The following is a 69,017-nucleotide window of genomic DNA, read 5'->3' on the forward strand; positions in this document are numbered from 1 at the left end:
CTTTCAACCGGAGTTAGAAGCTAAACTCAGGACCTTGTATATAGAATTTGAAACATTAAAATAGTGCATACAAAAATTCATTAGAAGTAGAACTATTTAAAAAAATGTCATTGCAAACACCATCTTTCAGTCAGCTCCAGCTGCTTTCAAATTAAACTATAATTCACTTTGCACATGTGTAAGATAACTCTATTGGATAGTCCCTCTCAAAAAACCAGATTGACCGCCGGTTTCTTCCCAATACCTACCATTCTATCGACAGCAACTGGATTGATAAGCATTTTTCCTACCACTTCAATATCGTTATAGCTGAAGGATACCCCCTCAAACATTTTAACCATCTGAAAGGCTTCAGAGTACAAGAAAAAACTTGATATAGGACAGAATCCAAATATGGCACGCCAGAACCTCATGTAGAGTTAATATACCAGCACAATCTAACAGAAGGACCCAGTATGCATAGTTTAGTTTTCATTAAAACACAAACCAAATGAAGAGACTAAAGTTGATCACAGCATTCAGACCACAAGCATCTGTAGATTACACACAGAAGATACCTAAGACTATTAATCCAACTATTTTCTACATTCTAGGATAAATCTATAGCATAATACCGGATGAGGGCAAGTATGAATTTAAATGCCTTTTCCTTCTCCCTTCACGAAAAGACTCGTCATGTCCTAGATCACCTAATTGGGGATCGGCTGTAGGAAGAGAGATTTAAACATGAGTTGATGATTCATGCTAGCAAAGTAAGCTCACAAGAAAGGACTTCAAAACCACTCTTCAAGTAGAACTATCTACCTGCGGAATCTGCCATACTCTGGACTTCTGTGCCTGTCATATGCTGGGCCATTGTACCGATCATAAACAGGACTGCGAGCTCGACCATAATCAGGACTTCTTCGCTTACGATTTACAGGACTTGTGGATCTCCCATAAGGACTATCCCCACGCCTACCATAGCCACCTCTCCTGGGGCTATCATATCTATCTCCCCTCTCACCATCATCCCTCAGAGCATACTCAACCGAGACAACCCTATCCAATATTTTGCTGTAGAAGAAAAGCACTTACAGTTCATTGAGCAAAAAGAGCAATTCCCTGCCCCCAAAACAAATAATGAAACCACGGAACAGAAGGGGTAAAAGTAGTGTTGATACTTACGTCATATGAGTACATTCAAGGGCTTTGGTGGCATCCTCCTGTGTTTCAAACTGAACAAATGCGAAATTTCGCCTAATCCGTACACTTGCAAGCCTTCCGTGTGATTCAAAGTGTCTTTCTATATCATCAACCCTCGTGCGAATTGGATCAAAGTTGATCACAAACAAGGTTTTCGTAGGCCTCTGATTCGACATTGGCCTTGACCCATCACGATGTCGGCCCCGTTCTCCCTAATAAACATATAACCTCTACTCAAAACTATTCATAATAAAGATACTGATAGCATTAAGTAAAGTAGTAAACAGTTGCAAAGATGAAAGCACACCCTGGCCCACTCGACTGACAGCCTACGCTTGTCATAACCAAATGGAATGTTGTCAAGTCTGCGAATGGCACCTGCAGCATCACGCTCATCCTCGAAGTAGACAAACGCAAAGCCTGCAGTAAAATAACAAATATCAGAGAAACAAGCAAAAAATGCATTGCACTACAGTCAAGTCCAGCCAGCTAGCCACACATCGCCAGATAAGTAATTTTCCCTACCCATAATTTAAAGTATACAAAACCTGAAAACAGGAGATGTGATGGGCTGATGCACATAGATGCAGAGGCCTTGCATGATGAGCTAAATCAAGATGGTGGCATACTAAAGATTAAAATCCAAGGTTTCAGGTCTGAGATGTCATTGGTAAGCATGCATCACCATTCAGAGAGCACGAGTTCAGTAATGGAAGGCATGACATGACAGATCACAGATTTCAATATCCCCTATCATCAGTGGTGGTACGCATGGCAATGGCATGATATATTGATTCATCCCACACAACCATTTTGTGAATGGCAACATTAGGCAGAGGGGTGGCTAAGTGACAGATGATGGCGTGAAGAAAATGCAGGAAGATGCCATCTGTGAGTGCGAGAAGAGTAGGCAGGGAAGTTTCCAATCCAATGGAAGTTTTTTGCAGAGAGAATTATGTCCGAGATAGAAGCTCAATTTCCCTTAGTAGAAGTTCCTGCGTCAAAACAAAAACTCAATACGGAGATTTTCTCCAGTAAAACTGTCCATTTTTGGATCCTCTTTTCAATTTCTTCCAGGATAAAGTAATTTTATAGTCACACTATATGATATAAAAAATTTCATATACAATAAATTTCCATTCCCATAAAAGAATATTGTCAGAACCATTTCAGTGTCCAAACAATAGCAACAACTGAAACTCAAAAACACTCCTACCAAACCCATTGAACGCATAATGCTTGGCTTTAAGTCATATAGTTCGAGTCATGAACCAAAATAAAAAGGTGATTTGGAGAAAACGGCTGAGCCAATAAAAAAATCAGAGTATGCAGAGGTGCCATTTAATTTATTTTTTTTAAATAAAGAAACTTTCTCAACATGTATGTAAAGCAAAGCTCACTGACTTAGACACTCCAGTAGAAAGCAACTGATAGTTATGTAAAAGACACAGACACCAATTGATGAAAGTTGAGAAAGCCATATAGTTAAAAAAAAAGAAACTTTCTCAACATGTATGTAAAACAAAGCTCACTGACTTAGACACTCCAGTAGAAAGCTACTGATGTCTGATAGATATGGAAAAGACATAGACTCCAATTGATGAAAGATGAGAAAAAGGAAACAAAAAAAGGAACTGGAAAAATGTAACAGCCGATACAAAATTACAAACATAACAGCAACTCCTTATAGCAAGGAGCAGACATTTAAAAGTTTCCAACAATGAGAGAGGACGATGTTGAGAATCAAATTCAACCTTGACAAGTCTGAATCGTTCAATAATAAGAAGAGATGATACCACTAAAACAAACTTTCCAGGTTTTAACTTACGAGAAATGGTAAGTAGGAATCAGTATTTCTAGAAGAATGATAAGCCATCATTCCATCTACTGCACATTATTTAGGTAACTTTACACCACTAAAAGCACAATACAAACCTCCACCAAAACGTAACAAAAAAATGAGCAAGTGCATAATAACAATAATCTCTCAGTACGAGCAATAACCATAATTTCTCATCAATAATGAGTCAGTGGCCCAGCATGTTGCCAGCATCAAAACCATCCTCCCTAGACTTGGCTTCGCAAGCCATAAAAAACTCTCCAATGCAATGCCGCCATATAAATTAACTCGAGATGGAGTTCATTACACTAGCATGAACCCATAACCAATCAAGTCAAGCTATTATCCAAACTTTTAAAATCAAGCTTACAATTACCAGATTTCATGTCCACGCGGTCAACCCTTCCATACTTCGAGAACAGGCGCTCCAATTCAGACTGGCGAGTTTCATACTCAAAGTTCCCAACAAAAAGTGGCTTCATCCTTGCAGCAACTCTCACAAAATACCCTTAAAGGAGCATAAACCAACACACAAAATCATGAGATTGTGTTGAGTTCAAAGTAAAAAAGGGATACAATTCCGCAAAATAATCTGATTCAAGCTGAAAGAAAGAGAACTGCTACTACGGAGAGAAAAGGAGAGAATCAATAGAAACCTACATGGAGATTAAACGACTATTTATGTTTGTAATGATAAGTGATAAAATCAACTAGCAAAAACCGATTGGAATCGTTTATTCGAACCAAACACAGACGTCGATGAGAAGGAGTAGTACCTGGAAAGCTTCGACAGTTCGACTCGGTCGCAGAGAAAACCCTAGCCAAAAAAAAATCCTAGCGAAGAAAGTAGGTCAATTTTTTACGGGATGGTGTGTTCATTTATATAGCCAACAAAGCCCCTGAAATTTGCCAGAACATATCCCCATAGAATGAGGGGGGATGAATAACCGTTCGATGTATCACCCTTTGAAGATCACCATGGCGCTATAGCAGCCGTTAGATCGGTCATGGATTGTGCGATCATACGTGCTGGTATGATCGCACTCAGATTGCCTGATCATATGTGGGATTGTGGGGATTGGGGTAACTCCTATTTAAATCTAGAGCCTTGAAAGGTCATGAAACGATTACATATCACCCCAATTTTGGTTTCTATCCATCTCAAAAATACATGTTTGTAATTCACTATTTTTGTGATGAATTGGCCTATTAGGAATCTGAGGCTACTAAACCCGGGGTGTCCGGCCTCCTCGATAAAAAGCTTGGGCATCCATATTGTGTTTGTTTGACAGTGAGTTTAGACAGAAAAAAAGGCACCTCATTGTGTTTTCTATGGTTGCGTTTGTGAAATTGATGTCTGGGTGTGTGGTATGCAATTACCTCACCACACCTTATTGGGCATCCATATTGTGTTTGTTTGACAGTGAGTTTAGACACAAAAAAAGGCACCTCAGTGTGTTTTCTATGGTTGCGTTTGTGAAATTGATGTCTGGGTGTGTGGTATGCAGTTACCTCACCACACCTTATTGAATTTTTGCTAGAAGCATATCTAGCTGTGGCCATTGAAAAAGTGGAAAACTCAACGCATGCGGAACGCTCAAAACACGAGTATTTTCGTTATTTACGTTAATGAAATTCCAGCTTTGTCCTCTTAAATTTGTTATTATTACAACTCTACCCTCAACCCTAAGAACTACTCTTTTATCACTTGTAACGAGTTTCGCCGCTCCTCCGTTGTTCTCTCTATCAAGCACATCGATCCTCTTGTCAATGGCATGATTCAGGTACTTTCCAAAGAGTTTTATCTTGTTTATTGGTTTTTTTGTTCATCAAGTCTTTATATCCATTCTCTTAACGTAAGTTCGTTTTTATCGACAAAGATAGTGCTGGAAACGTGACATTAGCTTCGGATTGTTAGGTTCATTTCAGCAACCGAAGTAGCTGGATCTCTTTCGAAACAACAGCAGAGGAGTGGTTGGGTAAGTGTCTGATTTTTTACTCTATTAGATATTGAATCTACGTTCTTAAATTTTTCGGTTGATGTCTGTTCGATTTGGCTTCTTGTTACTATTCTTTACATGGGTAATCTTGTTGATAACTTGCAATTTCATTTTCTCGTGTATCCATTCTTTGATAATCATATTGTATTTGCTTGTGTTTAATTTATTGAACTTGTATGTTGCTGAATAATACTGGATGTGTAGTTAATACGTTTGATGAATTTCTTTCATTTTGTTGCTGATGGAATCAGGGTAATGTGGACATGCTGGTTTAGGTGTGCTCCTTCAATTAGAGAGTATAGGTTAATCCATTATACTATACACCATTTGGCTGCAATGCTAGTGATTATATACTATTTATCTCTGTCTTTGGTTTATGCAATATTTTAGATTAGGCAGAAATGAGTCAACCAATGAATGAGGTATGTGATGAAGCCCCCCAAATAGAGAAGGCAAATTAGGATCAAGCTTTGACCGCCATTTTCTTAGAAATTTGTGTTGAACGAGTGAAGGCTGGTGATAGACCTAACACTCAACCAACTAATGTTTGGATTTTCTATGTTTAATTTGTATGTTCCTAATGGGTAAATATATTCAGATATGGATGATAATAGGAATGATAGCGATGATGAAGAGTTGGAGACAATTGTCATATTTGTAGGGTCATTATTATACTTCACCGAGTTTGATCCTTTGTTTCAAGAACATCGGTCATGTTGGTCCTCCTCACTTGCAGGGCACAAATACATTATCGATTTGATAAAGGGGAATCCTGCAAAAACCATGGCAATTATGAGGATGCAAAAAGGTGTGTTTGTCGATTTATGCAACGAGTTAACTACAAAATATGAACTGGTTAGTACACGTGAGCTTGAGGCGAAAGAGATAGTCGCAATCTTTGTTTATATTGTTGCATAAGGTGTTGGTAATAGAACTAGGCATTTTCATAATGTATTAGAAAGCCTATATCGCATTTCGAAAAATATTATCAGGCCACATGATCCCGAATTCAAAGATATTCCTAAGAAAATATATGACAATTAGAGGTACCTGCAGTTATTCCACAAGATGCACGAGTGCCATATATTAGAAGGAAATGGATTACCACTCAGAATGTGATGGTTGTTTGTGACTTCGATATGTTGTTCACATTTGTATGCGTGGGGTAGGAAAGTTCTGCACATGATTCCCGTATATTTCATGAGATACTTGACAACAATGTTTTTAAAAACATTTTGGAGGCACGTTTTGAGGTGTGTTTTGGGCCTTCAGGGGACAAGAACATACTGATGCGTATGTATAAGGCTTTTCCAAGTAAATGTACGCTTTTATGACAAAAATGTAACAAAAAGTAGCTTCCTAAAGCGCTGAATACGTACATTTCGTAGGAGGTTGGCCAAAATAGCACCGTTTCAACAATTGTAAAAAAATAAATAAAATTGAGTATGTACATGAAAGTCGAGACAAAGTTTCATGAAATTAGGTTAAACATAGACCTAAAACTCGAAAACCACCGTTGAATCTCTGAGTTCGACATCGAGAAGATTGAAGACCACCTCTAATTCTTTGAAAGTCCCATACTCCCACTTCGACAGGTAACATATGCCACCTCCACATCCTAGGGTTGAGGGGGCCTATGGATGCATTCACAATTTCAGAGCCAAGGCAAGCTACACTCAATTCTCAATTGAAAAAAGAAGAAAGGAAGGAGGTTTACAAGAAAATTGCAAGGTTTTGTTTTTCCAAAGCATTGCCCTTTAATGTTGTCAATGATCCTTATTGGGTTCCGATGTTTAAGAGTGTTGCTAACTTTGACCCTGGGTTTAAGCCGCCTTCTATGCATGAGATGAGGACATGGTTGCTAAAAGAAGAAGTCGAGGATATTAACAAGTTTAAGGAGTAACATATGAAGGCATGGGAAAAAATATGGGTGCTCTATAATGTCTGATGGTTGGTCGAATGGGAAAAATAGATGTTTAATTAATTTTCTGGTAAACAACCCAGTTGGGACTTGGTTTTTGAAATCAATGGATGTTTTTGATTCTATTAAGAGTGGAGATTTGATGTTTAGGTTACTTGATTAGGTTGTTGAGGAAGTTGGTGAAGATAATGTTGTGCAAATTCTTACTGACAATGCTAGCAATTATGTGTATGCTGGAAAGAGGCTTATGGAGAAGAGGATGATGTTATACTAGACCCCTTGTGTTGCTCATTGTATTGATTTGATGTTGGAAGACATTTCAAAGATAAAGATGTTTGAGAAGACAATTGTAAGTGTGAAGAATGTTGTCAAATTTATATATGGGCATTCTTGGGTGTTAGCATTGATAAGGTCTCATACAAAAAAATCAAGAAATCATTCGCCCAGCAGTAACTCTATTTGCCACCTCATTTCTTACTCTACAGAGCTTGTATAAGCAAAAAACAACCTCTAATGACTTTGTTCTCTTCAGAAAAGTGGGCTTCTAGTACTTGGACAAAGAAACCAGGTGGTATGAGGGCTTGTGCAACTGTATTGCATGATAGGTCCTTCTGGGGTAACATTGCTTTTTGTATTAAGAGTGTTGGCCCACTAGTTAGTGTTTTGAGAGAGGTTGATTCAGAGGAGAGACCTGCCATCGGTTATATTTATGAATTGATGGATACAACAAAGGAGAAAATTCAAATAGGTTGTGGAGGAAACAAAAAGAAATGTGATCCAATCTGGAAGAGAATTGATACATGTTGGACTCTCCAACTGCATCAGCCTTGGTATGCTACTGGATATTACCTTAACCCATCATTATGATATGATGTTAAATTTTCTAATAATGAGGAAGTGAGACAAGGGTTAATTGAATGTATGGAAAGGATGTTGTCATATGAAGATCGCTTGAAAGCGGATATCCAGTTGGATTTATATGACCATGCTAGGGGAAATTTTGGACTCAAAGTGGCCATTGATACTAGGAAGTTACGCTTTCCAAGTATTTTTAAAAAAAAAATTCATCATTGTTTTAATTTTTAAGCCTTTAGCCTTTTAAGTTTTAACATCACATAAATATCTCACTCTTTTATTATTTTTCCTTAGCTGATTGGTGGGAGCGTTTTGGTGGAAAAACATCTAAATTGCAACGCTTTGCTATTCGTGTGCTTAGCCTCATTTGCAATGCATCAAGTTGTGAGTGAAATTGGAGTACTTTTGAGGAGGTAAAATTCTTATCTTGATCTTTACATTCTTAATTTATTCATATAAATTGTTATATTACATTATTTATAAATTTATGTAATTTATAAATGTATACATTAGATCCATACAGAAAAGAGAAATAGGCTTGAGCACCAAAGGTTAAATGCCCTAGTGTATGTCATGTACAACACTAGGTTGCGTGAGAGAAGTATCAGAAGAAAGCTAAATATTGATCCAGTTCTTGTGGAGGAAATTGAATCTGATGATGAGTGGATAGCAGAAAAAGAAGATCCTATCCTTCCACTAGACACTAGTTGGATTGATGATGAACAATTGTTCAATGTGGATGCTATTAGAAGTCTCTCTGTTGTTGCTACTGCTATTTCTGGTGAGGAATCTTCAAATCCTCCACCATTTATTAAGAGAGAGTCAAGAGACACTATTGCTGCTTAGCTTGCTCGTGATGAATCTTCTACTGCAAAGAGAAATGCAGATAGGTTAAAAATCTAAAATAAACAATTAAACACAATATATAATTTCTATACCTTTTAATTCAATTTCTGTTAATACTTAGGTGGAAATGGAGATGATAGAGGCAAAAATAAAGCACCAAGAGTGGTACTTGTTAGAGAAGATTATGGGGATGATGTGCAAACATCTGCTGGACAATCCGAACTTGCACCATGCACAAACATGGTTAATGTGTTTATTTTTTAAGACGATGGACTTGGTCTTGAGCCTCTTGGTGATGGAAGTGGCAATGCCTCCAATCCTACTATTGATGATGATGATGAACTTATGGATGAAGAGAATGATGATGATTTGGATGAGAATTACCACTTTTAAGTTTTAATGACTTATATTTTGAAGTGAACGTTGAGCTTATTGTCTTTATTTAAAGTATGTAGTCTTTGATTAAGATTTTCTAGTATGAGAATGACTTGTTATTATTTCTATCTCCTTTTTCTATTATATTTATATTTTTTGATGTAAAAAATATTTTTTCCAAAAAACCTATGCCTCAATGCATCAAGGCTTACACCTCGCCTTGAAGAGAAAATAATGCCTCGCCTTGCATTTTTGCCTTTGAAAACACTGCTTGGCAATGATAATAATAATTTTCCTCAGCCCTGAAGGCAATTGATTCTCACTCTACTGTCATCGTAAAATTAATTTATTTTATTAGTTTAATCTACTTAAAATTTAATGTAGGTAAATATTATTTGGTCGATGCGTTGCTAAACACAAAATTGCATATCACCTCACCTCAACATAATTTTTTAATTGACGTGTCAAACACTTTTTTCAACAGAACTCATAACACATAACCACAGTAGCTGAAACACAACACACTCCCAAACAAACCCATTATTTTTAATAAAAAAGATAACGAGTGCTCTCAGCACTAGATAAGGATAAAAAATATGCATTGAAATATGAAAAAATATATGTATTTTAAGTTTAAAAAATAGGTGATTAAGTGTTCATCACAAATGACATACTGTAATATGATGTAGTTAATTCTTAACAAGTGCTCTTATCAATACCCTATTTTTAAAAATAACAACAAAATTACAACTGTAGTATTTCATCTATCGAATCCAACGATATATTTTTGTTCGAAACAAAAATCAAATTCAACATGAAAAAGATATAGAAAATTTTGAATTTATATCCAACAGTCCAGAATTGTTACATCTTTTTTAAGTTGAATTTGATTTTTGTTTTCGACAAAAAGATATGTCATCGAATTTGTATAAACAATCAAAATACAAATATAATTTTTTGAAATGAAAAAAATTTACTCAAGGATGTAGTAAAACTATAAGGAAATTTAGGGTTTCATTTAGAGGATATACCCATGTTAATTTGCCATCTAATATCTCTATTATTTAAGTTCTTGCATTGATAGCTTGCTTGTTAACCTAATTCATGTGATCAAAATAATAGATGAATTACCCACTAACATTGGCTCCCACCCGACATGGTCAACCCCAGAAAATGAGTCTCCTCGTCCCACACGTACTAGACAATTACAAAAGTTTTGGCCCATGGGGTGACTCTAAGAAAATCAACTGGACAAGGTGAAATTACTTGAAATTGTTTGTTGTTTGCAGGTAAATGTGTCAGAGATGAGATGAAGAAGATAGAAGCATAAAGGTGAAGAAGAAGAAGATAGAGAATAGAGAAACCTAGCCGTGTGAATCATCGAGAATAACTCTCGATGAAAGAAAGATTAGAATAATTCTATCTCCCCCCGCAAGCTGAGCATGAGATGAAGTCATGTTCAACTTGCGAAGAAGAGTTTGAATGTGATTAACATATAGTGGTTTCGTTAGAAGATCAACAACCTATTCCGATGTCGTCAGGTGAGTTAATATGACCAAACCCTGTTGAACTTTGTCCTTTGTGTAGTGTAAATCCAACTCTATGTGCTTAGTATGCTCATGGAAAACTGAATTTGTAGCTATGTGAATAGCAGCTTATCACAATAAAGGTCCATAGGGTACAAAGCTTTGATTTGAAGTTCTTTAAATAAGTTGTTGCTCTAATACCATGAAATAACTTGAAATTGTCTGTTGTTTGCAGGTGAATGTGTCAAAGATGAGATGAAGAAGACAGAAGCCTGAAGGTGATGAAGAAGAAGATAAAAGAGAAACCTAGCTGCACTAACCATTGAGAATAACTTTCGACGAGAGAAAGATCATAATAATTCAATCACGTGGGAGCTTAAGTCACAATCCCTTGTCCTTTTGTCTTTGGCAAGGTTTTATCTTGAAAATATACCACCTTATCAATCCTTTTGAGTTTAGTTATAAGTAATTGGAAACATGCACGATGCGTAGGATGATCTTTTTATATATATCTATTCTTAAATTTTGATAAATAATTATTAAGAAATTCCTTCATATATTCAATAAAAAAATCTATATGGTCATTTGTAAGTATAGAATTATATTTACAAGAATAGAATTCTGATAAAATTAAGGTTTAATTAGCAATAGGTCCCTCAAATCGAAGATTTATTATGGTTAGTATATAATGAAATTTATGTACACTAAGTTTACCTAATTAATACTCCAAAATTGTGTTACAATCGGGTCACAAATGAGTTTTCATTTTTTGACGACTATTCCGGCTATCCAAGGGCTGAAACATGTAGAGCTCGTCAATGCAAGTTCAACGGTAGTTGTGGTTACCGGAGGGTGGCCTATGTTGGAAAATGTCATGTGTGAATGGCTCCCAAAGACGTGTGTGTGTTTTGTGTGTGTACAAAAGTACCACATTGGAAACTTATCACTAGGATTCCTATTTTATAAGTGGAAGTCTTCGACTTATCATTTGGGCCCAAGGGCACCCAAGGTTTTGTGGTGTAGAGACTCTCCACACCATGGGCCATTGGGCATTTGGGCCAAACCACCACACACGCACGCGTCACCGCCGTTGCTTTTCCTGTCAGGCGGACGAGCCGGGCTCGGGCACGGGTCACTAATGAGATGGACGTTCTTCTCTAATTAAATTCTTAATTTCTTTCTCTTACTAAGAGATGAAATTCAATTTCGTGTCAAACTTGTGCTTGTAAAAGAATTCTAATTCTTTTCGGACTTTGGGATCTCCTATACTATAAATACCCTATGTAGGATGACTTCTAAGCTACATCGAAAATTCTCTCTTTCTCAAAGTTTCGTTTTTCATACTTGAGTGATGTTGGTTCAAGACAGTTCGACAGAGACCTGTTCCACATAGTGCTACCGAGTTCAAGTTAAGGGGTTATATCTTGAGAGGTGAAGCTCATTAATCTGCTAAGCACTCGATAGGCAGGAGCTATCGCCTTAAAGAGATTTGGGGCTACCCATACCTCACCTTTGTAAAACAGATACCAGGATTTGTTTCTTTTTTTTGCTCTGCTTTGTAAACAGTTTTATTATTCATCAATAAAATTGTTCTTGCTTTCTGTCTTTTATTTTCTGCAACGTTTACTATTACGACAACAAGTTCAACAGTGGTGGTGGTTAATGGAGGGTGGCCATATCGGGCTCCAAAAGTTTCGGTAGCCACGACTTCAAGACGAGAGTCCGATGAAATAGGCGATTGTTGACAGCAAACGAAGGTTGGGGATGAGTCATGGAGCTTCAGCGCTTCTGTTCGGTGAGTCAACGGCCCCAATCGATGCTCGGATGGTCAGACTTGGTTCTGACAGTAAGGGGAAGAGAGAGGAATAGGAGAATGAGAGAGCGTAAGGGTAAATGGGGGATTAAGGGGACATCCAATACTTAATGTACCGGACTATTCTCCTGTATAAAAAGTGAGCCGTTAGATTTGATAAAGTAAATCCAGCGGTTCACAATTTTCCCCCAAACCTTATTGACACATTCTCTCTCATGATTCACTCTCAGTCTTAGTCCTCTCCTTCCCCAATTACTTTGTCTCTCTCTCTCTCTCTCTCACATTCCTATCCTCTATCTTGCTGTGTTAGGTTGTGGATCACTTCAAATGAAATCAGGCTTCATCTCCCTTGGGTTTGGGTTTGGGTTTGGTTCCATAAATTTTCGTCTTGTGTCAACTGCACAACCATAGCTGAACTATTGTTTCTTTCTAGAATTAGAAGCATGAGAGACAGAATCATATTCAGATACCACAACCCTATTAGTGAATCTACCTTCTATAAACAACCTTCTCTGCTTTGGACACATAAAGCTTCAAGCTTATCTCTCCTTTCACATGAGAAAACAAGCTTCTTTAGTTCTTTTGTCAAGAGTGAACAACTGCAAGATCTTTTTATGTAGAAAAGAAGCTTTTCACTCCAGATTGGATTTAATCTTTGAATTTCACTTGGGTTCTGTGACTCTGATTTATAATTTTTAAACCCGACCCGCATCGAACCATCAAGGCTGAACGGTCCAGGGTTTCGAGGTTCAATCGTTACGATGGAGGTTGAACCGCGATTTTAATAAATAATAAAATAATAAATATTTATACTTTAATAGTAATATACTATATAGCAAGTTAGATGAGCATACCTGTACAATTCAACCTTATTTTTCTGCAAAAATTTACCAAATTCTATAGTAATAAGCAAATCAAATAAACAATTCATAAACCAAACACAAAATCCAAATTCATTAACAAAAATAAGATATTTTTATGTCCATTGAAGGTAAATTACATATTTGGCCTCACCATTCATTAACAAGAATAAAATATTCTTTAATTTTAAGTCATTTTACAACACATGCGGGTTTTCTTTTAGTGGGGACTATTTGCACTCTCCATTTTCCCATTCACACTCCATTTCCCCCAACCACCAAACACGCCCCTTAGCCATCCCCGAGTTTTTGGCCGATGAACTCCAGTCGGGCATCTCGGTGTCAGTTCCGATCGACCAAGAGTTGGGTCGGGTTCGTCTTTGGCCGATGAACTCGTTGGTGGTGGTGGTTCACCGTTTCGTCACCGGATTCAACTGGATTGGAGCTTTTTCTTCGCTACGGCCGCGAGCTTCCAAGGACGATTCCAGAGGCTACAGGCGACGGTTTGAGGCGAGGTTGGTTGGGTTATGCTCATGAGGGTCGAGAGAAGTTTTTCGGTATGTCAGTGGCCGGAAACGGTGGCCGAAATTGGAGCTTTTTCTTCACTACGGCCGCGAGCTTCCAAGGACGATTTCGAAGGCTACGGACGACGGTTTGAGACGAGGTTGGTTGGGTTATGCTCGTGAGGGTCGAGAGAAGCTTTTCGGTATGTTAGTGGCAGGAAACGGTGGCCAGAATAAGCATGGTAGTGGTGGCCGATGTTGGTGAGCGTGAGAGGAGAGAGAGATTTGGGGTGTGAATGGGTTTGTTAAGGGTATGTTCGGTAGTTGGGAGAAGGGGGTGTGAATGGGAAAATGGGGAGTGCAAATAGTCCCCATCTTTCTTTTAACCCGCTGGGTCAAGGGTTGCCGGGTTAACCCGCGGTTTGACATGGGTTAAGGCACAAACGGTCTTTTTCAGTAAAAAACCACGGAGGCCGCCGGTTCGTGGGTTTCACAGTCCGACCGGTGGGCCAGTCCAAGTTTAAAATCTATGCTCTGATTCTCAATCTCTTATTTGTGTCTAAGAGAGAATAATTTTGAGAGGAATGCGTGAAGAAAGAGGACAACTGAAACAAATTAGGGGAAAAAAGCGAACCGTTGGATTTACTATAAGCCAATCCAATAGCCTACATTTTATACAAGACAGTAGTCTGGTACCCGATGTACCGAACGTCCCCTGGATCTGTAAAGGGGAGCGGGAGAGAGTGAGTATTTATATGAAATTTTCAAAATTCAAAATTTGTTCACATAAGACATAGATATGCCATCTAGACTTGGGCTGCCTTGGACAACTAGAGACAGACGTGGGCTCTTTTGTCATTTTCGTTAAATTAATGAACAAGATTGGTAATATAGGGAGCCGGCTGTAACAAGAAAAGTAGAAGACAAAGTGCAGGCGGCATTGCTGTTCATAATCTGATCAAGCTCTGCTTTGGTGGTATGTTCCCGTCTCCTCTTCATTTCCTTGTCTTTATACACTTTTTCTTTGTCAGCGCTCTATTCTCACCTCACTTGTACCCATTAATAGGAGGTGGACGCCATGTCAACGAGTAACCTGAAACTGTATTCAAATTGGATAAGCACTTGCTCATTTCGGGTGCGAATTGGTCTCAACTTGAAAGGTTATTCTTCTTTTCTTCAATTTTCGTATCATCTTTGTTATTTGGGTGATGAGTTTCTTGAATTATTGCTAGCTCATATATATCTTTTGATGGCTTCTAAAGGCCTCAGCTATGATTATATTCCTATCAACTTGGTCAAGGGAGAGCAGTTCAGTGATGGTGAGACACAACCCCTCCTCCTTTCATTGTTTTTTTTTGTCAGGAATCAACAATAGTTCTTAATGAAGATGATTACTCTTTTTGGGCATTATCACTTAGATAGTAAATTAGTAATTTGCACAGTTATTGGGAAATTGTGTAAGAACTCGGGATCCCGCCCGCCCGCCCCTCCGGCCGGCTGCGAGAGCCCCTCGTGCACGTTTATGGAATATTTTGGAAACCTTTTGCTCAAGAGCATGTTACAGTAGTTGGTTCCTTTTTATTTTTGATAACCCAGTTGTTGGTTGCTTACAAATTACGCCATGGAACTGAATAAAAATGGGTTTTTGGGGTCCTTTTTTCTGGTGTCAATTACATTTTCTTCTTGACCAAATGAATGACATCTGAGTTTTCTAATTTGTTTCTGTTACGCAGAGTTTACAAAGCTCAATCCTATAGGCTATCTACCGGTGCTGGTTGATGGTGAATTTGTGGTTTCCGACTCATTTGCCATTCTGATGGTGAGTCGTTTGCTCTCACTATAATATAAATCTTCTCCTTTAGCTTGTGTAAGGCATGGAATTTGCCATGGTTTCTGGACATCTCTAAAACATTTCTTGGTGTTTATTATCTTATACAGTATTTGGAAGAGAAATATCCTCAACACTCATTGTTGCCTAATGATCCACAGAAAAGAGCTATCAATTACCAGGTGAATTGCAAGTGAATAAACGATTGGAACTTTCATTGAAAAACTGGTGTGCTTATGGTGTCGTTGGCTGATTTGATACTGGCATACTGCTTCTGGTTTGTTGGTACCCATTCTTTTATTTTGTAGAGCATGTATATATAATACCCGACTCGAGTGGTCAGGGCCACAAATCTATGCAATGTAAGTTTGGTGGTGTTAGGCAAGCTATCGAGTGGCGAACGGGTTAAGTATCTTATCACACATCGCCTAGAGGAAGATGTGAAGTACAATAAATAATATGACAAACTTCCTAATTAGTGACAAATGCTTTTCTTAAGCTCAAACTAGTATGAACTAGTGTTGGGCATGGGAAGACAAAGCGAGAGAGGAGCGGACTGTTACATTACCAGTATATATAGATTCCTAGGTGTACTATACAAGACCATGTGTTTTTTTTTTCCCCTGATCACATTGTTTAAATTCAAGCTAATGAAATAAATGTCAATAATACTCCCAAGTGTGGGAAGCATGGGTCTTGGGCTCTGAATATCTATGAAGGCTTGTTTTTCACTTTTTGCTATTAATGATATTCGACTATCAACTTATTTCCAGGCTGCAAGTATTCTTTCCTCGAGCATGCAACCTTTTCAGAATATGGGAACCCTGGTAGGTGTCTTGAATGGCTATGCTTTTTATATCTATCATTTGATGAATCTGAGTGTTATTGTTTGTTCCCTTTCTATGTACAGAAGTACATACATGAAAAAATAGGTCCAGATGAGACACATAACTGGGTCAAGTATCATCTTGAGAGAGGTTTTACTGGTAGGTTCTAACAACTCCCCTCCTTCCCTCATGCCTATTCTCCTCTGTTGGACTCACAATGACAAAAGAAAAAGAGAGATGCAAAAGAGAACTTACACTGTTGAAAAATTTTATTATCAAAATCTGATTGACCCCTTGTTTCAATATTATTAATGGTTTTGGGTGGAGACTTCTTTACCCATCTCCGTAGCCGTTAGGCTATCGGGGCATACCCGTACATGTTGTCTAAATATGAGAATCAAGAATATGATATGTCTAAATGCAAATCATTTGCAGGTATCCACTGAATTGTAGTCTTGCCATAGCAATAGATACCAAGTATAAATTTGAATTAATTATACTGAAAAATAGGGGTTGTTACATTTTATACTCTGCATTCTTCTGTTTCCATCATGGAGTTTTTTGTGGCTTGATTTGGTTACTGCTTACTTGTTTTAGCATTAGAGAAGCTTCTAAAAAACTATGCTGGAAGGTATGCCACTGGAGATGAAGCTTACTTGGTATGTTTTCTCAATTTTTTTTATCTCCAAGTTCTTATGCAGTATATACAATTAATTATTCACCTGTAATGAGTCAAGACTGAATATGTTATTTGTTTTGAATATTTATATGTCAAAATGTTTTCCATTAACCAAGCAAAATGTCTTCTGGAACTCTTTATTTTGCAAAGGTAACTTTTGGAAGAATACATGATATTGTGCTTGATGTCTTATGTCTGCAAATATTACTTGCAGTACTAGTTTATTAATACGCCTATTTTCTGATGAGTTAACGAATCATTGCAGGCAGATTTATTTTTAGCGCCCCAGATTTATGCAGCGCTCAAGAATTTTAATCTTGGCTTGGTAATACCCTTTACCTTTCTATGAATGCATGTAACGGCGGCCGTCCAAAATAATCGTGCCAAACTGAACCAATTGTTTAGTCGGTTTTTCTCAAATACATGTTACTGAGGACCGATCGAAAATACCGCCAATGACCGATCAACCATCTATTTGGCATGGAATTTGTAGCTGAAGTTTCTAATTCGTTAAAGCCTCTATGCAGGCTGAGTTCCCACTCCTACTAAGGTTACATGAGGCATACAGTGATCACCCAGCATTTCAAGATGCTATGCCAGAGAAGCAGCCAGACTCTCCTCCTTCAATCACTACTGCTACATAAATGGATGCTCTGAGTAGCCACATTTGGTTACATTGCAGAATCCGAGCCCGTCATCTTGACAGTCTACGCTCGGTGCTGGAAATAAAAGGCTTGTTCTTACCATGATGCTAAAATCTCCTTGTTTCTTTTATTGTATCTATTCTATTGACTATTGTATGAATGTGAGTTTCTGTATGGAGCTACAATATAAAACTGGATTGCAATAAAGGGTGAGGGTGGTGTGCCATCCTATGAACATTTTATAAGCCGAGCAATCAAAAGGAAAATGAGAATTCAAACATAGATAACTTACCAATGGGGATTCAGGAAATGATGCGGTCACAATCTACAACCTTCAAAAGGAATAAGAGAATTCAAACATAGATAACTTACAATAGCAGAACAAAGGCAGGATGCCACTTCATGATGTCTTGGTTCTGTTTGTCTTGACTCTCTTTTTTATCTTCATATTACTAGCAGTTATAAGCTTATAATCAGAGCAAAGCATTTTGCTTGGCTTACCAAACCATTGCTCGTAGAAGTGCCACACTTCAGCCCTGATCACATGAAGCACCAGCACCAAATGAGAAAACCATTGCATGCAACAAATTCTAACCTAGTGATGCAAAAAGAGAGGGAAAAAAAATGGAAGAACATCAAAGTTGTCTAGCAATATAGAAAAACAAAGCTCTCTAACGATGTACCAGTATGCCAAGAACTGAAATGGAGCATACTTTCCATAGATTGCTTCAACATCCTTTTGAACTGTTTGAATAGTGGATTTTCTTGAATGCACCTACATTTACAACAACCAAACATATAAAGCAATGTCCACAAAACCTTAAAATGATTATGGAGACGGAAGACTATACCTGCTTTAGATGCCTCACAGTTTCAGAATCAGTTGGAATTACATGGTAATAGCCCAAACACATCAGCACATTAGCGCACGTAAAAGGACCAAATCCATCTATTTCTCTTAGCTGTTCTGCTAACTTATCGTAGGCTGATAAGTTGGCTCTTCCGCCAACTTCTTCAAGTTGTTTTAATTTAATTCTACCATCAAAAATACCCCGTGCAAGGTTCAAGACACGACCTGCTCTATAGCCAAGGTTGCAGCGCTCAGCTAGAAAGCTCTCATCTAGGCTCGCTAGTTCTCTTGCACTTGGAAAGTTTCCTATACCTTCTTCATTGCCACAACTACAACGTTGTCCCAAATACAAATCAAGGCTATTTAACTTACTTGAAGTGTCACAGATGTTGCATTCTTTAAATGAATTTCCTTCTCTACTGCTTGGACTGAGAGTCGGGCTCAAAATCGTATCTTCTATTGTCATTTGGCCATGTTCCATGCTCAAATGTGTATCGGCTTCCAAGTCTGCTTTAGTCTCCACATACTTGCTTGTTAAATTAATAGAAACTTTGGACCCCCCATACTTTCTCTTCAACTCTTTTGCTGCAGGCGTCTTTGGAATGAAATGTTCATCCCTGGTTTCTGGTCTCCTGGACTTTGCATTTGCAGCTCCATTGACAGATACACTGAATGAACGATTCTGCAGTTCTAACTGAAGCTTGCATAAAGCTCTAGCCATGCTCAAAGTCCTTGGCCACCTGCAAAACAAAATTAACTAACCACATATAAGTATAACTTTTCTTCCCTATATTTAATCTTAACATAGTCTGCTAGTTGAAATTTTAAATTGTAATAAATTAACTAATTTCCCAGGACACCAAAGGATAAGGCTCAACTCTTAATGGAGAAAAAAATGGTCTTGCTTACATTAATCATAGGAAACATAAGAAATACATGTAAGTAATATATAGATGGACTAATGATTAACAAAAGCAGACAATGGATTGTGTAAAAATGGATTAAACATCACATGGGTTCAGTTTTTTATTTCTTTTTTTCCCTGTTCTGACAAACTAAGATCATCATTATCAAAGATAAGTAATTGACGACACTATAGAAAAGTTCATTGGGGCATTATGTCATACACGTTAAGAGCACGAAAGGTGAACGCTTATTGATCATATATGAAATGGCAGAAGCAATATTACTGGCAGTTGCAGAGGAGAATGCATTTGACCATGTCCTCGAACAAGGTTGGAGACCTGAAAATTCGGCCACCAAATCTCTTTAAACAGTCTGTTTCCGTCGATGAAACTGTCTTCACCTTGCTTCGAAACTCTCTCGCGGCTGTCTCGTCCACATCGGACAACCGCAGCATCCTGGCCACCTGAGCCATGATGGTTTGCTGCTGTTTGGGGGAAAGAGAGCCAGCGATTCGAACGCGGACATGGAGCGAGTGAGGGCTGTCAATGGGGTGGGAGATGCGAACCATGACCGAGGAATCATCATCATCTTCGTCGTCATCATAGAGTGAGAAGCGCAAAGGGCGGGAGAAGGTCTTGGAGAGAGGGTCCCAGTGGTTGGGTGGCATCATGAACAGGCCATGACTGCACACCGTCTTCTCCAGATCGAATTCCGCCGCCAGCGGCAGCTCTAACAACACCCATTCACCTTCTTCCCCACTCCTGCTTAGCATTATTTTCTCTCTCACTCAATCCTCCTCAGAGTCTCAAACACGGGATGGGGGCTGGAATTGTGCAGACCTAGAATTCCTAAAAATTCTAAAATTGCAACAATGGCTTCAATCTGATGGCGAGATTAAAAGATTCTCATCTTTTCTCCACAAATTTTTTGTTAGTAATAATAATCATAAATAATCTATGTAAGTATTAATTTAAAAAAAGAAATTTTTTTCTCTCTTCGTTATCTTTTACTATGACATAAATAATCTCTCTTTTTCTCTCATCTCTCTTCGCACCCGAGCTCACCATGAATCACGTGACATATTTGTCATCTGTCCATCATTCATAACGGGACTGGTCCCAAAAGAATCACAAAGAGATGAGGAACAAAACTCGACAAGTTTCGTCTAATGGTGGCAAAACTCTGTCCAGTCCGGATGATCGAATTTGTCCAATCCGGATTAAATCAAGTTTGGACAAAGTTATATGTCCAAAATCTAGATTCAAACACAAAATTTTCGTTTAGTTTAAAATAGGGCTAGGGCCCATATAGAGAAATCTTGTCCGATTTACTTGTCCGAACCCTAATACAAATTAGATTATTGTCCGATTTAATTGTCTGGATTTAAACCAATTTGGATTTGGTCAATTAAGTACATCTGAAATATAATCCGGATTATGGTCCGGACATATAAATACTTCATAAGCACGTGCTCTTGTCCAGCCCGGAATCGAATTTTTACCACCCCTAGTTTCGTCCACCATAGGTGCCAAAATCATGCTCGGAAGTCCGCCACCACAATGAGGAAAGTCGTCCGATCCGAACAATCCGACCACCTTTGGAGGGAACCGACACCTCCAATATAATTAAGAACTATCAGGTAAAATATATGGACAGTGGATCTTGTTAGAAAAAATTTTGTATATAGATGTCAGCACTAAGCACTATGTGAGAGAATAATTTGACCATTTATTTTGAATAAATAGGTGTATTTTTGTAAGAAAAATAACACATGATTTTGTTTACATGTCATCGTGTCACATGTGTTATGTAAGGTTATGGACAAAATCTTTACAGATGTGTAGCACTACCAACAATCTAATTTGTGAGAATGGGAGATAGCCTGGTTGGTCTGGTTATCTGCCCAGGACCTTGAGGTTCAGGGTTCTATTCTCACCAAGGGGGTTTGGGATTTAGGTAATTTTCCATCCGTTGTGGTGGCCTTCATGCCCCTTAGGCATGGCTTAGCGTGTGTGATCTTGATCTTCTGTTTCATCTAATGGGTATTATGACGTAAAATCTAAATCTAAATCTAAATCCCTCTTTCCATCCGTTTCTCTCCTATCTTCTTTCCTATTCCTTTCCATTCGAAAAGATACAAAATTTATGCCTTGCATCCCTTGTTGAAGCTTTGCATGCCAAGCAGTTGAGTTGAATGGTTAATATACATAAGAAAAAAAAAATATTGTTTTGAAACATATAAGTCACAACAATACGAATATTATGACTCAATCAAGGAATGTAGAAGTATTAAGCTAGCCGAATGTCCCAAATGCATCAAATTACCCGAGCGCACACTATGTAATCCAAGTAGAGAAAATGATTCCAAATCAATCAATTGAATAAAGATAACTTAGAATGTAATAGAGAGTAGCTCAATATTACAATTATGTATTTAAATCAACCATACAATCAAAGATTAAGAAATACAATCCATTATATCTGTAAATCACAAAACAAGTTGTAAGCACTAAGAAAATCATAGTTGACTAACTCTTTAATAAATATGACTACAAATACATCAAACCCAAGTATACCTAATGTAACACCATATTCGACAAAATACGAACAAACTTGATTCTAGCAACCTAGATGAACAATTTCAATGGATGTGCTGCAAATATGATATGCTAATTGAGATCGCAAAATAATAAAAACTGACAAAAGATTTAGAGTGTGTTTGGATTGAGGGATTTGGAGGGGGGGAAGAGAAGGGAAAGGGAGTTTCCTTCCAATTCTCTTGTTTGGATAGTTTACAAAAAAATTGAGGGGAGGGATTTGAGGGGATTTGGGAGGAAGATTTCTTTAAATTTTTGTCAAAATTCTTTCCTCCCAAAATGGAGTCATTTGGAGGGAAGAGATTACTAATTAAGTTACTTATAAGTTAAAACCTATTTTACCCTTGGACATAACACTTAAACATAAAAAATAAGGATAAACTAGTAAATTAAACTACTTTTCTTTCCTTTCTTTTTTTATCTATCCAAACATAAGAGAGGGAAATATATTTCCCCTTCCATTCTCTTCCCTTCTCTTCTTTCCCTTTCCCTTCTCTTCCCTTCCCCCCAAATCCCTCAATCCAAACACACTCTTATAGTAGTTCCACTTAACCTAAGCCTACATCCACTCCCCAAGTCCCACTTGAGAATTTCCACTATACTTGTTTAAATGAGTCAAGTGCAACTCCTCACACTTGGTTTTAAAACTAACCGAGAAGCTTGGTATTTTTACAAGAAAAAAACCAAAACTTTACAACCAATATGATTTCGAGCTCACCACATATAGCTCACCCAACCATATACTAGGTTTTAGCACTCCGAAACTCCCCTCCATTTTGAGTGGCTCTAAGGTAGCCGGGTAAAAGGATAGTGTTTAGGTTCAAGGTAGATCTTTAGGTAGCTAGATATGGAAGTGTTTGGGCTCGAAATAGGCTCTAGGAAAACTGAAAGGAAATGAAACGCACAAACTCATATTTGAGATATTATGTTGCTGGGTTTGTAGAACTTGAAGTGTGGTAGCAACTTGTGAGGATTATGTGGAATAAGGCTTGAATGATGAAATATAATGAAGAAGAAAGTCTCAGAATTTCACATGAATAGATTTGATGGCCAAAGAAATAGCTCTTGCATTAAGGATGGTGGAAATGAAAATGGCTCAAGAGGGTGAAATGTATAGCTTGGCTTTGGCTTGTTTACTCTCAAGAATCAACTATGTGATGAAGGATGGGAAGAATTTTTGTTTGAAAATTGAAAAACAAACTTGAGAGGAACTAACTGTGACTTTCGGACAAAGGGTTTGAAAAATATGAGTTCTTGAGTGAATAAGATGTGAAGAATGAAGAACAACTCAAGATTGGCAATATAGTTTGGGCTTATATGCTCTTAAGAATCAAAGATAGATCAGTGATTGGAAGAATTGAAGCTTGAAGATGAAGAACAACTTGAGAGGATGAAGCTTGTATGTTTAGGCCAAAGCTTGGAGAATAAACAGTTAGGGTTTGGCTTTTTGTCAAAAGGAAAGTAATGTATCCATTGGATGTGTGAAATCAAATCTAGTCACTTGAAGGTATTTGATCGTTTGAGACATGGAAAAGAGACAAAATTTGTGTAGAGAAATGTGTCGCACCAGAGTCGCCGGTACCAGCATTCATTTATGTTCGTCTAGTCATGACATGCTATTCTTCTGTGATCAAAATCAAGCCTTTCTTGACAGAGTCGCCTGGTTGATCACATTGTCGGATAATTACTTCATCCCATCACTCTTCATGATGCCACCTTTGAGCAGGAACTGAACAAATTGTTTCCGGATAAAGAAACAGTTTTCCATCATTTGGGTCGATGCCTTTTTCATCCTTCAAATCAAGTTTGGGGGAAGATCACAAGGTTCTACAATGCCTACTTAGCAAAGGCGAACGAGAAGATTGGTATCCAAGTAAGAGTGTTCAACGCCAAAACCAGTCCGTTTCAAAGTGTTAAGGACCAAATTCTGGGTTGTGCACTAAGAGAGAAACTGCTCCCAGACACAGAGAAACAAGATGTTGCACCTTCCAAGCTTGAAAACCAGACGTCGAAGGCTGTACTGAATCTACTGATAACATCGCTATATCCGGAGTACTACGAGAGCATAAGGAACATGTATTTGGAGGAATCAGCTGAGACTGGAGAGGTGATTAGTGTGTACCAGCCAAGCCATGAAGTGAAACAAATATTTGGGAACAAGATGCACAATATGAAGGCATGGGCTGAGATGTATCTGCTTAGCTTGAGTGATGTGTTGATCACAAGTTCTTGGTCTACTTTTGGATATGTAGCTCAAGGACTTGGAGCCTTGAAGCCATGGATTCTGTACAAACCAGAGGATCAAAACACACCTGATCCACCTTGACACAAGGGGGTTTCGATGGAACCTTGTTTTCATGACCCACCAGTGTCTGAATGCAAAGCAAAGATCAAAGTTGATGCCGGTGCCTTAGTTCCTCATGTGAAGCATTGTGAAAACAGAATTCAAAGAATCAAGCTGTTTAACAGTTGACATATAAAGTGATTGTCGCTGTTTGTTTGTAAGAGATACAGACAAAGAGACAGGATGGGTGGCCGGGGTAGATATGCTACAAGCGGTACAAAACCAACATACTGAGAAAATTAGCTATCATGTTCAGGGTAAACCAACATTCCAGAATGATGGTAAAAATAAACTTTTTATTTCAAGCACCATAACATATATCGGGAAATAACTGGTTTGGATTCTGCAATCAATTCAAATACCTAATAAGACCATTCATTCAAGTAGTTCTTGAAGAAGGCGCATCTGGCTGCTTCTCTGGCATAGCATCTTGAAATGCTGGGTGCTCACTGTATACCTCATGTAGCCTGAGTAGGAGTGGGAACTGGGTCTGCATAAGGCATCAAAGAAATAGAAAGTTGATCAAAGATACAAAGAAAGAAATGACAAGAAAATGGGGCGGAAAGTTGGTGAATTATTCTATATAGGGGGATTTCTCAAGTACTTGCGATTTGCATTTAAGATAGTATATCTCCAAGTGTGTGTCTAAGAGAGGCAGTCAAAGTCAAAGGGAAAGGGGCAAGGGGAGGAATACATGCAAAAAGAGGGGCAAAACCAACATACTGGAAGGATATTAGCCATCATGTTCCATGGTAATTAATGATGGAACTACGCCTATCTTCTTCGTAAGTTTTTTTCTCATTTCCACACAAGGCTCTAAAAAAGGACCTACGAAAAATTTAGCTAAACCAAAAACATAAAGAACATATAAGTTTCATGCCAATATAACTGCTATATAGATTCATAGAATGAGTATTACCATGTCAAGATTAAACCTCTCGATCGCCGCATCAATTTGTGGCGCTAAAAACAAATCTGCCTGCGATGATTCATAACTACTTAGAAAATAGGCTTATTAAATAAACTAGTACTCAGAAAGCTTTTATCTCTCAGATATTCCAGAAGTTAGGCTTCAGCAGGCGCATGCAGCTCCAAAAGTGCGAGTAATATTGCAGATACCAGAATAAGCTTTTTGCTGGATAGGATGGAATCAATATAATGTAATCTTCCAAAAGTCACCATTGAGGCATTGACAAATAAAACGAGTTCACAGAAATCAATATAATGATTCTTCCTTGAAAGCAATATGTTGTTTGGTTAATGTAAAACATAGTGACAAAAAAATCAGAAAATAACTGAGATTAACTTTGGTCTCAAGTCTCAACTAATTTACAGGTGAATAATTGCACAAATAGAGATACATATTCAATCTAAACACGGATCAGGGGTACAGCCTCTAGGAGTTTCCTGCACACAACACTGTATATAATGCAGAAGAAATTAGAGCATATAAATAGAAAATTGGTAAAACGTACCAAGTGAGCTTCATCTCCAGTAGCATATTTTCCAGCATAGTCTTTTAGCAGCTTCTCTAGTGCTAAAACATGTAAGCAGTAACCAAATCAAATCCAAAAATCCATGATGGAAACAGGAGAAAGCAGAGCATATCACTTTATATTTGGTTCAGTTTGTTAAGGAAAGACTATGATTCATTGGATACCTGCAAGAGATTTGTATTTAGACATACCATAGGCTTGATTATCATATTTAGACAACTCATCACCGAAATATAGGATGTGATAGTACAAATATTGATATCATGAGTTCATGACCAAATCATCAGTATATAGCCAACATAAAAGAACTTAAAAAATCTAATCATTAAAGGGGCACTAGTATTTATTTAGTGGGTTGATATTAGTTAAATTGAGCAAAACCTGTACTAATATTGAAATTTGTAGTCCTGTTCATCTTTTGAACAATCAAATAAAGTTAAAACTCAACGGTTTTAGCTAACTAGTGTAAGACATCCCTCCTGTGTCTTATCTGAATTTCATTTATTTTTCTTCTTACAGGGCTACGTTGCAATAGAATAGATCTTGTTATGAGTAGTAGAAAAACCAATCCATGAATGCTTTATGAAACTTGAGTGGTTTTGTCTCGTTAAACAAAAAGGCCAAACTTCAACGCAATGAAACTATCGCTATAAATTGTTCTTTCATGCCCACAGCAGCATCTAATTTTGAAGGGTAACTCATATTTCAATAATAAATAAACATTTCAACATTTCCGCTTTTCTTTTGCTTTTTTCCTTTTCCTTGTGATTTGTTAAGATTAGTTACTTTGTCATTCAACCCAATAAGTTAACTTGTTGGTTTGGGGCGTTTCATACATTTTATGTATTGTAACACTCTCCCTCGCGTGTGGACTAGACAAATCTGACGGCTCAACATGTGCACAACAAACAAGGCCCAACACTAGGGCAACAACAAACACACAAAGGCCCACACTTGGGACAATAATAAAGAGGATTTAAATTGCGGAAGTTAAGGTTTGAACCCAAGACCTTTTGCTCCGATATCATGTTAAGATTAGTTACTTTGTCATTCAACCCAATAAGTTAACTTATTGGTTTGGAACGTTTCACACCTTTTACGTATTGTAACAAGATTGAAAGAGGAGATGGGTATGAGGTAGCTATGCTCAATCATGAATTGTTAGAACCTACCAGTAAAGCCTCTCTCAATATGATTCTTGACCCAGTTATTTTGCACTTCTGAACTTATTTTTCCCTCTATGAACTTCTGTAGATAGAAAATAGCAAACAATAAAACTAAGAAACAATGACACATAATATTATGAAGTAGAAACTAAAAGCCTCTTTTTTCAAGATCAATGACACATATACAAGCCTACCCATTCCAGGCACTTACCCGGTTCCCCGAATTCTGAAAAGGCTGTATGCTTGAGGAAACAATATTTACTGCCTGAAAATAAGTTGACAAATGGAAAATCAATTTAAGAGTGCAAAGTAAAGAAGAAACCTTCAAAGATGTGGCAGCTCGTACATCTTAGGAAGAAAAAGTTAAAGATGAGGAAGCATGCAACAATTTTACAAAATCTTAATTATGTTTCTTTTAATCAGATTGTCAAATAACTGTATATCAACTGTGGAGGATCTTGAAACATATTGCTGCCACAATGTAGGGAGAAGTTCAATAACATTGCTTAGCAGTTAGCATTATCTGCATGCTGCAACCCTGTAAAAGTAACAGCTATATATGCTGGCATAGTTTTCAGTGAAAATAAACTATAAGAATATTTTCACTTGCCTTTTTCTCCTTACAAGGAATTATCACCTCAATGAATTTTTTCGGATCCTCCAACTGAAAGATCATAATCTCATATGTCTAGATAATATTACTATTGAAGTATGAGGATTAGGACAGTCTTCATTCAGAACAAGTGATTGGTATGACATTCAGAGCCCAAGAGCATGCTTTTCAGACTTAGTATGATAATAAAATCTAGCCAATAATTGGATTAAAAAAAAGCACATGGCTGCATATAGTACACGTAGGTCAGCCTTCCGTCAGACCCTACTATAATTGTTCACAACTGCATTAAGGAACATATACTGGTAAACTCTTTCTCATGTGAAGTTCTACAATTCAAGAATGAGTTCCAACAAACTAGAATCAGCGACAAATGTACAACAACACCATAAGCACACCAATTCTTGAATTAAAGTCCCCATCATTTTTGCAATTCACCTGGTAATTGATAGCTCTTTTCTTTGGATCTCTAGGCAACAATGAGTGTTGAGGATAGTTTTCTTCCAAATACTGTGTATGATAATAAACACCAAGAAATGATTTAGAGAAATCCAGAAACCACAGCAAATTCCATGCCTTACACAAGCTAAAGAAGACGAAATATAATGATAGCACATGACTCACCATTAGAATGGCAAATGAGTCGGAAACCACAATGTCACCATCAACCAGTACGGGTACATAGCTAATAGGATTGAGCTTTTTAAACTCTACAAAAAAGAAAGAAACTTGAAAACACAGAAGTCCTTCATTTCGACAAGAAAATCTGCCTGAGACCAAAAAAAAAATGATGCTTGACCCAGAAAATCCATTTTTATTCAGTTCTAAAGTCCCATGGCATATTTGGTAAGGAACCAGCTACTGGACTTTAAAAAAAATAGGCAGGAACAAACTACTGTGACATGTAATATAGCGAAAGCCTTCGAGAACATAGTTTTAAAACAAATTCAGATGCGTTGCAGAGTTGTTTGCCCAAATGTTTGCACAAATTCTGAGCATTCCATCATGTCCCTACTTCATGAAGGACACAAAAAAGATTCCATACAGTTTTCCAGTAACTGGGCAATCTATTACCATATAGAGCAGAATAAAATGAACAAGGATTTGAATATCAAAATGATAATCCCCAAAAAGAGTATTCATGTTCATTAGAAACTCTTGTTGATTCCGGGAAAAAAAAATAAACAAGGAAACGGGTGGGGTTGTGTCTCACCATCACTGTAATGCTCTCCATTGCGCATGTTGACAGCAATGTAATCATAGCCGAGTCCTTAAGAATCCATCAAAACATAGATGAGCAATACTTCAAAAGACCCATGAACCAAAATAACAAAAATGATACGAAAATCGAAGAAAGGAAGAACCTTTCAAGTTGAGACCAATTCGCACCCGACATGAGCAGGAGCTCCACCAATATGAATACAATTTCAGCTTACTCGTTGACATGGCGTCCACCTTAATTAATCAGTACAAGGGAAGTGAAAATAGTGCCCTAACAAAGAAAGAGTGTATTTATGGAGCATCCATACATATATATCGACGGTAATTCAATATATACATGTACAGAGAGATGAAGAAAACACCGGAACATACCACCAGAGGTCGTTCAGAATCAGAAAAGCAATTCCGTTTCTAGTTTTCTACACTTCTTGTGAAGGCTACGACTAATCTGGTTCTGACAAATTTACAGCAGCTGCCTGTATAGTTTTCAGGAGCGAACCAGACTGCCGACGACCCGGGAAAACGGTGAGCCAACCGTACAAGTGGTTTATTGCTAGCAATTATTAATAATATAGGGTATTGTTAAAGAAACCCACCATAACAAACTCACTCTAACACTTATGATTAAACAAACATCAAGTCTCAACAAAACTTTTTAGTGGGTCAAATCAATGTTTATGTGTATCAGTGTATATACTATATACATGTGAAAGTGTATATATTATATGTGTGTACAATGCATAAAGTGTGGGGCCCTCATTTAGCCCATGTGTATCAGTGTATATACTATATACGTGTGACAGTGTGTATATATTATGTGTGCGTACAATGCATAAAGTGTGGGGCCCTCATTTAGAGTCACTCTAGCACCTATGATAGATACGTAAGAGTCACACATTTTCAAAAATTTTGGAAAAATTGTGATCAATTTAATGACTAATTAATGAGTCGCAAAATAATAATTGATGAGTATTAATTCGAACATCATTAGGGTTTGTTTACATTCACTCATTAAATTACGTTCTCTAAGTCGTATTAGTCGGCTCTGCATAAAATTAGAGAGGAAGAAGTTTAAAATACAAAAAGAACATAATCGTCATTAAAAAAAGACGTAGCCGGTATTTTAGTAATTGTTGACGAGCTCCGTTTCGGGCTAACCATACCTTGTCGGAAGCGGAACGATGACAAAAAATCATACACTATGCCTTTTGGCGTAGACGTTTGATGGATTTTGGCCATCCGAGTTCGTTTAAGGCCTCATATTTGCAGTCAAAGCTCAAAGTTTACTTTTTCATATGTTTTATTTTAATTCTGTTTTAATTTAGTTGGATTAGGGTTTCCAAAACATATTTAAGCCTTTGGGCCTTGTTTTGAATTTATTATTGAATTTTATAAAAATCTATGCATACTCATGTCTTGTCTTGTCTTGTGATATATATGTGAAGAGAATATATTCTCTGTAAAAGGGTGTAACTCTTTAGTTGCAGATAATATATTCTCTGTAAAAAGGTGTAACTCTTTATTTGCAGAGAATATATTCTCTGTAAAGTTGTAATTCTTTAGTTCCATCAACAACCTCAAGGTTAACACCATTAATCTATATATACATATACATGGTTGTTCTTGGAAATATACATACCAGCAGAAGATATGAATTTGGATCAATTGAGGATTTGGGCCAATGATCTGCGATTGTCAAGTGGTTCAAGTGATCAGATAAATATACAACTTTTTAATTGTATTAGGAAATTTTTTCATTGATTGCAGATGCTCAAGTGAATGGCTATTGTTCTCAGGATGATATTCTTGGGCATGAAATAAAACAAGAAGACGAAAATTTGGACGAAAATATTGACGAAAATGTGGACGAATTTTCCACATACATGGTATGATATTTAACTCAATTAATATATGTTTTATTATGTCAATTTGTAAAAATTGTTAATTTCTAACATAATTAATACTTTTTTAGGTATTCAATTCGCGTCAATCTCTTATTGATTGGATTAAAAATACCAGACGTAGTTTAGGATATATCATTGTCATTAATAGGTCAGAGACTAGTCTAATCGGGAAGAGTCATAGACCGTTGTTCCAATGTGATTGTGGTGGCATGTACAGAAGTAAGAAAACCTCCACAAAGGTTACAGGCACAAAAAAAAATTGGTTGTCCTTTCAGATTGAAAGGGGTGAAAATGCGAACAGGTGATGACTGGATGGTAAAGGTGGTATGTGGAACACATAATCATGCCCCTGCAACATATATGAAGGGACATCCATACCCCGGTCGGCTCTCTGAAAGCGAAACCCAGTTGATGGTACATCTGTCTACGAAAAATGTGAAGCCATGAGATATTTTGACATCGTTGAAGAAGCAGAATCCGGACAACGTGTCTACCATTAAGACTGTATATAATGCATGCCAGAAATTTCAAACCTCAGAGAAAGCCAGTAAAACCCATATGCAAGTTGTCATGTCATTCTGATGAATACCCACCCCGGCCCATAAGGCCCAAGGTAGAACTACAACCCGGAAAACCGGCTTACTAGGTGAGGGTGCCTTGGATCCTTATAAACTAGAGTTGGTAGCCCTATTTTTTCGATGTGGGATACTCATCACATTCCTACAACATGAAGGATACATTTTCGAGAGTCGAACAAATGCTGTAACCAATGAACTTGAAGATTTATTCTTCGCACATCCAGGAGGATCATTAAATCGATGGCGTGCATTCCCGCATGTGTTATTGATGGATGCAACATATAAAACAAACAAGTACAGGATGCCTCTCCTTGCATAGCATTCATGTTCCTGCACTCAGAAAAAGTGTTCAATTATACTTGGGCTTTAAGGTGTCTGCAGTCAACAATGGATGGATGCACTGGTCCATGAGTTATTGTCACCGACAGAGAGTTGGCCTTAATGAATGCATCTACCCAGGTATTTCCTGATGCTAAGAAATTACTTTGTAGATGGCACATCTATAGGAGTATTTTGAGCAAATGCAGGTCATCAATAACAGACAACGAAACTTGGAATGCATTCTATAAAATGTGGACTAAGTTGCTAGAATCCGAAACAGAGAATGCGTATGTGTGCAATTTGGAGGACCTTGAGGTAGTGTTTCAAAACTTTCCAAGTATTATTAATTATCTTAATAATGTATGGTTTACACCGTATAAGGAGATGTTTGTATCCGCATGGACCGACAAATATATGCATTTTGGAAACCAAACAACTAATAGAGTCGAGAGCCAGCATGCCAAGTTGAAACGATACTTGGAGTCATCACAATCAGATTTGGTGACATCACTGTCATTTATTCATCACGTCATCCAATCACAAGACATAGCTATCAAAGCGAGTATTGAGCAGAGCAAAACTATCGTCCAACATCGATTCAATATACCGCACTTCCAGGAATTATGTGGTTTCTTTTCAATCCACGCATTGCATATGATTTTGAAGGAATTTGAGAGATCTAAGAATGCCGGAGAAGTTTCCTACAAATGCGAATGTCAAATTCGTACGAGCTATGGACTACCATGTGCGCACGAGCAAGCAATATTTGAACGATAGTCGGCCTATACCAATTAATTCCATAGATAATTTTTGGAGGAAACTTGACTTATCACCGTGTGTGTCTCTTCAAGACGATGACATCGATTGTGTCGTCGATCTGCAAGTGTTAACAAAGCAGTTTAAGCAGCAAACAAGGCATGGCAAATTCAGTCTTTTAAGGAAGTTGAGGGAGATAATCACACCATCAACAACTTTAATTCGTGAACCTGTTGTTAAGACGAACACTCGTGGACGCCCCTCCTCGAAGAAAAAAGTTACATCAAATACTCGTGCTAATCCGTCTGCATTAGTGTTCGTTGAGTATGATTCCTCTTATTCTCGGGAACCAAGCAGACACAATTATTCGTTTGGAGGCCCTGACTTGAAGAGTAGGGAAGACATATCCACTCGTGCTAATACAGCTACATTTGAGTTTGTTGAGTCAGATATTTTCCAGTTTCAGGAACCAGCGATACACAGTTGCTCCTCTACTTACAACTACTCTGTACATGCCTATGTTCGTCAGTTTCCACCTATACTTCATCCTTACATTATGCATGTACAAGACGTAAAACCTGATGGAAATTGCGGCTTTCGGGCAATAGCTGTCTGTCTTGGTCTTCACGATGATGCATGGGCAACTATCAGGTATAACTTAATAGAAGAGTTGCACATATTCAGGACACAGTATGTTGTAATATTTGGTAGTGATGACTAGTAGACTCTTGTTTACAACTCACTGAGCTTCTTTGCATTAGATAGAGGAGCACCGATTGAGCATTTGATAACTATGCCTGACATGGGTCTCTTGATTGCTTCAAAGTTCAATGTGATATTACACGTTTTAAGTGCTGCACAGAGCTTCACATATTTTCCACTTCGATCTACTCCACCACCGTCGTATCAACATGTTGCTATCACTATCGGGTACGTAAATAATAATCACTACGTTCAGGTTGCAGGTTGCATTGACAGAGGGTTACTCGATGGCTCCCATCATGCCTCAATGGGTTCACTTCAAACATGATTGTGCAACTGCATGGGCTACCCCGTATGAGGAGCGAATTCATGCGTACATGCAGTATATGCGTCCTAGGTTTCATTCTGAAACCATTGTGTTGGAAGATTAGAAATGTAATGTGTTAATATATTTGAATAAATTTGTTTTAAATATTCAAAACTTTTTTGTTATTTAATTTTATCTCGTATAAAAAGGGAAAAATCGGAAATTCAATCAGATTATATTAACTTTCTTACAATCTTTGTATACAAGTCCCGTGGACAAACATTATCTCTCTTTGCATATATATATATATACACACGTTATAACAGTGAATCTAACAATTAAATATTATAATTGTGAATCTAACTCAATTATTTGTTTAAGTGAAATAATTAATAGTAATAAAAAAGTTGGTTTTAGTATATTTTTTTCGTCATTTTCCTATATGTATATGTATATATAGGTAACGCATGCAATGGAACATGGATCCTGTGAAAGTTCGTCTATAGGGTGGTTGAAAGTTATATGCCACGTGCTTTAAGGAAGAAGAATAGTAAAGAGTGTGTGTCGAGTCCCAATAATTCTCTCTCTTAGTCTTTCTCTCATAATCCACTGTCTTGTCATTATCGAGTCATGTGTTTGTCTCCATGATTGACTACCTTAGTACGGGCAGAGATAGGTAGGAAAGAATATGGTGAGTTTATATAGTAAATAGGATGGGTGTATTTAGAAAATCTCATTAATAAAGCAGGCGATTTTTCGTCATATCATGACTCACCAATTTATTAAAAAATTGATTTATTGTTAAGAGACACTAATCTCATCCCCTCGAATTGATAATCCCAACCCCCAAATGTCTCCATTAATATGTATTGATGTGATATAATAAGTTTATTTTAATTAATTGATAGGATATGAAAATCAATTAGAGGATAGCAAAACTAATTTAACTAATTTTTGGAATAAAAATAAAATATCAAATCACACATAAATCGAAAAAATTAAATATCAAATTATATATAAAATAATATTAAAAAAATAAAATTCAATCATTTGAGGATGAGATTATAATTGGTAATTGTTAAATACCCATACTTTTTTACTAAATATACGCAAACATATATGTATTGATTTGACAAACAAGTAGAGATGATTGAGAGTGGCAACTGACAAGACACAGAGAGGAAAAAATCTTTATTTTTCAACTTTCTCCTTAGGATGGTCCCATGTGAAAACCACATTTTGTCGGGATTGGGGGGCTGGAATATGTTTAAGGTGGAATTCCTGAAATCTTTTTAATCTCATCCATTTATATCATCCAATGGTCATATTAATTGCCACATGACAGCTACTTGCACCAATCAAACCCCTTTATTTTACTCAACTTTTTTAAATTTCTCTCTCATAGAACTAGAGAAAGCCATCACAAAGAGCATGCAGAACTTTGAAGAAGGGGGAGCTATTCACCATAGTTTTCGATACATTGACCTCAAGGTCCTCAACAAACCCATACTAATTCCCATCAAAGAAGAAGACCACCGAACCCATCTGCAGGTTTTGCCTCTCTTCTTCTCATACTTCTCCTCATCGACTTCTTACCAATCGTCAAATCCTCGGCATCGGCGGCTCAAAAAAATATATTTCTTGATGATTCGAGCCCAGTATCACTCCTGGTATTCCTATTGCAGAACTTGAAATCTCAGAAAAACTAAAGATTCAAACTTCAACCCATTTGAGATAATTGAAAGAGAAACTCAAAACCCCCATTTCAACAACAATGTATAAACATAAACAATTACTAACCACAGACTTGACAATCACTCCATCAAGTACCAGAACAGCTCCATAACATCCAGATCTCTCGTATCCCTAATCGATACAACCATAATAATGAAATCAAGAGAGAGAGTTCTACTTCTACATTACACTTGCAGTCAAACAAGGAATCAACTTTAGAAGCTAAAATGTGATAAAGACAAGGAATTTCTTACCTTTCTCGTCCTTGAAGGCGAGGATTTATGGGGGTTGTGGTATTCAGTTATAACATTGTTGCGCTTAGCTAGCTCTGCATCTCAGCGAGGGAGAGGAGCAAGTAGAGCACAGAAAGACAAGAGTGAGAGAGGGGGAGAGACAAGGAGTGTGGGGCCCATAATATGATGATGTGGCAATTATTATGACCATTGGATGACATAAATGGTGGGGATTTAAAAGATTTCAGGAATTCTACCGTAAATGTATTCCAGCTCCCCCCATCCCCATTTTGTCATTATGCATTTATGCCGGTGTCTTTTATTTTTTTAAAAAAATATTTTAATTATTTAAATGATTAAAATATTCATTTTTATCTTTCATTTGAAATTCTTATAAACATTTTTATAATTAATTTTATTTGAAATAAGATATTTATTATACTTTTATATTTTCTATCTTAAATTAATCAATTATCTTTCTTAATCTTCCGTTAAATTTCACAAAAACCAATTGAACACCTAAATCATATACATAATATGATTACTGAATAAGAGAATGCTTTTGGTGCAGCCACATCAGCTCCTTAACTAGCAATTTTAAAGTTGAAATTATTGACTCATTGTTGCATTTTAATGTTGCAAGTGGTGATATGTCTTCACATCCTCCCCTTTATTTCTAGATTTATGAACAATGTGCTTGCAATTTTCTTCACGCAGATTGAAAGACATATCTACTTGAGATTGATTGAAAGCTGTAGAGGCTATGTAGAGACTATTTTCGAGCTATATATGGCACGACGTCATGGTTAGAGCTGTTTATCACTTGATGTCTATCTATATGTACAATCAATATGATATCAATTTTTTTAAATCATTTTTAAAATGAGTTGTTGAATTTCATTGTAAATTATAAAGATTAAGTTTGTTTTGGTTCATATTTCAGCAACTTGGGATTTGCATTTCCTTATGATTAATTAGATTTTATATTTCCTTTGTAGGTTTTGGTGGAAAAAGCACATATGAGGGGATGTTCTCATGTGAGGAAACAATATTTATGTTCTTTATGAATTGGCAATAGGGTATGTTGTTTAAACATTTTCGTTGAATCTTATTTCATGTTAATCTTAATAATAACCATCGGATTTTTTTCCCAATTTTCGGATTGCTTAATGGTAATGTTGTTTTATTATAATTCATTATTTTCAGAAAGTAGATGTGTGTCCTTGTGGTTTTTTCGTTAATAGGTAACCAAAATTCGGATTGCTAATAGAGTATTTGATGTAGTAAACGTCATTATGCATATAACTTTCCGAGCCATTTCAATTCAAAATTTTTTTTCAATCTCAATTGTTATTTCTAACTCTTTGTGATGTGACATCTTTTTATGGACATAATGTCCTCTTCATCTTCGGTTTATAAACAACAAAACAAAAAATATAATATTAAATTAATTTATTATTGGATTAAAAAACTCAAAATCCTAAGTTATTTAGGTAAAATTAACTTAGAATTTTGAGTTATATAATGTACATGAATACAAATTGATTGATATAAACCGTATAATTAAGTAAATGCCGCGCAAAGCGCGGGGTAAGACCTAGTTTTTCCATAAAATCAAAACGTTTTGATTTTAATCCCCAAAGGGTCGAGGATTGAAACTCATAATTTAATTTATTTACAAGAAAAGTAATAGTATAAAAATGAAAATTTATTTAATTAAATATATTTCTGTTCAACTTAGGACCACCTAAAACACATTCACAAGTCATTCCAACTTTTTTTTTATAACGAATTACACCATATCAGCTTGTCCTATATTCGATATGAGTCTAAATTTTGAATTTGATCTGTCATGTCAATGTGCACAAAAAATTATCACCAGACAACATGATAAGTTGAGCCGAAAGCTTGGCCGGAATAGTACACGAGCTAAATTGGCATTGAATAAATTTGTTCTCCTAAATCATTGCATTTTGAGTAAATCAACATGATATTTGGATTTATTTGATAATGATTTTTGCCTGGACTGTAAAGGCAGCAGCTCAAAGGATTGTATTTTGCCAAATCTGTTCACATGAAGGGGCAATTCGGTCCGGTCGATCAAAGGCTGCAGTGCCGACACGCGCATTAAAGAGAGAGTGGGTCTATTTTCACCTAAACCATACACTACTAATACGGTATTAACTGTAATTATGCAAATGTTTTAACATATTATACAATATATACTTGTCCTTATGCTATATATGTACATATCTGTTTTTTATCTTCTGCTCCAGACAGGAGACCTCACAATTCTAGCTATTGGGAACAAAAGTTTTGTGGATATGGATTTTGGATTTGCAGGTGTGCCAGGACTTGCTATCAACCTAAAGGATTTGATAAGATGCTTTGTAGGATTTTGCACCAAATTTAAATTCGACTCTGTACCAAACAGACTGTGCGCAATTAGAGAACACAAGCTGCTGGCTCGAGATTTTCCTTCTGGGAAAATGACTTAAAATGCTTGGAGTGTCAATCTAGAAAAAAGCAGAAAAAACGGAAGACTAATCATCGGAATGAAAATAGCTCCTATTGGAATAAAATGAAAAACAAAGCATTACTGGAATACATCAGGATCTTCATTGAAAAGGGATACATCCTGGGATGTAGGCGTGCTTTATAAGCTTAAACTAAAATATAGCCGTGAGGGCTTTTGGAAATGTAAATCTAAGTACTAGTTAGCACAGAGCCACGCTAAATAAAAAGATAAGTGGTCGGAGTCATGTCTAAGAAAGTAACTAAAGGATTGAAGACGTTGAGTCTGTGTTTGATGCGAGGTAGTATGCTGTTTCTAGGGTTGTTATTGGTACGGTTACCGTTACCAAACTCTGAATCCCGTTACCATACCGATCCCCTTCAGTAACTAAAAAATGCTACCATTACCGTTATCAAAAGTGTCGGTATACCGATCGATCGGTAACGGTTAATCGGTAATTGATAAATTTATCGATTCTTATAATCCCCTTAATTGTTCCTCATCAACTCTGATTTCTGTTGAAAAAAATATGCCCAAAAATCATCAAGAGTTTAGCATATCATAACGACTCATTAATTCATGTCATACGACTATTTCTCTAGGAAACAAAGACAACAAATTTTAAAAATAATGCACAGATAAAAACTTATGTAAATTAAGTTTATGAATTCAGTGCATCTCTTACAATGATAAGAAAAGCCAATAAAAATCTATTACCCAAGAGTTGGACACTTGCAGAGAGATTCTTCAATCGGCAATTGCTTGCAGACTCTACATAAAGCAATTAAAAGATCAAAACCCCCCAACGAACACCTCAAAAGGAAATCTAGGGGAAGAGGATAAAACAAAAGTTGTACCCGTACGGAATTTTTCTCTTTCTCAGTATGATCTCTATCATCATCTCTATTCCCTTTATCAATTCTCCTATCCCACCTAGGTTTATGAATTTCTCTATCAATTCCATTACCTTATCCTTACCCATGAGGTTCCAACATTTGATCCTTAATTGACCTAGGAGTTGTTCCCGGGCATCCTCAAAAAAAAGGTTATTATACACCCCAACCCCATCCCTTGGAAAGAAAAAGGTAGCACCGAAGAAAGGAGAACTGACCTAGATCGACGGAGGCAGAGTGGTGACGAACTCGTCGATGTGAGGAAGCAATAGTGAGGAACTCGCAGATGTTAGCCTAAGAGTTATTTGGAATTGGAGGTGAGTTGCGCCTCATATGAGAGTGGAGAGACCCTAGTGGTAGAGATTGAGAGAGTGAGGTGTGAGGATAACCCTAATAATTAATCAGTGGTGTAGATTATAGTGGATGAATCTAATGGTCATAAATTAAACAAAACTAAAACTAAAAATAATATTAATATATATTTAATATATGTCGGTCATCGGGAAATTTATCGATTTTGAACTTTGCTTACCATTACCGGTATCGAATTCAACGATAAATTTACCATACAGAAGTATTAGTCATGGTATACCAGTATTCCGTGATTTTCGGTAACCAAAGTGTCGGTAACGGTATATCAATGGATAATTTACCGCTACCGTAACAGCCCTAGCTGTTTCTTTCTCTTCGTCTTTTATAGTGCTAAAAAATGAGCACTTATTCTGTTCTAATTGGTTAATAGGGTCTAGTCGGTTAATAGGGTCTAGTCTTTATTGCTTTCCTAGTTATAGTAGAAGTTGGTTTTGTAATAATTATATAAGTTGAGTTGCCTACAGTATGAAAGGTATCAATAATATTAATAAAAAACCCCGAGAATTTATTCTCAAATTTCCTTGTGTCTCACGTAAGTTAGGCCAGGGTCCTATTTGGTTTCCAGGTTTCATCAGTCTTTTGGAACTCTTCAAATCACACTTTGCTGGAGTTGGAAAAGTTCTAGGTTGGTGAACCTAGGTAGTGAATGTAAGAGAAGGTCTCCGAACCACTCTAAAATCGTTTGTGTCGATTGTTTTTTCTTTTACTTGCTTTCAAATCTTTATTTTGGTCACTGTGGACCATGCATTAAAACTCATTTTCTACCCTTGTGTCTTGAGCACGTGTGTGAGGTTGTTTGCTTACTTAGTGGAGATCATTGGATCATTAGGTTGTATGTTTGGGTGATTTAATTGCTTAATTGTTAACTTGACTCAAATCTGCCTGAGTTGATACCCTAGCTTATTGTGTGATCTTGGACTTTATTTTTATATATATTTTGCATTAGGGTATTGTGATATTGCATATCAAATTTGGTGCCATTTGGAGTTGAATTGCTAGGTGAACAAGGGTATAACCGATTCTAGGGTTCGATTTGATTTCATTGTGACTGTTGATTAAATAGTGATTCTATGTTGCTTTTGGTCTAGTAACTTGATTGTATTGTCATTCACTATATTTGATATCACTACAATGTGTGCTTTGTGATATTTGATGATTATTTGTTTAAATTGGACTAGGGGATTCCCGTTGGGAATTTGGGGACACAATTCACCCCCTTGTGTTAGCCAAGATCCATCAATCTCTACCCAAGAATACCCAAGAGCCCAAGAAATTACCATAAGCCCCACTCCAGCTCATATCTCTAACACTCTATATCTTGGAATCTCTCACCAACAAACCTAGGTAAAACCCGAGAATAAAACCCCTTATTCTCTCACACTGCTCAACACACAAACCATTTGTTTCTCTCTACAAAAAACACTCTTGAACCACTAGTATTTATAGTAGAATAAAAACTTAGAGTTTAATTCTCTCTAGGAATACCTCCCCAAGATGTTTTTGGTTACAAATATGATAACAATCACGTTCCTAACCAAAGACCAACTTGAAAAACCAGTTTCATCAAAATAGGTACTCTTTCATAGCACAAAAACTCATCCAAAATCGAAGCTGTCTGTTAGCTATCCGGACATATCATCATTTTGACGAAATTGTCCGTCCCTAGACTCCTATAGTCGGAACAATTACACTTCTTTCTACCCCGTTGTTGTTGTTTCGTGCTAGCCGTCCAGACGGCTTCCCCGCTGGTCCAGATGGATTACTCATGCCCAAATTTATTTGTCTTTAAACACCTTTTTTTTTATCAAAATCTAACAAAACAACCATGGGCGGCCCAAAAGAATCTTGTCTCGATCATGCTTGGTCCAAAAGTAATAGCAAAGATATTATCCCTAATGTCCAAGAAAAATAGGGAGAGCAGAAACTTTCCAAATGTCCTTAAAATTCCGATGAACAGTCTTCTTTGGAATGGAAGAATCCATGAACAGTTGCTTAATCAAACTGACATCCACATTTTGTTGAAGTAGTGCCAGATGATGATCACTGCAAACCACAACCGATTCTTCAACTTCTGTCAAAGCGAAATTCTTCCATTGTGTAGTGATTTTCTCCATACTTACCCAATCGATGAACACTCCTCTGTTATGAAATCACAGAGGGAGACAAAACTTTGGAGAGAAAAACTAACCATCCATGCTATAATATCCTTGAATCAATTATGATTTATAACGTTATTACTATCATTCACTTTTTTATTAAACTGTTTTAATATCCTAAACCTGACATCAAAAACCAAACCCTAACCAAAACATGATGATTTTGAAAATCAAAACCAAAATCATTTTCAAACTATAGGATCGATTATCGGGTTTTAAACAGATTGGGTTCTTAGAGGTAGTGCCCGTGTCAGTTTTTTTTTGTCATCCCTATATGTGGGTATCTAAATACTAAAATATGAAGTTTATAAACAAGTAATATGATTAGTTATAACGAACGGAGTAATTCATATTGTATGGATAGATTTCTTTTTTACGTACCGTTTTTCCTTTTACTTTATATGTCAAAGTAGCTTAATTTCTACCATTATTTTATAGACATTTTTTTTTTCCTTTCCTTCATTATATGCATAATCCATTTTTAAAAAGTTTAGGGATCCTCTCCATCGTATTTAGATTCTTCAACTGCACCACCCATCTTACGAATAAAAAGAGATTTAGATAGCTTCTGATGAATCCAAGTCTTTCTTTTCGATATCTTGTCTCTAATTTCTTCTTAAAAAAAACATATGAAAAAAAATCCTATTTGTGAGGCAGATTAGAATACCTCTACATATGAGCATATATGAGATGATAGTAAAAAATTTGGACTTTCTAAAATTATCCACTTTAATATTTCCTAACTTCTGCAATTTTAAATAAATAAATTATTTTAAAAGATTCTTAGTATGAAATTATAACTTGAAAATATTAATCTTTGGTTTGGTAGGATTTTTCCCAATATGTTCAGTTTTTTTTTCTTTATAAAGAAAATATGTTGAGTTTTTTTTTTCTTTATAAGTAAAATTCAAAATTTGTGTGGCTACTTGGCTTGTCTTCACAATAATTAATTTATTATTGTTATTTACAAATTAGTAAAATTTAACATTTATTTAAATAAAGATAAGACTTTGTCTACTGCTTTCTCTCTCCCTCTAGTTGGTTCCTTCCTTTTCTCATTCCCCAAATTATAATCAGGACCAACACAAACCCTAGGCCCCCAATCAAAACCCTAAAATTAAGATTCTGCCTTTCAACTCTTTGTTTGTCCTTTTCCTCTTGATTGTCAATTGCAATTCTTCAATTCTTCCAGCATTACATAGACAGATACACATCCGCTGTATCTGCCATATATAATCATATATTGACATTTACCTGGATATAGTGTGATTCGACGAGTAGTTGCTTTGAAAAGGTGAAGACCAAGCGAAAGAGACAATGGAAGGGATACCGCACCCAGTACCTCGAACTGTAGAGGAGGTCTTCGGCGACTTCAAGGGCAGGAGGGCTGGCCTGATTAAGGCCCTTACTACTGGTTCTCTTCTTAATTTTTCGTCATTTTTTTTTTCCTTCCAATTTCGTTGTCTGTGTGTCTTTCTCTATTTATCTATGAATTCGTGCTTTTTGCATGAAGACTTTTTGGGATTCGCTTAATTTCTTTCTGGGTTTTTTTTTTTTTTTGGCAGATGTCGAGAAGTTCTACCAGCAGTGTGACCCCGGTGAGTTGGGTTTTTTTCGTCTTGATTTCGCTTAGCTTCACTTTTTCCTTGCTTTTTTCTTTCTCTGGGTTTCGCGGAATTGGTATTATTGGGTACGCAATTGTGTTTCTTGTTCCATTTGAGTTTTCTCCAATGTTTGACTTTGCTGTGATTTATTGTTTTCAATTTTGCTGCCCTCTATATGTAAGCTGAAACAGTACATATAGAACCATTGTATCCGATTCATTCTCTTACCCTAGCTTGAACACAGTGTCACTCAATGTTTTTGTTTCATACTTGAGAATAATTTGTTACCATAGCAACTGGAAATCATTTCAGTAGAACCTATGAAGAAAACTACAATGAAATTCATTTTATACACACTTTTTAACACTCTACGCATATCTATTTTAACTTGAGTTATGGGGAAGTAGAGGTTTTCCTCAGAAAGATAATCTGTTTATTACTGTTTGTTTTTGGTTACAAAGTTGAGGCAGTTTGGCTGTCAGATCGGACATAGTTTGCTCCAGCTTTCATCTTTAGCTGTTAAATTAGCTCTAAGTTAAATGTTATTTGCATTGTTTTTATCTAGTTATGCTGTGAATTTTGTCTTATTGCAATTATTACATTTTATGCTTTGTATCCATGAATGTTCAATGCTTACAGTTTTGTCTATCTTGATTAGTTAGAATGAAAAGATTCGTGATCTAGTTCAGTTATGACCATCTGTTCACGTGCTATGATCGGTCAGTAATAAAGGAGGGGAGCTATTGAACTGGCCTTAATTAGGAGATCTTGGGTTAAAATTGTATCTCGTGAATCTTAAATTTGACTAATACTAGTGGCCTACTAGTGATTGCCAGTGTCTAGGGTTTACTGTGGGTGATCCCGTACTTCCTTACCTTGAAGAGATTACTTGCCCCTAATCAAGGAAAACAGAAAAAGGAAAAGAAAATAAAAAGAGAGGGAGAGACCAATCCACGTGTTACTGTAGCAGGTCAGTCTTGGTGAATGAAAAGGTAGGTGTATCAGGATTGGGTGTTTTGTAATCTCAACGTGCATTGCTTCTTACTGCTCAAAATATTCTCCGTTTTTATGTGGTATTGTTTTGGGTAATTGAAAAATATTTGTTTCTGGATTTATTAAATACTTTCCGTAGCTTGCAAGATAGGAAAAATTGCAATCCCTATTTGTTGTACTCAAGCTTTGATATATGAAATTTTGTTTTCCTCACTGGAATACAATGTTGCTTGTATTTTAATTTTTTGGTTTACCCTCAAATACATTAATTTTTGGGTGAAAGTAGGAATGTAATGGTGACGTTTATCTAAATCTTTATGTAATATATATTTAGAAAAACATTTATAGGCTTATATCATTCCATATCGATTCTTGATTGCATTGGTGTCATCCCTATTGAAGTCTAGAATATTTTCACCCAGAGTTACACTGGCTGTCCAATTTTTTCGTTTCAAAGTCTTGTAGCTTTTCATGTGTTCTTTCAGCAGTTATGTCGCTGCTTTCTTTTTCTTGGGGAAAGCATTATATTTTTAATCCCGCATCGTAAGAAAATGAGTTTGGCTGGCTTATTGGAACTACTGCTTGACCTTTTAGGTTTTTACAATGTGGCCCAGTGGTAAAGTTGCATAGGTGCAATTTAGAGGTCACAAGTTTAATTGCTAAAACAACCTCACTATCATTTCAAATATGGTATAGCTCAAGGATGACATTATATGGTTATTTTAATCTGAAGTAAAGAGAGATACATAAAGATTTTATTAAGGGATTTCTTTAGCTTATTATGAGTTCCTATGAAGCACGGACACTATTTTGCACAGAGTCTCTGTATCCAACACGTATCGAACACAAATATGCTCGGACACTTGCCCGATATGTGTCAGATATGTATATTTAAGTATTCGATTTTTAAATTTTTTTTTTATTCGACGCGTTGTCGACGTCAATACGCGCAGATACGTTTTGGACACTCTAAGAATAGAGATCAACATCAAAGATTAGAGATCGACATCAGTCACTCTAAGAATAGAGTTCAACATCGAAGAATAGTGATCGACATCAGAGATCGAAGAACAAATCGACCAACAAAGAACGACAGAGATTGCCATATCCAGGAGGGATAGATAGGAGACCTCCTCTCTAGAGCCTTCTCTTTCTTTTTTACTGGGTGTGGCTTCCAAAACATTCGTTTTTGATTTATTTTATTCACATGGGAACCTTCTAGAGTTGTGGCTGGGAATTTCTTGGAATGCGTTGACAAGTCTGACTTGGGCTTTTCTTTGAATTTTGTAGAATGGGAGGTAGCTCTGAGCTTGAAAACAGTGAACATAATTTGGCCTTGACCCTTGACAAAAGGTTACATTGAAGTTTGATTGATATATATAATTCAGTAATGCTGGGTAGCCCATATAGCGGTAGCCCAAGTCTCTTAAATGAAATTTTAAAATGTTTTAACTCTCAAAATACATGTTAGATTTTAAAAAAAATTACATATTCGGAATCAACGTATAATGCTCTTTCTAACAAGATCCATTATCGATGAGTTTTATCGGGTGGATCTTAATTCCATTGTTTTTTTAATGGAATTTCATAAATAATCGATTCAGAACTAAAACAATGAATTCTAAACTGTGCTTTAAAAAACAATGGAATGTATATTAAAACAATAAATTTTGGACAATGAATTCTTGGATAAAAGAGTAGAATAAACCTGTTGGGCTCCCTCGGGTTACCAAATTGTTGGGCTACATGTCATTTTCGTATATAATTATCCAACATGTTCCCAATGTATTTGTATCCTACTTTTTTGAAAAATCAAGTATCCTCGAATCCGTGTCGTGTCATATCCATGTCACGTGTCCGTATCCGTGTTACATAGATGAGTTCAATAGAAATCATACAAAGGACTGATAAGGTCGAGCATATTTTTTATCACATGCAGTTGCTTGCCTTACTACATTGCCATAATGGATCCATGTCAATAAACTCACTCATATTTGTGAATATGGATTGATTTTGTGCCTCTTAATGGCATGATAATTGCCATGTTTTGATATCAGTGTGTTTATTAGACTGGATTATTTCTAGGTGATTGTCTCGTAGCTATGTATTTTTAATGTGGCCAAATAAGTTCTAAATTATTTCTTGGTCTGATTATTTTCTTAAATATGTTTTCTTACAAGTAACAAAACCAATTAAAGTCGCCCAAGTGGGAGAACGTTGGAATAATTCCAACTATAAGGTGGGCTTACTTTAATTGTGACTTTGATTTTGTAAAACGGACCAAGGGATAGCTATTGAGACAAGGTGGTATGCCTACAGTTATGAGCTTTAAACACACATCATTGGTACAATGAAGTAAAAGTATGGATTTGAGCAATATTGAGTATAGGCCTTAATGACACTTATTATGGCCCATAATGGGAGGGCATGTCAAAGACCATATATGGAACTATAAAGGTTAGGTCCCCTCTCCATTCTGGAACCTTATCACAAGAACCCATTGTTTGCCTAAGGTCCAGAGAAGGAGAAGAAGACCTTGCCTTATTCTCTCTCGCATGTTGTTGATCAAGGAGATCCATGACCTAATCAGGTATGTTTCCGCTAGATCTCTCACATAGTCAAATCTCTACAAATTATGTGTCAATTATATGCATGTTTTTGGATGATGTAGTCTTACATTTGGTCTCCGATACCAAATGTTAGAATACATCATCCAAAACCAAAAGCATGTGTATAATTGAAACACGGATTTGTAGAAATTGAATATGTGAGCAATCTGGCAGAAGCATACTTGATTCGGTTATGAATCTCCTTGATCAAGAACCTGCAAGAGTATTATGTGGGGTAAGTAAGCGTACATCTTGCCTATCCTTGATCTCGCTGATTGCGGCAGAGCTGTGCATGGGAGTTGTTTACGTTTTTCATCATAAGAAAATAGGATTTGCTGGCTTTTTGGAACCACTGATGTAGCTTTTAGGTCCTGACAACTCTCTTTTGCAAAACTTTGCTGGAGAAAAACAATTTAGTTAGTAATTGTAATTCATTGCTGTTCACTTTACAATATTTTCCATGCAACATTTTTTCGATGGCGTCATTCATTTTTTTATATTGCTTGAAGGCTACAAGTTTTCACATACATTTCTTAAAATTATAACCATGTTTTCTGAACGAGTTACAAATGATGATTGTTTTAATGATTTTTGGTGCTGGTATATAAGAAACATAGTTTCTGTTTGGAGTTTATTAAATTGGAATGTGGCTTTTTTCTGAATCTCTTTTTTTTTTTTTTGTAAGTGGAGATTGTTTCTGAATCTCAAATTTATGTGTACAGAGAAGGAGAATTTATGTTTATATGGACTTTCTAATGAGACATGGGAAGTTAACCTACCCGTTGAGGAGGTGCCTCCTGAGCTTCCTGAGCCAGCTCTAGGTATAAATTTTGCTAGAGATGGAATGCAAGACAAGGATTGGCTCTCACTTGTTGCGGTTCACAGCGATTCATGGTTGCTTGCTGTTGCATTCTACTTTGGTGCACGCTTTGGGTTTGGTAAGAATGAAAGGTATGAATAACTCACTTTGTAGGAGGTAAATTACAGGAACGTTTACATATTATTTTCACTTCTTGGTGTACTTGTATTGTTGATCACTCCTTCACACTTAAATACACTTTTAAGCATGGTCACACGAGCATACTGGACTACTTATCCACTCAGTCTTAAAGTCTTCATTTATTTTTGTTTGTTTTTTGCATTGTAATGCTATACTGCTTTGTTCTTTACTCAATTTTAGAGTCATTTACTTCCCTTCCTCCCTTCCGCGGGTCCTTTTTCCCTGTTAGAATAGTAAATTGCTTGAAATATATGGAGATACCTTTTTGTTGCTGTGGTTGGCCCTTTTTTTTTGTATACTTCAAATTGTTCACATGTTTCCAGCCAACAATTTAAAAACCAGTCCAGATTGGGCCATTTGAAAGTTAAAATTTGGAGCTGGCTTCTAATCTGGCGGGTTCACCTTACCATTGAGAAAACTGGTTTGAACAGTTGCATCCCCAGTTTGGTTGGTACCCAGGATCTAGTTTGAATGAGGTAGTAGTATAAAGATGAGCTTCTGGTACCATCATTGATGATATTGCTCCTCCATCAGCTATTTCATAGTGGCCTTTTGAATGAAGGTTCAATTTATGGTCCTTTCAAGTCAGGGCACAAATCTGCTAACCAATCAATCCTTGTTTTTATTCTTCGGCCTCAATAATTGTAAGGTAACAACCTTTTTTTTTGTAAAACAATAGTACGTAATTCAATCATGGATAAGCTACATTGAACTTGTTGAACCAAAATATATCAAGTATTTGGGTCACTGGGCAGTTTGAATTTTAAAATATTAGGTTGCACTTTCTTTTGTGGTTGTTTATTGAACGAGGTCTCAGTTTTTTCACCTATACTTTACCCCAATGCATGGCATGTTGTATGGAAAGAGAATTTTAACCCGTTTTATTGGCCATGATCATGGCTACATTTGACATAGGGTTATATATTTCTGTTTTGTGACTATTAGTCCTAGACATGCTAGGGTCTGCATCATGAATTCTTGGGAAGAAGATTGTTTTCTAATGTATGAAATTGGAATTATAGGAAGAGACTCTTCCACTTGATAAATGAGCTCCCAACCATTTTTGAAGAAGTGACTGGAAACGTCAAGCAACCAAAGGACCAAACTGCTGCTAATAACAATAGTAGCAAAAGTAAATCTAGCGTAAAGGTGGTAATCAGTTGAACTTATTGTTATTTTGTGCTGTGTCTCTACTTTTAGTCCTTATTTTTCGTTATGTTACTTTTAAGCAGTCTCGACAGTCTGAGTCCCAAACTAGGCCAGTTAAGATGTCTCCACCACCTAAGGAAGAAGATGAGAGTGGGGAAGAAGAGGAAGACGATGAACAGGGTGCAACTTGTGGGGCATGTGGTGACAGTTATGGAGGTGATGAATTCTGGATTTGCTGTGATATATGTGAGAGATGGTTTCATGGAAAATGTGTGAAGATTACCCCTGCTAAGGCTGAACATATCAAGCAGTATAAGTGCCCAGGTTGTACTACCAAGAGGGCTAGAGCCCAGTAAACAGCTGAAATCGAAGTTCATAAACAATTGGACAAAGTCAAATCAGACAAGGTCTAGAACTTTCAGGTGAACAGTTTGGAAAAAAGTTCGTTTCTGTTTTAGATATTGAAGGATTTCCAGATGAAATTTCAGGTCTTGCGACTCCTGTTCTGTCCAGATTCTTGAGAATTGTGGTTTTAACTTTTAAGTAGTTCCTGGAAAGGCAACTTGCAGATTTATATTAATATTTACCCAATTTTCTGGTTTCGTTGTTGATGAACATTTTGCATGTTGATCATGATTGGTCATGTTGTGCCTCATTTCCCTTGCTAATTTTCCTTCAAACTGCATGAAAAAAGTAATGGAAGCGTTATTTGTGATTCATGAGTTGAATTTACATTTTATGCAAGTTCATATTATTTTGTTGCGGTAGTGCAAATCTCCACTTGCAACTGCTTGCAAATTCGGAGCAATTTAATAGCAATGAGCTTCTGACATCAACTACTGTACACAAAGTTGCGTTTGTATAGACAACAACAAAATATAACATTTGATCCCTCAACTATACCTATTTGTAGTTTCATTTTCGTCTTTAAATTTTTCTCTTAAATTCACCTCTCAACTATAGCCTTAGTTTTAGTTTCATCCTTAGACTTTTTCTTCGTCCATATTGTAAAGTAGGTATGAGAGAGTACCCCTAGTTTTATTTTCGTCCTTAAACCTTTTCTTCCTCTATATTGTAAGGTAGGTTTTATTCTTCAAGTGAGAGAGTAATCGAAAAAATTCAAAAGTGGCATTTATTTGGAAACTATTAAAAATGTCTTTTCCAACATTATGTTATATATATATATATATGCGTCACTCACTCGAGTGTTGTGAAGCAGTTTCTAAAACATCAGATGCAAAATAACTAGATTTTTAAAATCCAACCAAGAAAAGTCCCTTTGCTTTATTACTCTCAAATTGTTAGCGAAATAACACAGCAGTGATTGTTGGATTTTGTATAGCAATAAGAAAGTCTCACATTGAAAAAATATAGAAAAAAAGAATAGTTTATAAGTGTGGACTTAACACACTTACAAAATTGGATAAACATACATAGATGGGCTTGGGATGCATGCTTGGCCATTATGATGGGTATGTGTGTATATATATATGATGGGTATATATATCAAAATATGGGCCTTAGGTCTTGGGGATCTCATTGACTTAGGAAATATTCTTTATTTTTTATCGAATTACAGTTTATTTTCTATCTTAATAGTTATATTTTGTCTGAAGAGTTGTGTCTGATCAACACAACTCCTCTATGATAATTGCTTTTTTGATTTTCTATAAATACAAGGAATGACATGAGTTTTATATCATCAGAAACTCTGACATTCAAACCTTCATCACATACATTTTGATCTGAGAGAAAAAACACCTAATAAATTCGTCATGACCAAGAATCAAGTACTCAATTATTGACGACAGATTGTTGAATCCTAGTGACAAACGCTCATTGAACCACAAACACAAAAGTAGGGGCGAATTTCTATTATAGGACATAACATTACACTATTCTCAATCTCAATTCAAGTCAATATTTTGATTGTATCTCTACTATATTTATTTTGTTCTTTACTGTATTTATTTCGTTTTAATAAATTCTTTAAATCTAGTATTCTATGCACTGTCATTCCTGATTGTTTCTAACAGTGATTATGACATCATATTTTGAAGTGAATGATTGCTTATTTGCCTAATCTAAAACTTGAAAAATGCATGGTGAAGCAATTGTCGCCGGATAGAAAAAAAAAATACTACTGAAACTCGTCTACGTCATCATCAACCTCTAATCAGAGTGCCGAGCCTCTAATTAATTGTATAATAAAGCTAGGGGTCAAGAGGAACATCTTTGTGGGTGTAAATCACCCCCTTATCGCCATCCACCACTTGTCCGCTACCTCTAAGAATCCTGTACACAGAAAGGGAAAAAAACCCCTAGCAAGATCAACATTGTAAGCCGACAATATTTTGTAAATATATCTAGCTTATAACTATAAAAACTAGTTGGCATATTGAAGCAGGACATAAGAAACAAACTAGGCAGAAATATGTTCATTTGGGAAAAAGGAAAGGAAAAAAGTAAAATAGGACGGGAAAAAAGTATGTGAAACAGGCTGACGTGTACCATCGAGTTGTTAACAATCCCTCAACTCCTACGGGACCGCGAGCATGGATCCTACTAGTACTTATTCCAACCTATTCAGTAATCAGAGAGGGATAAGTATAACTGTATAAGAACCCGAACAAATTCAATAACCAAAATTTAGTTGTGAAATGATATTATTTTCTACCTCTGCACCTAGTCCAAATCGAGCTCCATCACAGAATCTCGTGCTAGCATTGTGGAAAACGGCAGCACTGCAAAATACAAATCGCACGCCTTCATCAAAAAGCTACCAACTTTAAATGAGCTTATATTTGAAAATTTGAGTTCAGTCAGTTCACAGTAATGACTGTGAGAATGACAAAATTAAGGGCATAATTTCATGTTGAATCTGGAGGTCCAAATAACTTTTGACAACAAAGTACAATGAACATGGACATGGCGTAACCTGACACTGAACCATTTTTCAAAGGTACAGAACTTTTAAGCTTAACACATACCTATCAACCTGACATAGAAAAACTTCTGCGACCTCACGATCTTCTGCTATAATACAATCAGTGTGCGCGCTGCAAAAAAGGAAAATAATAGAAGCCCCATAAAACTGTAGATCTTGATTGTGGGTCATAGTCAGTCTCAAAGTGTCAATAGGATTATCATATGCAAAGAAACATGCTCATGCCTTCCATGTTGATGAATATGATCAACCGCTGCATATACGTCATCAACAATTTCAACAGTGCATGCCATCGCATTGTACTCATGATGAAATGTGTCTGCCTGTGGAACATTCAGCTCCTTGCTTGCCCTGGGTCCTCCATATAAAGTAACACCTGCAGAAAGATACACAAGTTGCAATTCAGTGTACTCTCAAGTGACAACATGTAACCTTAAGCAATGGACACAATTATGAGGAAAACCACTACAACAAAGAGAAGGTCCACACGTTAACATAGCTCGTCAAGAGGGATTCTGTAAACAAGAACGGGTAAAACTTTGGTAATGTTATCATCCACGGATGCCATTCACGATCTAAACAAAATATACAATTTGAGAAACAGTAAACTCAGAGTGGACAGCCTGAGGGAAATATATCCTCAGATATCTCTTACAGCAAAGTTAGAAAGAAATTCGCCAACTGGCAAAGGCAACCAAAGGGTATAAATCATAACAAAGCACATGAGTTATGACATATAGTTTCTAGTTCAGATGCAAAAGAGAGCACAATCTGGTGGCCATATTAATAACATCCCCCGATGGGAAATAAAATCTCCACACAACCATTTGACTTGATAAGACACACTAATATATCTTTTATTTTCTTTATAAACTCACTATCATCAATTACTTGGCAGCCAATTGACAATTGCCAAAACAGGAAACCAAGTAAATATACACTATGGAAAGAAAATACAGCCCACAGGAGAAGAAAGATTGTTCTAAGACTAACGCCAAATCCATGATGCACGAACAATAAGTTTGACAGAAGCGTACCTTCAGTGCAAAGCTGAGTAGTGAGTTCAATAAGCCCACCAGTATGCACCAAATCCTTGTGTAAAAGAAGTGTTTCCTGAAAGTAGCAGAAAGAATATTCCTATAGATAATGACCATGACCATCCTTATTTTCAAGCAAAGGGCACAAACTAATATTATTAAATCTTGTGCGTATTACTCGAGGAAGACCGAAGACATCAAAAAAAAAATAATCAGACAGCAAGTGCAGATACCATTGCATTACAGGCTGCTGGATAATCAACTTTTGCATCCAAAACAATGTGCTTGGCCACATCCATATTGGCAGATTTGTCAACATATACATGGCAGATTCCATCTGAGAGGCAAAGAATGCAGCTTTACTTTAAGATCCACTATCGTGATCTCACTAGAACAGATAACTGGAACACCAATTAAAGAATTACACAAAACCCAAATATGACCATCTCACCAGCATGACCAAGAACAGGAATTTTAGTTGAACTTTTTATTTGGGAAACGAGTTTATTGCTGCCTCTTGGGATAACAAGATCTATCACGTCATCAAGCTGCCACATAGAAGAAAACGCTGAGTACCTACTTCAGTTTAAGTACTGAAAATACTCACAAAATTGACATTTTCAGACAGGCAATTGAAATTCTTGGTTCTACTACCTTAAGCAGATCAGGGATCTCCTCTCGTGTAGTAACAAGTCCAATAAGTCTTCCACCAACACTGTCTGGGATGGCTGCAGTGATAACCTATACATTTAATACAGGTGGCAAATTTAGACAACTTTTGATTGACAACGAGATAAGAAACAACTATAGCATCTAAATTCTAGTCATTTAAAGTTAAGAAACCTTGTGCAATATGGCATTTGACCGCTTGGCTTCTTTTCCACCTTTAAGAAGAAGCCCATTCCCACTCCGGATGGCTAATGAAGCAATCTATTCATACCATGAAAAAAGCGATAAATTACAGTCAGCAATAGACAAAATACCCCATTCAAAGGAAACATGGTAACAACATTTCTTGACAAAAGGCATTCATCCATTATAATAAAGAGGGGAAAATAGAAGGAGTTAGACTGGGTACAGCTAACACTGCTTTCTGCAGAGCATAGCATAGCAAGGGAAAACCAACTGCTCTTAGAAAGGAGCAAGAGATCAGAAGAGGCAAACAGAATGGCAACATAAGAGGCATTTATTGCCTTCTTTTTCAATCTTATACTCTCTTCACTGGGCAAAACATAATAACATATACTGGCCAATATAGTAAAGTGTCACTAGACTTGGTATAATTACACACATAGATATAAGAACACTTTATCAACTCACACACATCATGAGGATATGAAAATAGAAAAAGGAAAGGAAAAGCAGCCTTATTCACCTGTACTAGTGCATCAGGTCGAGATTCAAAAACAATCAAGAGAACCCCCAAGGGAGACGTTTTTTTCTCCAAGAGAAGCCCATCAGCAAGCTGGATGCCAAGAAAAGGGGGTATCAGGAAACTCTACATAAAATATTGTCCCAAAGGTATAACCACAAAAGGAAAAATAAACAAGTCTCAATTTTTTCAATAAAAATGTCTAATAGTTAGAATGTGGTGTAAACAATTCGTCTAAGTTTTTCACACAATTGCCCTTGTTTTACAAGAAGAACAAAATGTTCAACGTATTAAGAGCTCAATAACCATCTTGACTTACCTCAGTCTTTTTCAAAGCACGACCTATTGGATCTTCCATATTTGCAAGCACACGAATTGAGTTTGCAAGGCTCCGAATCTGCCAATATAATTTACTTAATTTAAAGGAAAAAAATTCAGACAGTGGACCACCTTAAGGAAGACAGACATAATGCCATGGCAATATTATAAGCTATAGGCTAGTACGCCATAACATGAGGTTCTGACAGTAAATGGTTTATTCAACAGCCAACTCGTTAAACATATAATTTCTTGCCTTCCCAGGCTTCAAAGCCAACCGTGATACTAAGGATTTCTCCAGCCCTGTCTGTTGTGCAGCAGCAACATCAGCTTCATTTTCAAAAGTGATGAGTTTTTCATTTTCTTCAAGGGCATCAGCTACATCCAACAAAATTTTTTTCCTCTCCTGTGAAGACAGGGCCTGCAGGAAAGATTACGCAATAATTTGTGACACTTAATTAGAATGTACAAATTAAATCTAGCTGGCTAAGATGTCACCGACTCCAATGGGCTCCTTTCTTAAAAATAGCATAAAGTCTCTAAAACAAAGTGATGTCACGTTACCTGAAGTCGCCTGGAACCTTCCCTCGCTGCAACTGCCATGTCACGTGCACCAACCTCTTTTCTTGGGGCCCAAAAATGTGCATCTTGATGAAAGAGTGTGCCAATATGCTCTCCTTGAAGGACTTTAATTATGTTTTCAGGAGAATACCCACTACAACAACAGGGAATATACTAAATCACAATTCATGTTGATCAGAATCGCTTCACGAGTGGTGTAAAACTTCTTACTACTTATTTACCTTTTCTAGCGAGTCAAGCAGCAAATAACAACATGCAAAATTAAAGAGTGTTCAATTTTTTTTCCAGAAATAGTGATATATAAAATTTAGGCAGAAAATGCTTCTGGATATCTGGCATGTGAGGACCACAACTTGCCGTAGAACAATGGAAGCTCCAATATAAGTGGAGATACTAATAAAATTGAGTTTTCACATTGCCATCTACAGAATTAGCAATCACAATATTGCATTTTAGGTATACCTGGTGATGACAACTGGGATGCCAGCATTAGCTGCATTGACAGCTGCTTTTACTTTTGCGGTCATACCTCCTCTTCCCACCCTAGATTTGTCACCAAATGTAATTTCACTCTGATGTACTTCGTTGATGTAGGTGTGAATTAGTTTTGATTGTGGGTCCCTTGGGGGCCCACTGTAAAGGCCCTCTACGTCACTCAAGAGAACAAGAAGATCAGCTTTAAGCTCCAAAGCCAATAGAGCAGCTAAACTGTCATTGTCCCAGAATATACCAGAAGAATCCTGAAACAAGTCCAATATATTGAACCATATGTGAATGGATCAAGATGCACACAAGAAAAGTTGCAATGTATAAAGAAAAAGGAATAATAAGATCTAAGAACAAAAAAATAGAAGCAAGATTTAACCACAACCAGCTGTCACTCCACCCATTCCCCCACCCCCCCCCCCCCCCCCCGGAGATTGTTGTGCAATGGAACCAATATGAACATGAGCCCTTCACTTGCTCCTGAAATTAGTCTCCTCCAATTAAAAGTTGAGGCAATGTTTCAATACAAAATTACAAATTTCATCAAATTATCCTGACAAAGTTGAGTTTAGTGTAACTGAGCACTGTTTCTCAACCTTCTCTGAGTGAGAATAAACTGTGTATTAGATTTGAACATGAAGAAACATACTCAAATCTGTTAAAGGCATAGAGAACATTCTTAAAAGAACAAGCACATAAAATTAAATCATGAAACCCTACAAATGAGAAAGTGAACCACAGACCTCATAAGGAGCCTTCCTTGTACTAATTGCATCATTCTCATTCAATATTGGAATAACCTTCAGCGATAACAATGAGATCACTGTTTCATTGAGTTGCTTTCTAAAATCTTTATCCCTAAAATCACTATCTGTCACTAGAAGCTGTGCTGATGTTACATCAAGCTGCATGAAGGGGGGGAAAAAAAGTACATCAGTAAATGACAAGAAGTGAGAGAGAGAGAGAGAGACAGTAACAGTATATTAGAAATGCAAGTTGAGAACTCTGGGTAGAAGATAATAATATAACCACCTGACTAAACATTGAATCATATAAAGCCATGAGACTGTTTTGTCCAACTGCTGCACATGCCTTCCCATCCAGATCAACTTGAGGCTTCTGGAGATCAGCAAGACTGAAAAGTACCAGTATATACATACATTGATTAGAATTTCAATTAGATTGAATAAGGCATGTAAGATTTATCCCCTCCATTACCAATTTACCACCAAAAGATTGATGGAAGCAATGTATATTTTTTAGTATCCTCATCTGTTATAATCAATGAACGGCAAGCAATGAAACACTTTGTACCTTCTTATACAACCAACATCATAATCAACAACGCCAATAGTTTCTGAACCAAAATATGTCCAAACAAATAAAGTAAAACACACAGAAAAAGAGAACAAAACCTACCTGCTATTAATTAATCTTCGATATCTGAGCTTTTGACGACCAAGACCAACAGCGCCAGAAGTCACCAAAATAACTTCAAATCCTTGTGAATTCAATTCCTCAACCTGAATGCCATATTAAATATGATTAGGATTTAAAATTAGAATTTCTGTTAATCTCCGGTAAAGATTATCTGAGTCGAGAAGAATAATTGAAATACCCCCGTCTCATTTATCATCTTTACCCCATAAAATTCTGAGTTTCAGAACAAAAGACCCGACGATAGAAGTCCAATGATTCAAAGAAATGCCAGATTATATTATATTACACGGATGTCACTGTCAGAGACCCACAAATGGGGGGAAAGATGTTCAAAACAACTTTACCTGCTCACACAGAGATCCTAGCCTCCCAAGAGCTAATCTTCCATCACTTCGGGTAACAACAGCAGTCCCAACCTTGAAGGAACGAAAAAATCAATGAGCATACATAAACATTCTACAAGACATTTACAAAATAAAAATCAAATTGGGACAGAAGTCCAAAAACTTATCCAAAAAGAAATCCTGCAATCTGAGCGACCAGAACGGAAACAATTGAATGTGAATGTTATGAAGTGACTTCAACAAGCAAATTCAATCCAGGAGAAACCATTAACACTTAAAAGCCACGAATCACAAAAAAAGATCGGAAGCATCTAACAGTGAACAAAATGAGCCAAACCTTGATAATGAGGCGCTTAACATTCTTGACAAAAGCTCGAGAAGGATCCATGCCTTTGATGTTCGAACTCGGGAGGCTCTCGAGTGAGTCAAGAAAATCCGACACGGGCTGAGTTCGGGTGGAGAAGGCGCTAGGGGGAGGCGAGCCAGTTGGATCTATTAAGGGTTTCAGACGAGCAAGGCGCAGGACAGAGACGTGGGTGGGGACAGCTTACGTCAGCAATTTTCCTCGTGCGTAAAATAAATGCGTGCCATTAACTCATTAAGTAAGACACCCTCATTTTTATTAGACTTTTCTCTATGCTCATGTACGTCAAATGAGACGGATTAGAGATAAAATTATTCGAACCTGATATATCCATCGAAACAGGTAAACAAAGCGGACAATAGTATTGGAGATATTGAAGAATCGGTCGTAATTAAGTTGTGATATTATGGTTTCCATATTTACTGTGTATGAATATCATTAGTGCTAAATCATAGGGTCAATGATGTCAATGATTGATATGATAATGAGAGGTAAATATTAGGTGTATCACTAGAATCATGGAGACGTGTAACTATATATGACTGATGTACTGAGTGTAATATTCAAGTATCAGAAAAATATTATTTGCTTCATCTCCTCTTCTTCTTCCACTAACTTTCTTCAAATAGTATAGATATAAATTAGGGTGGGATTTTCAATATGTGTTAAAAAAAATCAATAACCTAACAGTTTACTATTTCTAAAACATAATTATAAAATATGAAGATTGAAAACATTGTTATTTTTTGTGTTATTTCTTTCTCTAAATACGTAAATTTGTACTTTTTTATGTGGCATGAAATTACACTGGGTCAAAATATTCTCAGCTAGGCACATGACATTCTTTGAATATTGTTAATTATTGTGCATATAATTGGCATGGATACCTTTTGAATGACATCTTGAATCATTGAAAAACATTCTTTTGAATAGTGCTAATGGCATTACTTGTTTAGCACTCTCCTATCAAACAAAATCTTGTTATATTAGTACACTCTTGTCAAGCAAGAGACTGGCCTTGCATGTGATATATCTAAAATATCAAAAAAATCTCATTTGTTGATTCCTTCTAAAATATCAGTCATTGAATAAGTACTGCCATACACTCTTGAGATGTTTTTGGAATGATAATTGTTGGTATGTGTAGCACTTCTGTAAAAAATTAAGAATTGTTCTTTCTTTATTAATTGGGAAATAATTTTTAGTTTAACGTAATTAATGATGTGAAAGACACATCAAGCCTTTTTTTTTTCTTGGCACATTCAAATGTTTTTCTCAATTTAATTAATTGAATGAGAGTTTTGGACACCCAGTACCAAACTTTGAACAAGGTCAAAATATGAACTGTCAGCTTGTGACATCAAATAGTATAAAATGTCTCCTCTCTAAATTCTCTTGGAAAGGACATTTGTGAAAATTCTACTTGGTTGGGTTTTTAGAAATTGTTTTTATAAAAATAGTTTAATATTATGAGGGTAGAAAATATATTTGGTATCATATAACTCAAACTTTTGTTTCATTTGTTATAAAACAAAAAAAAAATTAAAGAGATAACATTAGTTTTTCCAAAAATATATTAAATATGTTTCCAGTTTTTAGTGATCAAGGAACAATAAAACTATCCTCTATTTTCAAAAGCAATTAACTAAAAACATCTAAATAAATAAATATATATGTTGTCATGTTTTTCAATCTTTAAAGACAAAAAATTAGTTTCCAAATAGGCAAAATTCCAATAAGCACAAAAAAATGATATTTGAAAATTGAGCAATTAATTAATTAGTAATTCCAATTCCATAACATCTCATAAAAATTGTTACTAATCATATTTAATCTTAGGGATTATGCAAATATTTTGAATTACATATTTATTTATTTATGTTGCCCAAAGACCAAGAGCAAGACATGTAATAAAAATCATCTTCTTTTCACACATTCTAATCATTAAATTGAGTCAACCCATATTGATTTTTGGAAAAGCAGTTGTCACCACTTTTTAACAAAATTGCATTGCATCAACTTTTGAACACCCATCACGGCTATATCAACAATGAGTGTCTATATATATATATATATATATATATGAATTCTCTCATGAAGTGTTAAAATGAGATTTTAATTTTTAGGATTCAATTTTTTGGTTCAAAATATATATTTTTAAAAATTTTTAAAAAATATATTTATATTTTGCTTGATCTTACGAACCCAACGATATATTTTTTATTTGAAATAAAAATCAAATACAACCTAAAATGTATATGAAATGTCTTTTGTTTTATATCCAACGATCCAGAATTATCTTGCATTTTTTATGTTAAATTTGATTTATGTTTCGAACAAAAACTATATCGTTGGGTTCATAAGATCGATCAAAATACAAATATGATTTTTCTATTTTTTTTTTAAAAAAACTTTGAACCTTAAATGTGAGGATCTCATAGGAGAATTCCTCTCTATGTGAAAAAAATAAAAAAAAATTAGGTTTCAAAACTTTAAGATATATATATTTTTTATTTATTTTCTCACATTTTACAATGCTTAATTTGTCCACCATAAAACATTTAGTGGGTTGGTCTCAATGGCAACTCAACCAGCTAGTCGAGTTGATCAGAGATAAATTTCTTTAGTTGGAAAACTCAATTCCAATTTATTTTGTTGATGTTTTAAATTTATTTATACAAATACCCAAAAAAAATTTGCAATAATAGAGACAAGCAATTCCTCATTAAACCCGCCAAAAGAGAAAAAAAAAATCTAAGTAAGTACACTAGCCTTTGTATTCTGAGGTCCATTAAATACAAGTAGTTTTTTTTTTTTATCTAGCTATAGAAGCACACATATATACGAGTACGCATGTATCCCTCTAACACACATGTAACCCCCATAAATTCATATAATTAACACAAATACACACATAAATGCTATCCACAAGAATTGAACCCTTGATCATTGAGTAGAAATACAAGAACGAGAATCAAGTAAGTTGACACCCGGCTTGTCATTGAAGGCAAGTTTGTTTTTCACTTTTGTGACTTGAAGCCAGGATCTTTAATAGTACTTTTTTCCATTTACTCTTGGGGTGCACACAAATATAAACTCATGGGCTTGCGCATAGGCAGAACCACGCCTAACCAAGGTGGCATTTGCCCCTGTTAAGAAAAATTTAATAGTAAATTATATACATATATATATATTTATAGGATTACATGGATGCCTCAATTCATGTCCCCTTATCCCAATACAAAATTATTTATTTAATCTTGGACCTAGGACAATAAATTTATAAACTACGGCCCAACTGAATGAGTAAGTCAAAAAGATAAATGACCTAACTTAATGATAACGATACACATCTCCCTCAACCCAATAAAAGATTAATCACAAAGGGGAAGTTTTTTTATAAGCTATGACTTGGTGCATCTAATTGTGTATAGACTAATAATACTAGTATTAACTTCACCCACGGAAAATGCATCCGTAGAGAGGGTATTTTCAACTAGGAAAATTGTGAAACAACAATTGCGAAATCAAAGGGGATGAATGACTTAATGATTGTCTAGTTATATACACTGAGAAAAAAGTATTTGATCAAATTCCCAATAAAGTTATTATGTAATATTTACCAAAAAATGAGAATACGGAAAAAATAATTATAATCGTTTTAACAAATTTATGGCATATGATTGTCTGGTTTTTGGGTTGGGGAGTGCCCAAGCTTTCTGAATCTCGTTGTTTCTTCTGATTGTAATGCTTTGGTTGTTTAATGAAGTTTAGTTTCTCTCAAAGTAAAAAAAAGTGATATATAGAACTAATATTGTTTTTTCGGGGGTACTGCCTCTGGACCCCAGGCTTGAGTAATGATCTACAAACTACGCATGCCAAACAAGTTCATACAAAATTAATGTGTGAACTCACACCTCCAGAAAGATTTGAATCCTAGTGGGAGAGCACGAGCTATAACGCTACAACACCATCATTGACCAATTAATTTGTAATTTTTTCGAAAACAACCACACACAAGCAGCAATAAGACACGAACACCAACACAACACCCCGAAGGGTAAAAACCTATGTTGGTAACCGAACTTATCAACTACTCACACACACTCTAAACTACCGATGTGGGACAATCTGTGGTAGACACAGTGTCAACCAGACATCACACACACACGCTAGGCTTCAAGCCGTTTGCTTTTTTCGAAAACAACCACACACAAGCAGAAATAAGACACGAACACCAACACAGCACCCCGAAGGGTAAAAACCTGTGTTGGTAACCGAACTTATCAACTACTCACACACACTCTAAACTACCAATGTGAGACAATCTGTGGTAGACACTGTGTCAACCAGACATCACACACACACGCTAGGCTTCAAGCCGTTTGCTTTTTTCGAAAACAACCACACACAAGCAGCAATAAGACACGAACACCAACACAGCACCCCGAAGGGCAAAACCTGTGTCGGTAACCGAACTTATCAACTACTCACATACACTCTAATTAATTTGTAATTGAATCATATATATACACACATCATTTGATATCACAAAACAAGAAAACACTTAAATGTCATAAAACTATTTTCCTAAACAAATTTATATTTTCTTTATATAAAATTTAGATATCATAGTTCATAACCACATAAACTAAAATCGTTCCCCAACTGGATCAACATTTTTAGTAGCATTTATACTACTTGTTAGTATAAATGCTACTTTCAATCCAAACGAGTTTTTTTGATACGTAATCCGAGACATTTTTAATCAGCATTTTATGTTACCTTTGACATGCTACTTGTATGAAGTATTTTAGTAGCATTTCACTATCAAAAGTCAATATTGTCCCTATTAATTTTTTTTATTCCATTTATACTCTCACTTCATGTGTTATTATAAATTAATTAATAATTAAATAAATTTATTGATATTATAAAATATTTATTATTTAATATATACTACTCAACAAAAATGTTACTAGCAAAAGTTCAACCAAACACCACACAACATTCGAGCAACATTTCTACTACTAAAATTCTCCAACATTTCAGCTATCACTGTTTTTGCTAACATATCTGTTATTTTCAAAATGCCTTACCAAACTAGGCCTTTAACGTTACAACAATAGTTAACATCTAACACAAAATGTAAAATAGGGAAAAAAACCATAAAGAAAATTGTATTCATAATATTTAGGAAAATAGAAATTCAACTAAAAAAATAATTATACCTAAGGAGTATATGACAAAATCAAAAATGAAATAAAAGATAAAAAATTATAAGATACCAAAAATAAATAAAAAAAAATCAATCCCGGATACTCGGTCGGGGCTTGGAGGGAGATTTCCAATTTTTCCAATTTTTGATTTACTATTGTAGAAAGAACAACTTTCTAGCTCTTTCTATACAGAATTCTTCTTCCAAGTTACACAGAAAGAGAGATTCAACTTCAAAGCTTGCATCTGTGAGGGCGCCAAGCAGAACCCTAGTGAGAGAAAGTAGAGATACTATGGAACAGTTATGAAGATAGAAGATCATAGCTTTGTTTCTCATTGGTTAGTCCCATTTTCACTTCTCTCTCTATTTGTCAGATCTGCATTAACTGACAAAAACCCATCACCATCTATCCCCCAAAAGTCCCAATCATTATACATACTCATTTGTTTTAGAGTTAGCTGACTACTGTTCAATGAAATGGGAACTGGGTTTTATTGATTATGAGGATTATATTATTGTTGTTTGATTAAATTTACTTTGATGGGTTTTTGCGCTGACAGATAGGGGGAAATGGCAGCAATGAGAGTATCTGATCCAAGCAGGCTTCACTTGAAGAAGGAGCTCACGCAAATCCGAAAGGCTGCCCGCGTGTTGCGGGATCCAGGGACTACTTCGTCATGGAAGTCACCTCTTAGTACTTCTAGATCTGCAGCAGCAGCAGTTGAAGCAGCTTCCAACTCTGCTTCCACTTGGAAGCGCCAGCAACAATTACAAGAGGGTGCATTTGTGAGACAAGATGTTAATGGTAATGATGTTGATTTGAATACCCATTCTGCTTCCTCTCGATTTCCTACTAACAATAACAATATCAGTGGGAAAGACAAGGAGAAAAGGGTGTTTCTGTACAATTGGAAGAACCAGAAATCATTAAGCAAAAATGAGGAAGGTGATGGGTCTTTCTCGATTCCAGAGAGCCTTGATGACAGCTTGAGTGATGCTAGGAATGGAGGGGATTCGAAGAGTGACACTTACTTGGAGGAGACAAGGTCTGCCTCTGAGATATTGAGGTGTAGAGATACAAATAATGTGGCATTAGGCATGTCATCAGTGAAAAGAGTGACAGGAAATAAGAAGAGTAGGAAACATAAATCCCATTTGGATGTTCTATCTAGATATCAATGGAAAGATACTGATCTTGATAAGAAATTTAATTTGAGAGGATTGCCTAAGGGACATCCTTCAATGGCTTTAAGTTCAGGGAGGGATGATTCCGTGGAACAATCTGATGATACTGAAGATTATAGTATTTCAGATGATTTAAGAAGAGTTTACGGTTCATCACCTTTGTTGTTGAAGCTAAGGCAAAAGGGTTGGGCACATTCACCATCTAAATTATTGATAAGTAGAAAGGAGAACTCTTCTTATACATATAGCACTCCGGCTTTGTCAAATAGTTCTTATGATAGGTATAATCGTCGTAACCCAAGCACTGTTGGATCTTGGGATGCCACTACAACATCTTTAAATGATGGGGATGATGAGGGAGCTACCAATTTGGATTTTCCGGGACGACAGGGATGTGGGATTCCTTGCTATTGGTCAAGGAGGACTCTGAAACATAAGGGTTTGTGTGGTGGTTGTTATTCTCCATCTCTTTCAGATACAATAAGGAGGAAAGGAAGTAACATGTTATGTGGCAGTCAGTCAATGTATAATAGACACCGGCGTGCATCATCTGTTCCCAATAAGTGGAAAAACACTCCCAGAAATGCTCAAGGTCTTGTCCCATTGCTGGCTAATAGTGGTGGTGGCAGAGGAGGATCATCTTTGGGTAGTGGCTGTAGTGATGATGAGCTTTCTACCAATTTTGGTGAGCTTGATTTGGAGGCTTTGAGTAGATTAGATGGAAGGAGGTGGTCCTCTAGCTGTAGGAGTCAAGATGGGTTAGAGATTGTATCGTTAAATGGGGAAGGGGAGGAGGAAGGTACGCCGGAGAATATCCGGAGTTTAAGCCAGAAGTACAAGCCAACATCCTTTGATAAATTGATCGGGCAGAATATCGTGGTTCAATCACTTATGAATGCTATTTTAAGAGGACGGATTACCCCTGTTTACCTTCTCCAGGGTCCCCGTGGGACTGGTAAGACCTCAGCAGCTAGGATTTTTGCTGCTGCTCTGAATTGTCTTTCTACTGAAGAAACTAAGCCATGTGGGCATTGCATGGAATGCTCTGATATCTTCTCTGGCAAGAGCAGGTATCTTATGGAAGTTGATGGTGCAGATAAGAAGAAAATTGACAAGGTTAGATACTTTTTGAAAAAGGTTACTGGGGGCATTCCATCAGCCTCCTCACGATATAAAGCTTTTGTTATTGATGAGTGCCACTTGTTGCCCTCTAAGACATGGCTGGCATTTCTCAAATTTCTTGAAGAACCACCACAACGAGTTGTGTTCATATTCATTACAACTGATCCTGACAATTTGCCTCAAACTGTACAATCTCGTTGTCAGAAGTACCTGTTTAACAAAATTAAAGATGGTGATATTGTATCTAGGTTGAAGAAAATATCCGCCCTTGAGAATTTTGATATTGAGTCGGATGCCTTGGATTTGATTGCACTGAATGCTGATGGTTCACTCCGAGATGCAGAGACTATGTTAGAACAGTTGAGTTTGCTGGGAAGTAAGATCACTACATCTCTTGTAAATGAACTTGTAAGCCTTCTGCCATGAATGTTCTCTTAGTCTATTTTAATCTGCAAAATTTATTACTATTATGATTTAATCCCTTATAGAAGACATATTGGTTAATGCGGTCAAACAGTAAGTGGGTTTATGCACTCTATAACTAAACCAATAAATTGCACTTATTTATTTTAATTTACCATCTCTGCAGGTGGGGGTTGTTTCAGATGAGAAATTATTAGAACTTCTGGAGTTAGCTTTGTCATCTAACACCTCAGAAACAGTGAAAAGAGCAAGGGAGTTGATGGACTCGGGGATTGATCCAATTGTTTTGATGTCTCAGCTTGCTAGTCTCATCATGGATATTATTGCTGGAACTTACAACATCATTGATGCCAAGTACAATGATCCCTTTTGTGGAGGTCGAAGTTGTGAGTGTCACCCCTTTACTCATACTATTTGGTACTGAAATCTAATAACCTTGAAGTTTATCCTAATGAGAATTACTTGTACTGGGTGAAAGTATTTTTTTATTAAATGGTGAAAGGAAATGGCTGAATATCAGAATATGTCTTAATCTGCAGAGTACTAATTGGAAATATATACTAATTGGAAATATAAAAAAGGTAAACAACTCTGGTGCACAAGGCAAGTGTTGTCGGAGACAGACAGGATGCACACAACTTATCTCCACATAATATGTGGAGAGGCTGTATCCAGAAATTGAACATGCTACCTCTAGGTTGCACCTTTACAACTTATCAATAGGCCACATGTTCGCCTATACTAATTGAAAATATATCTTAATTTATTTTGCCATTTTGTTCACTAAATGGAGGAATGACTTCCCTATCTTTTTTCATTTCTTCGAATAATAGGACTTTTATCACTCACATTTTGCTGCGTAACATTGTGATTACAAAAATGTCATAAACCATAAACAGCGAATGAAACCATAAACCAACATAACCAATTAAAAACATCCTTAGCAGGAACAAATGAAAGCCTGCTGTAAGATTTTATTTCACTTGAAGGATATATTAGAGGGCACCAGATTGATAAATATAGCAGAGTAAGTCCATTGCTTTTAAAACTGAATCCAAAGCTTTGCTTGGGGTTAGATCGAGATATCGTTAAGATCATAATTGATATTCATATTATCTATAGTCATTGACCATTTCAAAACAACAAATTCACCCGTAGTACTTAAGAAATGAAAGCACTTTAATATTAATGTAAGTATACCTGCAATATCCCTAAAAATTTAGAATAATAGTTATTGGTATTGTGATTTTTTGCATCCAGCTGAATGTACCTATCCAAAAGGGCCAGATCATCAGTTTGTCAGCTCATTTGTAAATTCTTTATGAATTTAGTAAATTTTCATAGACACAGTTACTTTTTGTGATAATCTTGTGCTGTTATATTACACTTCAGTAGTGGTGTTTCATATTAGTAATAGTTTTCCATGATCTATTGATGAAGAGCTATACTTCCTGTTTCCATATGACTTCAATCGTGAAGATATTTCATCATTGTGACTGTAGTAACTGAAGCAGAGCTGGAGAAACTAAAGCATGCTTTAAAGCTTCTCTCAGAGGCTGAGAAACAGATAAGGGTTTCCAGTGAACGCTCAACATGGTTCACGGCTGCTCTTTTACAGCTTGGATCAGTGCCTTCTCCCGATTTCACTCTGTCCAGCAGCAGTAGGAGACAGAGTTCTAGGACAACTGTGGAAGATCAATCAAGTGCCTCAAGAGAAGAAAAATATGTGCCTCGAAAGTCAACATCTCCTGTTCCCTTACATATGACAGTAAATGGGAATTCCAGCCGTCAAGGGAATTTAACGACACAAGCTGATGGTTTTGGTTTATCCAGCCCCTCAGATAACCAATTAACGGATGGTCATATCTCTTCTGCCTCACGTGACAGCATAATGATAGGAAACATGTATTTCAGAAACTCAGACAACTTGGATGACATATGGGCAAAGTGTATTGAGAGGTGCCACTCAAAAACGATTAGACAACTACTGCATGCTCATGGAAAGCTTTTATCTATCTCTGAAGTCGAAGGTCAGTACATAAGCTTTCTGTGCCTTCCAGTTAGTCCTGTGAATCGTGATACGAAATCTAGTAATGGACAGCTTTTTTTTTCCCTCTTTTTCTGAGACTGAGTCTGTGTCTTATCCATACCTAATTAGCCAGATGTGGTAGTCACAAGTGCTTGCTCTGATTCAATAAATAGGCATGCGGAATGAAGATTTTGCAAAATATCTTTTTTAGTTCAGCAAATGCCATTAAATTTTATGTTTTTGTTTCTATTGTGATTACTTTTTGGCTCAAATATTACCATATTGGTGGTATATGCCATTGGCTTGCCCCCTTAGCAAAACTCCTAAATCTCCTTGTGCTCCTCTCCACCCTCCAGCACACCTTGAAAAGTGACTTTTGATGCTTGCTATAGGGAACATGGCTTTTAGTGTGATTTAAATGATAACAAATTAACAATTTGAGTTGATACCTCCACAACTAATTCTTCTCTGACAATCACAATTAGTCATTTCTTGAGGAAACAATGCAAACAATGCATTAATGTCTGAATCAAAGATATTGATATTTATATCTGCTTGCTGGTTATTCATAATCGGCTTAGGCTGCTGTCTGCAATGCGGTAGATTTTACTTGGAGTGCCATACAGCTTGGTCATCCCTAATGTGTGGACCACCATATCTTTGTGATCCCTTCTTTTATCACCCAGTTTGCTATGTCAGGCCTTTCATCATTAAGACGTAATGTGCCTTGATAAATTGCATTATATACATTAACAAATCTCGTAACATTCCATAAACTTCACATGAGACAACAAAGATAAGAAAGAATGATCTTGTCACCTGAATTATTTATTTACCTCTAAGTTAGCCCTTTTTGGTTACAAATGGGTCTTACTGGCGCCAAGGATGCAACTTAGCTGCCACGATTCAACTTGTGATGCCAGCATGTTATATATGGCATTAAGATCTAATTAAAGAAGCGTAACTGCAGTTGCTTAGAACTCCTTTACACAATATTGTTGCTTGTCTTGTGTGTCAAGTAGTGGCTTTCTTTCATTCTGATATTGGATAGTCGAATAACTTGGTAAGTAGTGCATGTCAACATCGAACTGTTTTCTTTGATAGGTGAGCTCCAAATGACCCTAACCATGGCAGTCTCTTCTTTATGGATTTGTGCATCTGTATTTTTGTGTATTTGCGCAATTATACCATTTGATTGATACTGTATTTTGTTGTAGGAGTTATGGTTGCTTATATTGCTTTTGGGGATGAAGCTATCAAATCCAGAGTTGAAAGGTTTCTGAGCAGTATCACAAACTCCATTGAAATTGTCCTGAGATGCAATGTAGAAGTTAGAATTATCCTATTGCCAGTAGCTGAGGGTTTGGCAAATTATGCAAATGCGGTCCAGTCGTTAGTTGGGCAGAAAAGAACAGAAGCAACTGTGGTA

General features: G+C 36.4%; 8 protein-coding genes, 1 long non-coding RNA gene and 1 pseudogene across 16 annotated transcripts in view; 5 read left to right on the forward strand and 5 right to left on the reverse strand.

Annotated features, from left to right (window-relative positions):
• Positions 1 to 394: 394 nt before the first annotated feature.
• LOC120004488 (serine/arginine-rich splicing factor RS31-like) lies at positions 395 to 3,960 on the reverse strand. Of its 3 annotated transcripts, none has more exons than XM_038853844.1 (6): positions 3,802 to 3,960; positions 3,402 to 3,533; positions 1,493 to 1,605; positions 1,168 to 1,397; positions 805 to 1,056; positions 395 to 704 (listed from the first exon to the last, which is right to left on the reverse strand). In XM_038853844.1, the coding sequence occupies exons 2-6, from the start codon at positions 3,505 to 3,507 to the stop codon at positions 686 to 688; spliced, it is 720 nt and encodes a 239-aa protein (XP_038709772.1). In that variant the 5' UTR covers positions 3,508 to 3,533; positions 3,802 to 3,960; the 3' UTR covers positions 395 to 685. The 3 variants fall into 3 exon arrangements, with proteins under 3 accessions (XP_038709772.1, XP_038709773.1, XP_038709774.1); XM_038853845.1 differs by lacking the exon at positions 3,802 to 3,960 and adding an exon at positions 1,734 to 2,180 and having other exon boundaries at positions 3,402 to 3,539; XM_038853846.1 differs by lacking the exon at positions 3,802 to 3,960 and adding an exon at positions 1,711 to 2,180 and having other exon boundaries at positions 3,402 to 3,539.
• A 3,499-nt stretch (positions 3,961 to 7,459) lies between these two features.
• On the forward strand, positions 7,460 to 9,040 carry LOC120003669. Its single transcript, XM_038852683.1, has 6 exons — positions 7,460 to 7,776; positions 7,876 to 7,991; positions 8,096 to 8,154; positions 8,315 to 8,582; positions 8,769 to 8,890; positions 8,933 to 9,040. Exons 1-6 carry the CDS (start codon positions 7,460 to 7,462, stop codon positions 9,038 to 9,040), a joined length of 990 nt encoding a protein of 329 aa, XP_038708611.1.
• Positions 9,041 to 14,574: 5,534 nt separating this feature from the next.
• LOC120004350 (glutathione S-transferase zeta class-like) lies at positions 14,575 to 17,944 on the forward strand. Its single transcript, XM_038853678.1, has 10 exons — positions 14,575 to 14,700; positions 14,791 to 14,884; positions 14,987 to 15,043; positions 15,458 to 15,543; positions 15,663 to 15,734; positions 16,326 to 16,379; positions 16,463 to 16,538; positions 16,977 to 17,038; positions 17,324 to 17,383; positions 17,586 to 17,944. The coding sequence occupies exons 2-10, from the start codon at positions 14,803 to 14,805 to the stop codon at positions 17,700 to 17,702; spliced, it is 666 nt and encodes a 221-aa protein (XP_038709606.1). The 5' UTR covers positions 14,575 to 14,700; positions 14,791 to 14,802; the 3' UTR covers positions 17,703 to 17,944.
• A 26-nt stretch (positions 17,945 to 17,970) lies between these two features.
• On the reverse strand, positions 17,971 to 20,501 carry LOC120004348. 3 transcript variants are annotated; one of them, XM_038853676.1, is made up of 4 exons: positions 19,743 to 20,501; positions 18,554 to 19,292; positions 18,416 to 18,477; positions 17,971 to 18,238 (listed from the first exon to the last, which is right to left on the reverse strand). In XM_038853676.1, exons 1-4 carry the CDS (start codon positions 20,228 to 20,230, stop codon positions 18,103 to 18,105), a joined length of 1,425 nt encoding a protein of 474 aa, XP_038709604.1. In that variant the 5' UTR covers positions 20,231 to 20,501; the 3' UTR covers positions 17,971 to 18,102. The 3 variants fall into 3 exon arrangements, with proteins under 3 accessions (XP_038709604.1, XP_038709603.1, XP_038709605.1); XM_038853675.1 differs by having other exon boundaries at positions 18,386 to 18,477; positions 19,743 to 20,499; XM_038853677.1 differs by having other exon boundaries at positions 18,212 to 18,297.
• A 3,071-nt stretch (positions 20,502 to 23,572) lies between these two features.
• On the forward strand, positions 23,573 to 24,528 carry LOC120003405 (annotated as a pseudogene).
• A 44-nt stretch (positions 24,529 to 24,572) lies between these two features.
• LOC120003406 (glutathione S-transferase zeta class-like) lies at positions 24,573 to 29,468 on the reverse strand. 4 transcript variants are annotated; one of them, XR_005469339.1, is made up of 11 exons: positions 29,268 to 29,467; positions 29,039 to 29,129; positions 28,888 to 28,944; positions 28,299 to 28,384; positions 28,113 to 28,184; positions 27,273 to 27,326; positions 27,068 to 27,143; positions 25,875 to 25,936; positions 25,319 to 25,378; positions 25,123 to 25,242; positions 24,573 to 24,889 (listed from the first exon to the last, which is right to left on the reverse strand). XR_005469339.1 is itself a non-coding variant. In XM_038852381.1 (10 exons), the coding sequence occupies exons 2-10, from the start codon at positions 29,118 to 29,120 to the stop codon at positions 24,779 to 24,781; spliced, it is 660 nt and encodes a 219-aa protein (XP_038708309.1). In that variant the 5' UTR covers positions 29,121 to 29,166; positions 29,268 to 29,467; the 3' UTR covers positions 24,573 to 24,778. The 4 variants fall into 4 exon arrangements, 3 of the variants coding, with proteins under 3 accessions (XP_038708309.1, XP_038708307.1, XP_038708310.1); XM_038852381.1 differs by lacking the exon at positions 25,123 to 25,242 and having other exon boundaries at positions 29,039 to 29,166; XM_038852379.1 differs by lacking the exon at positions 25,123 to 25,242 and having other exon boundaries at positions 29,268 to 29,463.
• Positions 29,469 to 34,724: 5,256 nt separating this feature from the next.
• LOC120003210 lies at positions 34,725 to 35,569 on the reverse strand. Its single transcript, XR_005469310.1, has 3 exons — positions 35,452 to 35,569; positions 35,264 to 35,329; positions 34,725 to 35,130 (listed from the first exon to the last, which is right to left on the reverse strand). It is a non-coding gene; the product is annotated as an uncharacterized LOC120003210 (long non-coding RNA).
• A 6,820-nt stretch (positions 35,570 to 42,389) lies between these two features.
• On the forward strand, positions 42,390 to 49,440 carry LOC120004532 (PHD finger protein ALFIN-LIKE 7-like). The gene is made up of 5 exons (XM_038853897.1): positions 42,390 to 42,780; positions 42,932 to 42,964; positions 47,295 to 47,523; positions 48,595 to 48,721; positions 48,805 to 49,440. The coding sequence occupies exons 1-5, from the start codon at positions 42,684 to 42,686 to the stop codon at positions 49,075 to 49,077; spliced, it is 759 nt and encodes a 252-aa protein (XP_038709825.1). The 5' UTR covers positions 42,390 to 42,683; the 3' UTR covers positions 49,078 to 49,440.
• Positions 49,441 to 50,560: 1,120 nt separating this feature from the next.
• LOC120004194 (delta-1-pyrroline-5-carboxylate synthase-like) lies at positions 50,561 to 57,955 on the reverse strand. The gene is made up of 21 exons (XM_038853464.1): positions 57,853 to 57,955; positions 57,585 to 57,756; positions 57,248 to 57,319; positions 56,883 to 56,986; positions 56,496 to 56,598; positions 56,207 to 56,368; positions 55,440 to 55,717; positions 54,960 to 55,110; positions 54,652 to 54,816; positions 54,397 to 54,474; positions 54,081 to 54,170; positions 53,549 to 53,635; positions 53,360 to 53,446; positions 53,157 to 53,253; positions 52,939 to 53,042; positions 52,706 to 52,781; positions 51,894 to 52,044; positions 51,712 to 51,780; positions 51,399 to 51,465; positions 51,233 to 51,303; positions 50,561 to 51,016 (listed from the first exon to the last, which is right to left on the reverse strand). Exons 2-21 carry the CDS (start codon positions 57,633 to 57,635, stop codon positions 50,935 to 50,937), a joined length of 2,145 nt encoding a protein of 714 aa, XP_038709392.1. The 5' UTR covers positions 57,636 to 57,756; positions 57,853 to 57,955; the 3' UTR covers positions 50,561 to 50,934.
• Positions 57,956 to 62,938: 4,983 nt separating this feature from the next.
• The window catches only part of LOC120004195 (protein STICHEL-like), an 8,044-nt gene continuing 1,965 nt past the window's right edge, over positions 62,939 to 69,017 (forward strand). Inside the window, exons 1-5 of the mRNA XM_038853465.1 lie at positions 62,939 to 63,167; positions 63,390 to 65,544; positions 65,726 to 65,945; positions 67,062 to 67,589; positions 68,806 to 69,017. The exon at positions 68,806 to 69,017 is cut by the window's right edge and continues 473 nt beyond it. Of these exons, the coding sequence (XP_038709393.1) occupies positions 63,400 to 65,544; positions 65,726 to 65,945; positions 67,062 to 67,589; positions 68,806 to 69,017 (3,105 nt within the window). The 5' untranslated portion in view covers positions 62,939 to 63,167; positions 63,390 to 63,399. The remainder of the gene's footprint in view (positions 63,168 to 63,389; positions 65,545 to 65,725; positions 65,946 to 67,061; positions 67,590 to 68,805) is intronic.

This window comes from Tripterygium wilfordii, chromosome 8, assembly GCF_013401445.1.
Source record: "Tripterygium wilfordii isolate XIE 37 chromosome 8, ASM1340144v1, whole genome shotgun sequence".
Lineage (NCBI taxonomy): Eukaryota > Viridiplantae > Streptophyta > Magnoliopsida > Celastrales > Celastraceae > Tripterygium > Tripterygium wilfordii.

Bases quoted from the DNA above. Each gene is read 5' to 3' on its own strand.
- LOC120004488 (XM_038853844.1), bottom strand. From the start codon at position 3,507: ATGAAGCCACTTTTTGTTGGGAACTTTGAGTATGAAACTCGCCAGTCT. The intron at 1,606-3,401 runs GTAATTGTAAGC...ATTTTACTGCAG, and splicing joins CCGCGTGGACATGAAATCTG to GCTTTGCGTTTGTCTACTTC. The intron at 1,398-1,492 runs GTGTGCTTTCAT...TATGTTTATTAG, and splicing joins TGTCAGTCGAGTGGGCCAGG to GGAGAACGGGGCCGACATCG.
- LOC120003669 (XM_038852683.1), top strand. From the start codon at position 7,460: ATGACTTTGTTCTCTTCAGAAAAGTGGGCTTCTAGTACTTGGACAAAG. The intron at 7,777-7,875 runs GTATGCTACTGG...ATGTATGGAAAG, and splicing joins CTCCAACTGCATCAGCCTTG to GATGTTGTCATATGAAGATC. The intron at 8,891-8,932 runs GTTAATGTGTTT...CTTGGTCTTGAG, and splicing joins TTGCACCATGCACAAACATG to CCTCTTGGTGATGGAAGTGG.
- LOC120004350 (XM_038853678.1), top strand. From the start codon at position 14,803: ATGTCAACGAGTAACCTGAAACTGTATTCAAATTGGATAAGCACTTGC. The intron at 15,044-15,457 runs GTGAGACACAAC...TCTGTTACGCAG, and splicing joins GGGAGAGCAGTTCAGTGATG to AGTTTACAAAGCTCAATCCT. The intron at 16,539-16,976 runs GTAGGTTCTAAC...TACTTGTTTTAG, and splicing joins TCTTGAGAGAGGTTTTACTG to CATTAGAGAAGCTTCTAAAA.
- LOC120004348 (XM_038853675.1), bottom strand. From the start codon at position 20,230: ATGCTAAGCAGGAGTGGGGAAGAAGGTGAATGGGTGTTGTTAGAGCTG. The intron at 19,293-19,742 runs GTAATATTGCTT...TTTGTTTTGCAG, and splicing joins ATTCTCCTCTGCAACTGCCA to GTGGCCAAGGACTTTGAGCA. The intron at 18,239-18,385 runs GTACATCGTTAG...TCATGTGATCAG, and splicing joins TTTCAGTTCTTGGCATACTG to GGCTGAAGTGTGGCACTTCT.
- LOC120003406 (XM_038852381.1), bottom strand. From the start codon at position 29,120: ATGTCAACGAGTAAGCTGAAATTGTATTCATATTGGTGGAGCTCCTGC. The intron at 28,385-28,887 runs GTGAGACACAAC...TCTTTTTTGTAG, and splicing joins TGGAGAGCATTACAGTGATG to AGTTTAAAAAGCTCAATCCT. The intron at 27,144-27,272 runs GTAAGTGCCTGG...TTCTATCTACAG, and splicing joins TTCAGAATTCGGGGAACCGG to AAGTTCATAGAGGGAAAAAT.
- LOC120004532 (XM_038853897.1), top strand. From the start codon at position 42,684: ATGGAAGGGATACCGCACCCAGTACCTCGAACTGTAGAGGAGGTCTTC. The intron at 42,965-47,294 runs GTGAGTTGGGTT...TTATGTGTACAG, and splicing joins CTACCAGCAGTGTGACCCCG to AGAAGGAGAATTTATGTTTA. The intron at 47,524-48,594 runs GTATGAATAACT...TTGGAATTATAG, and splicing joins GGGTTTGGTAAGAATGAAAG to GAAGAGACTCTTCCACTTGA.
- LOC120004194 (XM_038853464.1), bottom strand. From the start codon at position 57,635: ATGGATCCTTCTCGAGCTTTTGTCAAGAATGTTAAGCGCCTCATTATC. The intron at 54,817-54,959 runs GTAACGTGACAT...TCTTTCCTGCAG, and splicing joins AAGGTTCCAGGCGACTTCAG to GCCCTGTCTTCACAGGAGAG. The intron at 53,043-53,156 runs GTGAGATGGTCA...TTTGCCTCTCAG, and splicing joins TCCTGTTCTTGGTCATGCTG to ATGGAATCTGCCATGTATAT.